The 72,089-nt window shown below is 37.5% G+C and overlaps 1 pseudogene; it reads right to left on the bottom strand.

Moving 5' to 3' along the window:
- Positions 1-22,447: 22,447 nt before the first annotated feature.
- Positions 22,448-23,553, bottom strand: LOC129032044 (vacuolar-sorting protein SNF8-like; annotated as a pseudogene).
- Positions 23,554-72,089: the final 48,536 nt, after the last annotated feature.

The following is a 72,089-nucleotide window of genomic DNA, read 5'->3' on the forward strand; positions in this document are numbered from 1 at the left end:
CGTTCTTCTATCTGCACCTCCATCTGTCAGCACAAGTGTGTTACTATTTTGGGACTCAATTTATCCATTTGGAGAATAATTTTCAGGCTTGTTCTTAAGGTTAAAGTGAAGTCTGTAGCTCACTGAGACTGTTTCTTTCTAATCACTGTGTTGCTTCTCTTTTTTATTGCAAATAAAATTATTGGGGGATAGAGAGGTAATCATACATGGAAGATAGGATTGCTTGGATGGGATGATACAATATTAAAATTGAACAATAATAAAAATAAAAGTAATTATTAGGAAAACCGAGGATATCATGCATTCTGCAGGGAACACGACACTTTAAAAATATAGTCTGATAATAATCCACGGGGAGAAAAGTCCAGACTCAAAACAAAGGTGTCCACGTTCACGACATCAAAAAGTAACTGTCAAGCTAATTCTTGAATTTAGCAGAAACATCGAAGAATTGAATTATTAGCCAAGTGAAATCTTCCCACTCATGGTTAAAAAGTCTAGAGGTTAGATCAGCCATGGTCTTACTTTGTTAAGAAGAAATGAACAAAATAACATTTTGGCAGCACTCTAGTAGTCTATAAGAATAAAGATTCGCTTTTACATTATATAGGAAAGGGAGCTCAAAGGACACTATATTACGTGCTCCACTCAAGGTAATAGCTAAGAAACATTGCCTCATTTTTGCCTGAAGACAAACTCAGGTGTACTTCCTCTTTTGGATTAATAAAAAATAAGAAGCTATCATTATACAAAGAAAGTAAATCTTGCATAATTAGATGTTGGATTAAGCCGGTAATAATGCTCTTAGACCAAGATGTCTTGACACTGGCAGAATGTACATTTATGACTTTCAGCAATTGGGTTCTCCAAGAGAAAATGTTTCTACTTCTAATCCTCCAAGAATGCTTCATGCTTTCCCCATCCTTTCTTGTGTTCCTCTCACCAAAATTGCCCTGTCTTCTCTCTGCTGCAGAACTGTGAGAAGTAAAATTCTGTTTATAAGCTACCCAGTTTATGGTATTTTGTTATGGCAGCATGAATGGCTTAAGACACAAACTAATTGCTAAAGGCAATATTAATATTTTTAGGAGCTCTCACCAGTCAGCTTCTAGCTTTCCCTTTTGCCATATGTACTAGATATGGGGTGCACATATTATTGTGGAAAAATTCCTCCCCAAACCAAAGATTTGCTCACTCAAACGCACATTTCAGTGTTTATGTGGACAGACTGTGTCTCTTTAAGATTGTTTAATAATGTATCAAATTTTAGTTGTATAAAAAGTACTTCAAAAATATATGTATTTATTATGACCTACTCCTCATAAATGACATGCAATGGCTCAAGTTTTGAACATTTATTCGAGTAGAAAAAGAACAAAACAAATTTTGACTTAGACCTTTAGGGTTGCAATTGACTTTAGAGGACATTTATTTCCATCACACATAATTTGAGAATTTCCTATGATCCTGGGCAGATGAATGGCTAACTGCTCTCTGGATACTTCTTATAACAGCATGCTGACTTCTCCACAAGGCAACTAGTTCCATTATTAGTTTCCAAATATTTTACTTATATTTGCTGAAAGCTTCCTCCCACTGGTTTTATTTCTGTTCTTCCAAACTTCATAAAATAATATTAGTGTATGTTCCAGGATACTGACTATTGGAAATAGATATTATTCTAAAGCCTCTCAATCTGCAGCTGGGTCTTTCTAAACTGTAGCAGGGTTTTTAGATGATCACATCATCTTGTTCATCTCTTTTTGTTGTTTTCTAATTTGTTAATATCCTTTCCATAGTATGGTGACTGAAACATGAAAAAATGTCCCAAGCACTGGATCATTCCATTATTCATGTTCTTCTCTCTAATTTTACCACCATAAGGCTTTCCCCCTTCATGCCCATTTTTAATATTTTCTATTTGTATTAATTTTTAGCTATTAAACTATGATATATTACTTTTTTGTTTGGAATTTGCTGAGCTTCTTGAATTTGTATGTTGTTCTTATCAGATTTTGGAAATTTTCAGACATTAGTTCTTCAAATGTTGCTTTTACTCAATCTCTCCTTTTTTTGGGAGGCTCCAGTTACACACATGTTGGGCCTTTTAATTGCTGCTATAATTGTATGTTGGGGTGTGATACGCTTTTCAGGAAAAGGCAGTCATTTCTGTGTCTGTAGGGAATGGTTTCCCATTGTTTACAGCTGAGTGTCTCCTTATATTTTGCCCTCATTTAAAGGCAACTGCCTCTTTCACATTTACGTTTTCTTTCCAACAACAAGTGCATCTAATATCTGGTTAATTTTGGAAAACAAAAGCCCAGCCCCCTGCCTCAAGTATGGGCATCCCTGAAGAGCCAACTCAGCTTTAGAGCACACTCTGGGACTGCCTGAAGCCTCTGTTGCTACCACATTACAGTTATTTATCCTTCAATCGAATCTTACCTCTATTACATTGCAGCTGTTTTTTAAAAGAGCAGTGTTCAATAGAACACTCACATGGAAAGGTGACACATTTCTTGCGATGGGTTCTCATATCTGTCTTACATTCTGCTCATTATTATTATTATTATTATTACTGTTATTTAGCTGGGTTATTTTCTATTCACCTGTCTCAAGTTCAAAAATTGATATTTTCTGCTGTTCAGTTTTCTATTATAAACGTTCAAAAAGTTCTTAATTTCAGATATTGTATGTTGCAATTCTGGAATGTTCATTTAATTCTTTTTTACAAAGTCTGGTTCTATTTGAAAATTTTCATCTTTTTTGTTTATTTTTCTTCTTTTTGATTAGCATATTGATTATAACTATTTTGAAGTCTTTGCTAATTCTGAATTATCTCTGAGTTTCAGTCTGTTGATTTTATCTTTTAATTATTGGTGCCATTTTATGCCTCCTTTGTGTCTATTTTTATCTAAAAATAATTTTTATTGTGAGTGATACATTATAGAACACCTAGATTATACAAATCTATTCTAAAGGATTTTAAGTTTTGTTCTAAAAGAAAGTTAAATTACTAGCAATCCTGTTGGGGGCTTGGACTTAAGCTTGTTATGTCTAATTTAGCTTTGTCCTTAGCCTTAAATCATGATTCTTACTCCAGGGCATGGCCTACTCAATTACAGTCTCAACACAAAGCCCAAGATATTCACCAGGGTCTCTCCTTATAGCTATACCTGAATTCCAGTAAGTCTCCATCATGCGGAGATTTCTGAAATCTATGCTCATCTCTCTGGGCTCCTGGTGGCTCTTCCTTGCTCAGTCTTCCAAAGTCTTTCCCTGTGCATTGAAGTAAATTTTTTTGCACACACTCAGGTCTTTTCTGTGGGTCCCTCCTCTCTAACAACCTGCCCTTCATTTCCAACTGCCCTGGCAACCCAAACTTTAGTCTTTGTTTTCTCAACCTAGAAGGACTGATGTTTTCTTCCTTGCATCATAGTTTTGAAAAATGTCCTGAATGAGAAAGCAAGAATGAATGTAGGCTAACCTGATGTATCATCACTTCTTCTGAGGATCTCAGTATTGATTGCTGATAAATGACTTCAGTTGTACACACACACACACACACACACACACACACACACACACACACACACACAGACAAACATATAGTTACTTGCCACTGGATGGCAGGTCAGATATCAACTGATCTATTATGGTTAGAAAAAATAACCCCTGTTATTACTGCTTTATTTTATCATTCTACTTCTTTTTCATTTGCATAAGCCTACGTATCTGTGTTCATGATATTGCTGTAATGTTTTGTGCTACATGTCTTAACTTTTTCGAAACTATGGAAACAAGGTACAGTGGCTTGTACCACAATAAATAAAGATACTATGCTTTTTTATGCAGCCTAAGATTTCAGTGTTTAATATATCTATGAGATGGTTTGAATCTGTGTCCCCGTTCAAATCTCAGGTTGAATTGTAATCCCTAGTGTTGGAGGTCAGGCCTGGTGGGAGGTGACGGGATCATGGCAGCAGATCCCTCATGAATGATTTAGCACCATCCCCTTGGTGCTGTCCTCATGATAGTGAGTGAGTTCTCGTGAGATCTGGTCATTTAAAAGTGGGTAGCACCCCCCCGCACCTTGCTCCTATTCTAGCCATGTGGTGTCTATGCTTTCTGTTTGCCTTCTGCCATGACTGTAAGTTTCTCGAGGTCTCCCTAGAAGCTGAGCAGATGCCAGCATTATGCTTCCTGTACAGCCTTTGGAACTGTGAGCCAATTAAACTTCTTTTCTTTATAAATTATCCAGTCTCAGGTATTTATTTATAGCAATGAGAGAATGGACTAATACAATCTGCATGATGGTTTTTTTTTTCTTGGCTTTTATGGAGTTTTTAAGCAGCTTCTTCATATGAGGTGATCTTAACCAGGATCTCTCTTATCCAGTTCTTTATGATTCAGTTTGAATCTGAGTGCATGCTTCTCTATATACTACTGTTGAATTTCATCTCATTAATTTTGTATAAAGTTTTCCTAGGGTATTACTTTCTCAATTTTATTAAAAATTGCAACTTCTATTTTATATACAGGGGTACTTGTGCAGGTTTGTTACATAAGTATATTGCACCTAGGTAGTGAGCATAGTATCCAATAGGTACTTTTTCAACCCATAACCCCCTCCTTTCCTTCCCCTTTTAATAGTCCATAGTGTCTTAAATCTTAATCTGCAATGTGCTAAAAGAGAAGTTACTAATAGTTAAATAAATACAGCTCTTAGTTTATATTCCAACCCCAAATATAGTTTGTCAGACCAACAAGTGATAAGTTTAATCAGTAACAAGAACTGAAATTTAGCTACCCTCCAAAAGCCATAAAATCATCATTAGCACTGAGATATGCCATTCACTATTTTAGCAAGTGCTATTTCTGGTCTGAGTGTAAGGTCAAATACCTGACTGATGATACTGAGGACTGACAGCGGAACAGGAGTGACACAATTAGCAACTGCAAACCATTAAAGTAATCTGATGACACAGATGAAATTAATGCTCATAATTATTAGGGATATTAGAATGATTTGTGTTTATTTCCTCTTATAGCAGCATAATTTTGTTCCCTTAATAGAAGCACGTAAATGGTAACTTAAAAAGTACAATTTAATGATGATGAATATTATTAGTGTTAAAAAGTTATTAAATTTATAAATATTTATTTAATGTTTCATTTCTACAAAGCTCTTGGGAGTACTTCTATAAGAAGTATTATGATATTGGAAAGTAAAAGCATAAAAATCAATACAAAATAAGACTTGTTTTCTTATAGGTATATTCGTTCAAATTGGAGAAATACATTGATGTTACTCTCCAGCTTTAAACTTTTTGGAAATATGTCTATTCTATATTAAACCACAAAAATGCTGCTAATATAGAAACAGCCTTAAAAATGTACAGTGAATAGAAAAAATGGTACACTGTGTATGTGATTATTTTCTCACTAAAGATGATAGAAAACATAATTTTAAAAATGTTGTAATAAAAGTGGTAACCAAGAAAAATGCTTTCATGTATTGCCAGAAAGCATTAATTGCCAGAATGCATTAAGGTAGGTATTATCTAAATTTTTCAAAAAAGGGAACTGTGTCTTGGGGCACACATAGCTAGAATTCAAATCCAATTTGAAATGGCTGTAAAACCTTAATTTATACCCATAAAGTTCTACTTTTTAAGTGATTTATCTGCTTTCTCTAAGAAGGGAAACCTGTTCCATTCTGTATTCATACAGTGATTTGCTCAATCCGTATAACAAATCATCAACCCATGTAACAAACTCTCAATGCCTCTTATAGTCATTTCAGCCATTAGCTTCTTTCAGAGAACATTGCACAAGATCTAAACAAGGAGTTCTTACTGAAATGGCAATCAATAAACTGGTTTTAAAGAAAATTATAGTTTATTGACTTCTTAGACAGCAGTGTTTCCTATGAACTGCCAATTAATTTGATAAACCAGTGACGCATTGTCAAAATTCATACTAGAAAAGTCTTTCTCCTCACAAACAGGTTAAAAATGTCATAAATCTTGCTCCCTGCATGAAATAAACTCATTTTAGAGGAAGTACTATTTGTCACAGAATTTATTGAATTAAATCATTACAGCTGATTGTATTCCAAAGGTGACTTCACAATATCTACTCTTCACTTGTGGTTCAAGGACATGACCTTGACATTCCCTATCAAAGGTGAAGTTTACTTCTCCAGCCCCCTGGGCAGGCCCTATATTTCCTTTAGCCAATAGAATTGGGTAAAATGACACTCTGAAGTTCTATATAGCCCTTAAAAAGCCTGCAGCATCAGCTTCCTGACACTGGAAGCACTTGCTTTTGGTAAACTCCCCCTGGGAACCCATCAGCTATGCTGTTAGAAGCTCAGATCACATAGAGACTGTAGACTGTGTCTAGGGACTTTGGTCAACAGCTCCAGCTAAGCTCCCAAGAGACATCTAGCAGAAGTTGAGAGCCATATGAGTGAGCCTTTCTGGACATCCAGCCTAGTCTAGCTTTCAGGGGGCTGCAATCCCAGATATCTGTATCTATAATCAATAATTACTGCATTAAAGAAAGACCCAAATGAGAACCACCCTGCTGATTCCAGTCAGCCTATGGAAACATGACCAATAATAATAAATGGTCATTTTAACCCACTAAGTTTTAAGATGGTTTATTATGTAACAATGAATAACCAGAATAGTCACAAAAACGCTTTAGGTGTTTTCTGTGTTTTTATTTTCCCTTAAGCACCAAGAAGTATTTGAATAAACTCAAGTGCTTTGCCCAAGGGTACCTATACAAGAATCCTGATTTTCAAAGCAGCAGCATGAAATGGGTTACTAATCTTATCTTTACGTAGTACATGTGGACAATAGATACAGAGAAACAGTATCACTTGGCAAAAGTCTCAAGCAAATATTAATTATATGCTAAACTTACACAAAGATTTATGTAACCTTTATATTCCTTTGGCTTTGTGACCTCAGGATAGAGCCAAGATTTTCAGGTACTCACAATTTGAGAAAGGACATTGTAAAGTTGACCTAGTCTCAATTACACCCTTGACTTAAGCCATTTTTCATGTACTACCCTAGTCTTTATCTGAATCTTACATATCAGTTATAATATTCCTTGTTTACTCATTTGTGGCTTTTCTAGAAGCATTGGGGTATCATGTGAACTTCATGTTTTCTTCCCGATACTGTTGATACTTTGAGATATGTTTTAATTATTCCCTTCTTTTGATCTTTTCTGCTACTGCTTTAGTTCCAACCCTTTTATTGCTCACCTGACTTTATAGAATTTGGCTATTGTTGTGCATGTTGCCATATGGCTATCTGAGCCCTTCTGGAAATAGTGATTTTTACTTCTGACATTGCCTGAAATCTTTTTGTGCAATTATATTTAAAATGTACAGTAATTTCACAGAATAATAATATTTGATATCAAGTGACCATGTTTCCAGACCCACTCATCATAATCCGGATCCTGTCAAATCCACCAGATCATAAGGCCGGGAAGACCCACAGCAGTCTATCATAAGTCTAAAGTGGTACCATCAGGATCAGGTATGAGCAGGCCAGAGGGTACAAATAAGCAGAATGAGCAATGCACTCCCATGCCCTTTGCTGTTATTGTACAATTTCTACTCCATCAGCTCAGAAATATAACTATGACTGAGGATCCAAAAAAGGCCACGCTTGATTAATGAATGGATATCCTTAGGGTGTGAGGTACAGCCTTAATTCAGAGTGTCCTCAAAAGCTAACAGTGTGGAAAAACCCTCCCAATAGTCAGAATTTTGGATAATGTCCCTGGTCATACACATTGTGTGGAAATATAAGCTACCCAGGGTAAGAATACATATGCTGTCATGGGAAGTGGCAAAAATGAGAGATTCGAAATAAATTAATATGGGGAAAATAAATTAGAACAGACTGAGGCACAAAGTTGAAAATCTTTGTGTTGCACATTTTCACACGCCAAATAATTTCAACTATGGAAGATGAGCAAAATTACCAAGCAGACAGGATCAGCTGGTCAGTTGATACAGTCAGTTTCTTTTCTGGAAAGAAAAGGCTAGAGTGCAGTGGCATGATCTTGGCTCACTGCAACCTTGGTCTCCTGGGTTCAAGCAATCCTCCTGTCTCAGCCTCCCAATAGCTGGGACTACAGGTGCACACCAAGACACCTGGCTAATTTTTTTGTATTTTTAATACAGATGGGGTTTCACCACATTGGCCAGGCTGGTCTTGAACTCCTGACCTCAGGTGATCCACCCACCTTGGCCTCCCAAAGTACTGGGATTATTGGTTATCTTAATGCTGGCATAGTGGGTGCATAAACAGAGCAGCCAGGGTGTCAAGGATAGAGGTGACCATGAGCCTGATAGTTTGGGTACCCACTCACCAAGGCTGACATAGCTACTTCCACTGCTGGGTATTCAACATTCCCCAACAAAGACTACTCTGGGATCCCATCTCTCAAGGAGACAAACAAGTCATCTTGTGGCAACTTCCATCATAGAAGGAGCACTTACTCATCTTGATTAGAAACAACACATCTTCTATCAATAATTACGGGTTTGCTGTTTATGTACTCAAGACCTAAACCACTACCACTATCTGAGGACTCACTGTTTGATTTAGCAAGGATTGCATTTTACAGCAAAGGAGATATGACTGGGAACATGATGATGGGGCTCACTAATTATATCACAATCTGCAGTCACCAGAACCTGCCATCCTGACAGATCGATGGCATGGCCTTTTTAAGGCATAGCTGATGTTCCACATAGAGATTATTCTCTGTGAGTATGGGGAACCACATTCCAGGATACAATATATATACACCCTAAATTAACAATTATTTTATGATGGTGTGTCCCCAGTACATAGATTATATTATCTGAGAATCAGGAAGTAGAAATAAGAGTGAGCCCAGGTACCAATTATCACTTTATTTTCTCTCGCCTCTCAATATACTCTTTATTATCCTGTCTTGTGACACTGGAGTTGGACCTTGCAACTATTTCTCCCTTGTCAGCTGGCAATGATGCTAAGCTTTGTCAGTAAAAGGCACTGGAGAGACACTGCGGGAGGAAGGGGCTTTTCTTCTTGGTTCTATTGTGCTTTTCGCTTTTCTTGCTCCATGGTGCTCAGTTAGCATGTGGGACACCAAGTGGTGCCCATCCCAAGAGAGTTTCAGTAATACCCACACCGGTGGCTCCCAAGTGAATTCTCCTGTCTTCCAGTGAATTTAGCAGAATCAGTTCCCTAGAGGCAGTTTCCAGAAATCCCACCAGTGTCCAAGAACTTCAGAGCACGTGACCTAATTGACAGATGGAAGTCTTATTGAAAACTTAGTTACAGGGATACAGCATCCTTAAAATACGGGGTTCTGCCTCAAAGGATGCAGTATATGTTCTGAATTAGAGACCATTATATGATGCTCTTTCTCACGTAGTCAGAATACACGGGTTCCAAATTACCAAGGAGTTGAAGTAGAAATGGCCACTCTTACTATCACACTTGAAAACTTAGCTTCCTATGCCAGGTATATTTTGAGTTCTACTAGTTTGAAGTCTTAATCTCCAAGGAAAAATGCTATAAAGTAACAAAGCAAGGATTCCCATTGAATCGTTTTATATTTGTTTCACCTGTACGTTGTTTCCTTTCACAATCTTTCTGTGCCTTCTTTTGGATTAATTGAATGGTATTTATAATCCAGTTTTATCCTCTCATTAGCTTACTAAATATATCTAATAGTTAAGTTACTTTAGTGCTTTCTTTGGGTTTATAATATACATCTCTAACTTACCACACACAATCTACCTTCAAGCTATGTGATACTACTTTATATACAATACAAAAACTTTATAAGAATCTGCTTCTTCTTTTCTTACATTTGGACTCTTGTTATTATACATTTTAATTATAAGTATGTTATAAACGTCACAAAACATTTCATTTCCTTTCAAAATTCAATTACCTTTTAAAGAGATTAGATAATAGTTTCTAATATGCTTGCTTCCTTTATGTAGATCAATATTTCTGTCTAGTAACATTTTTCTTATTGCTAAAGACTTCCTTTAACATTTCTTATGCTGCAGGTATGCTAGTAATGAATTCTTTTAGTTTTTATTTGTCTCAAAAAGTGTTTGCCTTGGTTTTTAAAAGATATTTTTGCATTTTAGGATGGCAGTTCTCTTTTTCAGTGCCTTCAAGATGATGCTCCACTGGCTTCTAGCCCTCATTATTCCAGTCAAGAAGTATGTTGTTATTCTTGCTTGTTTTTTGCACACAGTGTTTCTTTATTCCTCTAGCTGTTTGTAATATTTTCTCTTTGTTGCTTGCTTTAAGTTGAATGGTATAGTTTTCCCCAGGTTTCTTGTGCTTCATTGAACTTCTTGAGCCTAAAGCTTTATCATTTCCATCAAATTTGAAAACTGTTCGATCATTATTTTTTTGGTTTTTTACCCCTCTCTTTCTTTGGAGATTAAAAATGCAGGTTTAATAGACCACTTCATGTTGTCACACTACTCTCTATTCTATGCCATTTTTTGTTGGTTTTTTATTGCTCTTATTTCATATAGCTTCTCATGCTGTTTTTCCAAGTTCACTGATCTTTTCTTCTGCAATGTCTTAGCTGCAGTTAATCCTATCCAGTGTATTTTTCATGTAAGATATTATTGTTTTTATCTCTGGAAGTTTGAGTTGAGTGGGCTTTTAAAAATATATTTTTCATGTCTTCTTTTAGCATGCTAAATTTCTTCTATATTTTGGAGCTTATAAAACATAATTATAATGCTTGCTTTATGTGCTTATCTGCAAATTATATCATATGTGTTATTCCTGAGTCAGTTTTTGCTGACTTATTTTTATTTACATTGTGGTTCATATTTTTCTGCTTATTTTCCAGCTTGATCATTTTTGATTAGATACCAGACATGCAATTACCAAATTGGATACTGAATATTTTTATATACCTAACTGTACTTTTTAAGCTTAGCAGTGGGATGTAATTAAGTTACTTGAAAACAATTCAGTCTTTTCTGGTCTTGCATTTAAATTCAGTAAGGCAGGACCAGAGCAGAGTTTACTCTAGAAATATTTTCCCCCCATTACTCAGGTAAAAGCATTCTGGTTATTCTACTCTATGCCTTTTGAATTATGAGGTTTTTCATTTTGCATTCTTTCATTCAGAAGGTAGGAACACAATCCGCTTCTGGACTTTGGTGAACTCTGAGTATTTATAATTCACTTGAATCCTTTTATATATTTTTGCCCCTCAACATTGGTAGTTTTTTTTTTTTTCATTTTTACATGCGCTAATCATTACTCAGCTGAAAACTCAAGGGGCACTACCCTGCAAATCTCAGGAGTTATCTGCATACGCATCTTTGTTGTTCCTACTCTCTACCCTACAAACTCTAGCAATCTTGACCTTCTCAAACCATTTTTATGGTTTCTCTTAACAGTGAGATCAACAGTTCCTACCCAGGTCTCCTCCCACTCCAGCACTGTATTATAGAATTATGCTCCAGGCAGTAGTCTGGGGATGACCATAGAGCTCATTTCATTTCATTTTTCATCTCTTGGGGATCTCGTTCAGTAACTGATATTGCATATCTTGAACATTTTGCTTAATATATTTTGTTGTTTTTGATCAGGTGGAAGAGTAAATTTGGTCCCCACCATCTCATTTTGACAGGAAGAAGTCTCTGCTTCCATTGAATTTGAAGATGAGACTATTAGCTGGCCAACTGGGCTTCTTAAGCCACAGAGTTGTCAGCAGACAATGAAAGGGATTGCTCTAATGGCTGAAGTGTTTGATTCCAATAACCAGGAGGAAATTCAGTTGCTGCTATACAGTGGTGGCAAGAAGCACTATGTATAAAACCCAGGGGATTATCTGGGACCCTTCTTGATACTAGCTTAATGGGAAATTACAACAAATGGAAACAATCAAGAGTACTGAGGACTTAGACCCTTCAAGAATGTAGTTTTAGACAACTCCAGCTAGTGAAAACTCAAACCAGCTGAGTTTCTGACTGAACTATCATAGTTGTACCCAAATTTTCACATATCTCTAACTTCTCAAAGTCCTCTTCAACTTACAGTCCTTTGTAACATGTATTATATCTTTAAGCATTTCTTTGAACATTCCCTTTACCATATTCCTGTAATTAAAATGTGGCAATTCCTTAAGGACACTGTTTGGTGGACAGTTCTTTTAAGAAATGTTTGTTTTCTCCTCATGACACAATTTCCAGAGATTCTAGAGATGCTGTAGATAAGCTATTCATTCCACACTGCTATTTCTAATACCTTTTCTCCTTCCTACACAAAACAATACATAAATATGTAAAAAAAATTTCAAAAGATAATTCTTTTGAAATAAATGGCATAATACATGCTACTCTCACTTATAGTAGTGGTCTACCAATATCACAGTGTTTTCTTCTCATTCATTGATGATTCAAGTACCCGGTCTCACTGTTCTTCACACTACTAATCTTATACATTCATATAAATGAATTATCCAACACATTAGCCTAGATCCAGCTTCAATCATATTTTTATACAGTCATACTTTGACCTTTTATTATCATTCTAAAATCTCTATTTTTAAGTATCTTACTCTCTTTACCATATCCAATCTTTTGCTTACCCCATGAATTCTATTTGAACCATTCTTTGACCCATTGAACTTCCAATCCACTGACTCCTTAACTTTTCTCACTGGCCATAACTCTCCACGTATCCATGCTTCATTCATGAAAAAAAAAAACAAATTATTCTCAATTCCCTTGCCACACTCTACCTTCATATTATGCAAGTAGCAAAATCTTCACCCTGAATAAATTTGACTCTGACTATTTTGCTGGTGATACTCTCCAGCCTATAGAAGAAGAGAAGCCATTCACAGAAATGCAGAAGAAGCTTCAGGAAGATAGAAGAAAAACCTGGAGACTAGATTCCAAGAAAAGAACTTTCCATGATTTTGTGTCTCTAATTGAACCTTTCAGTAACACTACTTCTGGAAAGTTCCTCCTAAAGAAAATGCTGCAAGCGATCAATTGTATCTAATTCTGAAAATTTGAGAACAATGAATCATGAGAATTAACCATTTGGTTAGTTCTTCCTCTGTAGCCCAGTTCTTTATGTTGCCACAATTGTGAATTTTTGCCATGCCAACCTGGGAAGGATGGTTCTGCCCTGTCTAATGCCTTTCCTTTAATAGTAGAGTCATCTTGGAAAGTATAAGTTCAATCTTCGACAGAGTGAGGATAAGGGAGGGAGGGGGTCAAAGTGAGGTGGCAGAAGTTCAGGCACTTGCACAAATGAGGTGCTAAAGAGGTCCTGGGGCCATGCATGGTGGCTCACGCCTGTAATCCCAGCACTTTGGGAGGCTGAGGCGGGTGGATCACCTGAGGTCAGGAGTTCACGACCAGCCTGGCTAAAATGGTGAAACCCTGTCTCTACTAAAAATACAAAAATTAGCCGGGCATGGTGGCAGGCACCTGTAATCCCAGCTACTTGGGAGGCTGAGGCAGGAGAATGAATTGCTTGAACCCGGGAGGTGGAGGTTGCAGTGAGCCGAGATCGCACCATTGCACTCCAGCCTGGGCAACAAGAGAAAAACTCCATCTCAAAAATAAAAAAAAGGTCCTGGGAGAGCTCTTTTAGGGGGATATCAGAAGTTACAAGGGAGCAGATACAATAAATAGAGGGGTTGGAGTTAACACTAAGAAGGGTGAATGAAGTAATGATATGATACTGAGAAAAACCTTAGAATCTGCCTGCTTTAAATTAGTAGCAGTGCCGCCACACTGGAGAGTTATGCTGAACACTGAACTGTGGCTTAGAGATTTGGGATTAATTTTGACTTATTGTTTTATTTAACAAAGTTGTATTGAGAGTATCTAAAATAAAATTCATGTTACTCTCTTAACACTTTATCCTCAGAAAGAACTTAAGAGTTTCACTTTCATTTCCTTCATGTGTTTCTCCCATCAGAGTTACATAATTTAACCAGATGAATTGGTGCTCTGAACATTGAAATCAGCTGGTTGACTTTATTCCCCCCACCATATTAATCAACTGTCATGTGGCTGGTTATCTCAGTAGATAAGAGCTAATGAATCCATGGCATAAGGTTTAATTTTTCTGGGTTTCTGTAGTGAATACCAGATCTCTTCTTCAGGGATAATACACCCATTTCCTCCACTGCCAACCACTGTGAACATCAGTTGCTGACCATATCTCTGTCCCTCACTGGACTTAGCCTCAGCCACAAGGTCTACTTGACCAGGGCTATACACTCTTTCAAGGGTGGCTTGCTGCTAATGACTGGTGCAAAGATACAAAAGTCTGGCCACATTTTCTTAGTTTGAGACAACATGGAAAGGCTATCCCAGCTCTGGAGTTCTCTAGCCATAGAATTGGCTAAAGCCTTCATTGCAGCAACAGTGCAGGTGAGCTTCCCCTTCTGCCCAGTCCTGCCTTCCTCCTTCCTTAGACATGTCGTTTGGAATCAACTACCAGTAATACACAGGCACACAGTTCTTGTCTGAGTCTGTTTCCAGGAAACCCAGTTGAAGGCAAGAGACAGGAACTGACGATTTTTGCTCTGTTCATGGTCAGAAACTGCACCTATAAACACTTGGCTATGTTGCATGAGAAAGCGGAGGAAGATGCAAATCAGTCTTCTCCCATGGATAGATTCCTGTAAGGTCAGGCAAGCCTTTCAGCATATTTCTCAGACGAGAAGAGAAATAACTTCTACTTGCATCAATATCGAGGACATTAAGTATCAGGAATATTTTATTACCACACTGCATTTGTTTTCCTGCAAAGAAGAGTGGAAAAGTAATCTTAAATTGTTGGTGCAGCAAATGCAAATTCAGATTCCAACACCTACTGAAACAGTCTAACATAGAAACAGCAGAAAATAAATGACTATTTTAGATTTCAATCCATATGTTGGGCAAACTAAGAAAAAAGTTGTGAAGTAGTAAATTTAATGTGTAGTAGAGATAAAAGACTGAGAAACTGGAGAGGCTAAATTCAACAGTCCTTTGCTAGCTTTCCAAGGTCCCATCTTTTACTGATATACTTGTTGTTTGGTTGTTCTTATTATTGCTCTCAAGAAATTACTTCTATTTCTCAAATTGTTACACAAAGGAATGTTCTTTTGGAGCAATGAAGGGCAGATTGTCTGGCATGAGGTCATTGCTTTGTGGTTTTGAGGGTCACTCATATAAGGTAGGGAATGCTATAAGCATCGTTGTACTGAGGAATTCCACCTTATGCACAATCTTGTTGGTTTGTCTTCAGCAGATATTTACTCATGATTCAGACCTATATGCAGTTAACTAGGAGATCAAAACATTTTCCTGAGCCAGGGAACAAGATAAAATTTCGGGTCTAGTTTCTTACTGGTAGTACAATTCAAATTACTGGAGCCATGTTAGCTATTTCACAAAAGTCTTCTCATGTTTTCTTACAATAATCTATTCTCAGATAAGTGCTAAGAGCCTGATTGCATAGTTAATGAGTCTTGAGATTATGAAATGTAACTCAATAGAGGCATTCTAGTAAGTGTGGAACCAGAATTTGAACTCAGGTCCAGTGGACTCCAGAAGTAATTTTATGATCCATACTCACAAAATGTGAATTTCTTTCCTTGCCATAGAGTTTGTATTTTGTTTTATGAGCAATAGAGAGGTCTTAAGTTTTTGGAATGGGACAGTAAAGCAATCACTGTGGTAATTGATGATGACTCTTATTCCCCAAATAGGTACTTGGCTGGGGGCTGGAAAAAGATTGTGAAATTTATTGTAGTTGTTCACATGGGAGGTTAAAAAGGCTCTGACTGCCATGGTACTGGCAATGGAGAAAACAGGATGGATGTGAAAGGTATTTCAGAGTGACAATGAGACTCAACCGATTGCATAGTAAGACAGAGAACAGGGAGTTATGTTGATGGCATTGAGTCAAACAGAAATGGTGAATACAATGATTGATAAATCTATTGTTCTTACATTTTGATTTTGAGATGCTTTGTTGACTTCCAGGTGGAAATCATTACTAACCAGTTGGAAATTCACGGTGGGAGCAATAAGTCAGTCTCTATAAACAACACTAGACTCATTATTTATTTCTTTAGAGACAGGGTCTGGCTCTGTCACCCAGGCTGGAGTGCAGTGGTGTGATCTTGGTTCCCTGCAACCTCTGCCTCTAGGGCTCAAGTGATCCTCACACCTCAGCCTCCCAAGTAGCTGGGACTACAGGTGCATGCTACCACACCCAGCTAATTTTTGTATTTTTGTAGAGATAGGATTTTGCTATGTTGCCCAGGCTGTTCTTGAACTCCTGAGCTCAAGCATATTTGCCCACCTCAGCCTTCCAAAGTGCTGGGATTACAGGCGTTTGCCACTGTACTCGGTCGACTCTATTTATTTCTGTAAAAAGAATTAACTTTAAAATATAACAATTAATTGACACCTTGCTTGGTTAAATTTAATCACACAGGATATATAAAGTCTGTTAATGATCTGGTAAACAATTGAACAATCATCTAGGCAATTAGATGGCACAGATTTGAATAACATAACAATGTCACCAGAAGTCTCTGAAGTCTCATGCGGAAAACTGGACTTGAGACTATTAGAGACAAAATGGTCATATTTTTCTGACAAAGGAGAGAGGTCTTAAATAAAATAAATATTTTAAAAATAAAAAATGTGATATTTATTGTTCTTAGCTTAGTTGTCAAAAGCTATATTTTATATATGTACATATAAAAAAGTAGATTTCCCATATAGAACTTTACAATTCTGGATTTCCTTCCAAAGAATTGGAATATGTGGATATATTGGGCAAAAATGTTTTACTTAGCTGTGCCTGAGGAAAGGGGTTCTGGTTAGAGGGGCATGAACTCTGCACTTTACTATAGTCTGCATCTCTTCCTATCATTAAACCTCTCTGCTTCAAATTTTTTTATTTTTATTTTTGACTTATTAGTTCTTGTTCCCTTTAGGTATTCACATTTAAGATTACAGACTTACGATGAGGATAAGATGTTCTAGTTGATTAAATCCTATGAATCATGCTTACATGAAGATACATACGAATTATTAAAGACCTTGGCTAGTGGAAATACTTTATTATATGAATACACTGGAGTGAAAATATACATACACATATTTGACAACTTGATAATCTAATTACTATAACTTAGGCCATAAAAAATCAAGAAATATGTCTGTAATTGTAGTTAGTACATCACTAACACATGGGAAAATGCAATTATTTTAACATTTACTGCCTAAATAATGAGGAGTAATAGTTTCATCTGGCTTGATGACAGTAGGCTTGAGTTTAATTATAGGTTGTACTTCCCAAATATTTTAAAAATCACAGCAGTTTGGCTGGGTGCAGTGGCTCACTCCCATAGTCCCAGCACTTTGGGAGGCAGAGTTAGGTGGATCACTTGCACCCAGAAGTTCAAAACCATCCTGGAAAACATGGCAAAACCTAGTCTTTACCAAAACCATAAGAAATACAAAAATACAAAAATTATCGGGCACGGTGGTTCATGCCTGTAGTCCCAGCTACTCGGGAGGCTGAGGTGGGAGAATTGCTTGAGCTCAGGAGGCTGAGACTGCAGGAAGCTGAGATCGCACCACTATACTCCAGCCTGGATAACAGAGCCAGACTCTATCTCAAAAATACAAACAAACAAGAAAACCAAAAAAAACACAGTAGTTTGCTCCTTGATGGCCAAGTGTTAAATCCTAGTTATAGTTTGCCAAGCCTTGATTGCTTTGGGACTAAATCTCCCTAGAAAGCCAGCTCCAGTGAGATGCTTACTTGCCTCCATTTCCATTATGCTGAAGCTTAATTACTTCCAGAGAGCTGTCACCAAGAGTTGCCTTCTATTGATAGCTCTAATGTTGGATCACCTTAACCTCTTCAAGCAGTGTTTGTTCCTCTGACTGTTTTGTCTTTAAACTTCTCCACTCTGTGGGTTTCTTTCTTTCTTTTTTTTTTTTATTGAGATAGAGTTCACATACCATAAAATTCATACTTTTAAAGTGTCCAATTCAGTGTTTTTTAGTATACTCATGAAGTTGTGCAACCATTACAATTAGGCAATTCCAGAACATTTTCATTATCCCCACAATAATCTCCATGTCCATTAATAGTCACAGACCATTCCCTTCTCCCCCAGTCCCTGGAAACCACTAATCTGCTTTCTGTCTCCATGGATTTCCCTATTCTAGACATTTCATATAAATGGAATCATGCAATGTATGGCCTTTCATGTGTGGTTCCTTTCACTGAGTATAAAGTTTCAAGGTGCATCCATGCAGTAACATGTATCTTCCTTTCCCCTTCCCCTTCCCCTTTTCCTTCCTTCTTTCCTTTCTTCCTTCCTTCCTCTCTCTCCTTCCTTGCTTCCTCCCTCCCTCCCTCCCTTCCTTCCTTCCTCTCTCTCTCCTTCCTTCCTTCCTTCCTCCTTCCTTCCTTCCTCCCTCTCTCTCTCTCCTTCCATCCTTCCTTCCTTCCTTCTTTCTGTCTTCCTTTCTTTTCTTTCTTTCTTTTACTTTCTTTCTTTCAGATGGAGTTTTGCTCTTGTCACCCAGGCTGGAGTGCAATGATGATCCTGGCTCACTGGCTCACTGGCTCACTGCAGCCTCCACCTCCTGGGTTGAAGCGATTCTCCTGCCTCAGCCTCCCAAGTAGCTGGGATTACAGTGTGCACCACCATGCCCAGCTAATTTTTGTATTCTTAGTAGTGATGAAATTTCACTGTGTTGGCCAGGCTGATCTCAAACTCCTGACCTCAAGGAATCCACCCACCTGAGCCTCCCAGAGTGCTGGGATTATCGGCATGAGCCACCGCTCCCAGCCCATACTTCATTTCTTTTTTATGGCCAAGCAATATGATGTTGTATGAATATACCACATTTTGTTTATCTATTCATCTGTTGATGGATGGGTTGTTTCCTTTTTTTAGCTCGTGAGAGCAATGGTGCTATGAACATATGTGTACAAGTTTTAAATCTCTTGGGTACATACATAGAAATGGAATTGCTGGATCATGTGGGAAGTCTATACTTAGCTTTCTGAGGACATGTCAAACTCTTTTTCAAAGTGACTGCACAATTTTACACTCTTACCAGTAATGTAGGAAGGTTTCAATGTCTCCATATCTTCACTAACACTTATTGCATGTCACTTTGATTAAAGCCAGTCCTGTGGACATAAGGTGATATCTCATTGCAGTTTTGATTTGTATTTCCCTAGTGACTAATGATGTTGAGCATCTTTTCATATGCTCATAGGCCATTTGTATATCTTCTTTTGAAAAATATCTATAAGACTCTTTTGCCCACTTTTTAATTGGATCATTTGTCTTTTTATTATGGAATTGTAAGTATTGTTTATATATTTTAGATTCAAGTACTTTATGAGATATATGATTTGCAAATGTTACAAATGTCATTCATTTTGTTGGTTTTATTTTCTTTATAGTATCCTCTGAAGCATAAAACTTAATTTTGACGAAGTGCATTTTATCTGCTTGTTTTTCCCTTGGTTGATTGTGCTTTTAGTGTCATTTTAATAAATCATTTTCTAATCTAAGATCACAAAGATTTGTGCCTCTGTTTTGATTTTGGTTGTTGATCTATTTTGAGGTATTTTTTTCATATGATGCGAGAGAGGTTCAACTTTATTTTTTTGCATATGAATATTCCATTGTCCTTAACACTGTTTGTTGAAAAGACTACTCTTTCTCTATTTGAAAGGCTTGATATCCTTGTAAAAAATCACTCAACCATAGATGTATCAGTTTATTTCTGGACTATCAATTCTATTCTTTTATCTATATGTCTATCCTGTGTAGTACCACATTTTATCATGTGTTCGGAGAATGTTAAAAAGTTTTTAACACTGCGAGTGAGATAGTCTAGATTTCTATTTACAAAAATCAACTAAAATAATTAGATTTTCATAAAAATTGAAAAAGAAGTTGCATTGCAGAACGTATTCCCTCTGAAAGACTTACACTGAGTTTGATGTTTTTATAGCACTATTATAACAAAAATTGGTATGGCCATAACAATAGATGGATAAATACTCTGTATTTAACCTCACGTCTTTGCTTAAAATAAATAAGCAATAAGCCAATTAGATGATAACACCAAATTGTTAGGATGGTGACATCAGCTCATTTGAAATGATAATGCTTGCTTAGTGAGAGAGAGAATATCAAACCATAAGAAACACTGGAAGTGTTGTTAATAAAATAAAAATGTCACAGCATTAATAATTCTGTACTAGGTCAGAAACAATTTGAATATATTTGACATTTAAAATACTTAAATAATGTGGCCTAATGTTTACAGATTAGTTTTATACTTCCAGTGTAAATACTGTGGCTGATTTTAAATTTGTGATATTTAGTTGAAAAGGGGGTAAGAATTGTACCAAATGTGTTAATTATAGTGGAATGATAAGAAACTTTGAATTTTACAGTTCATTTAATTTGTGAGATTTAATTTTTTTAATATTGGGAATTTTTGCTTACATAGTTGGGCTTGAGGAAATTTAATTAAGTTATAAATAAAACTGATTAATTATGGGAGTTTAGTTGGTTTAACTTGAGTTGATAAATATTAAACAAGGACTTTTTTAAAGTAATTAGAAATTTACTAGATTTATAAGTAGAATACTATTTATATAGTATACTTCAAGCTTAAGGCAAATTAAGTTTCAGAATTTGTAACATAAATAAATTGAATAGTCATGTAAAATCTTAATTAACAATCTAATATACTTTTCTGTGTACAATAAAATGTCACATCTGGTCATACAAAACTTACTCAAATTGAAGTAGTTTATAATGCAAAATTCTACACACACTGAGAAAAAAATAAGTTGTAAAAATCTGCTATATAACAGCTTTTATCACTACAAAAGCAGACTTAGGATAAAGACTGAAAATATTATATCCTTCAATTTTTATTACTAGCACAATAAATATACTGATTTCTATTATATATGAGATATTTTGAATAATCAGTATGTTTCTGCTGTTTTCAAATGTTTCAATGTTAATATTTTTTATTTCTAGAATAGAAATATTTCTATTTAGTATTTTTAAATTAATTCACTCAAAAGCGTTTGTTAAATACTTGAAGAATGTGTGGATTGAAGACAAAAATAACGCAGTCATCCTCAACGTAATATTGAGTTTGACACAGAACAGGAAATTCTTTGGGTGCTGTCATCCCTTTTCAGTAACCACCATAATCCAACTATTACAGAGGGGTTGGTGTTTTTTTCAGGGGTAGAGCAGATTGTGACTTCAACTTGCTTCCTCTATTAACACTATTCGGCACCGTGCTCACCAGGGGAGAAGGATTGCTGAATACAGAAGGGCCTGCCGCGCTTTGAGAAATTTAAGACACATTCAACTGAGGCTAAGCCAGAAATCATAATCTAAGTATCTAACAATTGGTTTGGCTTGTGTACTGAAGAATGGGAGCGCATCGAGCTTTGCTGCTAGAGCAGTCCTTGAGGTTTCCTCACTGAGCCAAACATTAACTCTTTGGTTGCTGGATTGTGGGGAGTTTCTGGAGATGTGGAGACATGGCTCGGGTGGCTAGCACTATCGTGCTGTGCTTGCGGGGTTAGGGGCAGATGTTATTTGCCAATGATTACAAAAGTTTTAAAATATGTTAACAAGCTTGATATTATTGTATTCTGGCTGAATATTAGCTATAGATTAAGCTATGTACAACTGCTACAAAGTTCTGCCTGTCTCCTACTTTTAACTAGGAGCCACCATTATATTATAGCAAAGTGAAAAGGCATAAATCTTATTTAGGAAATAATATTGCTCATATTGATTAGCAAAGTGATGCCCTGACCTTAGAAATAATGCTATGATGCTTAAGAGTCTTAGGTTTCATCCCTCCTCTGATCTTGGGCATGTGATTTTTCCAGGAGAACCTCACAAGCTTTGCTTTTAATGGCTCCACTCCCATATATTCAGATGGAGATGCGATTGTACACTAAACTCCTTATAATTCAGTATCTCACATCCATTGGGAGTTAGAGCCGCAGAGGCATGTAATCAAGTGTAAGAAATGGCATTGATATAAGGTTAGTGGGTAAAATGGCTATCATCAATTACTATTGTTTCATTTTGAATTTTTAAAATGTATATTGTAAAATTCACATTTTTGATGTAGAGTTTTAACAAAGCATAGTCATGTAACCTCCATGATAATCAAAATACAGAGTAGTTCTTTTTTGAAGGGAGTTTTTATTTTGTTTTTTTTTTTTTTTTAATAAACAAAACTGCCCAGGTTTATTGGCCAATAGGCCTCCCTGCTTCTCCCTGCCTGCTGCTGTGTGCCCTTCCACACTTAGGGGAAGACTTCTCTGGCTGCCTCAGCTGTAATCTCCTGGGAGTAGAGGTCAGTGAATAGAGCTGGCAGCCAGTAGTGGATCTCCCCTGGGGCCTGTAAGTCCAGCCACGCCAGCCCTTCTCTCAGCAGGTGTTCTGGCATTTGCCCCGCTCATTGGGTCTCCCATTTAAGACTGGCTTTGATCTCTCTGACAGTCAATAGCCATTTTTCTCTGCCAGCTGCAGCCCCATGGTGTGATCCATATTGAATTCAGCTGGAACAGACTGAATGAGGTAAGTGCCACTCATGGGGATGATGCTGAAGCCAGTGCCAAGTGCCTTTAGTTTCTTGATGGCCCTGATCAGGTCGTCTTGACTGACATCCTGGGCGAACTTGCCCCTTCCTTTTAATACCTGTTGATGTAGTTCCTCCAGGGTTATCGGACCTCCACTCCAATGCTCAGCACCAGGCACACTTTGATAATGTGGACACCTAGTTCGTAATAAAAATCCCCCACACCCAGCATCTCAGATCAAAATCCTTTTCCAGAAGCCAAAGGCTCCACCCTAAAGGTTGTACACATGTCCTGGAACTGCACATGGAACTCAGGATCCTTCCGGATCTCCTGCTTGTGCTTGCTGGCAAATTCCTCCAGGTTGATCTTGAACATGCCCAACTGGTTTGACATCTGGGCTAGCTGGTCCTCAGCCAAGACTGTCCTTTGCTCCTTATACTTGGCCTTGGAAAATTTCTTTTCTTTTCTTTTCTTTTTTTTTTTTTTTTGAGGTGGAGTCTTACTCTGTTGCCCAGGCTGGAGTGCAGTGACACCATCTCGGCTCACTGCAACCTCTGCCTCCCAGGTTCAAGCAATTCTCCCGCCTCAGCCTTCTGAGCAGCTGGGACTACAGGCGTGTGCCACCACGCCTGTCTAATTTTTTGTATTTTTAGTAGAGACGGGGTTTCACCATGTTGGACCACGCTGGTCTCGAACTCCTGACCTCAGGTGATCCACCCGCCTCGGCCTCCCAAAGTGCTAGGATTATAGGCGTGAGATGCTGGGCCCAGCTGGCTTTGGCAAATTTCTGTGTGTCGATGGCGCCAGTTCCCACCCCCCGACGGTGCATCCCCACCCTGGGCCCATGTCCCGGGCTCCTCTGCTGCTGGCTCCCCGGAATAGTTCTTTCAAATAAAAAAATTGCCTTGTGCTATTTCTTTTTTGTCAAATGTTATACGCACTTCTTACCCCTGGAAACCATCGATCTGTTCTTTATCATAAGAGTTTTCACTTTTCCAGGATCTCATATATATGGAATCATACAGTATGTAACATTTTAAGTCTGTCTTCTTTCACATCTATGTTGTCATGTGTATCAGCAGCTTGTTTATTTTTATTGATGAGCAAAGATGCATTGTATAAATATACCAAACTTTGTTTAGCCATTTACCTACTTAAGAGACAAAAACCTTTAGGTTGTTTCTAGTTTGAGGTGATTATAAATAATGCTGCTATAAACACTTGAGTTCAGGTTTTTGTATAAATATATTTTCATTTATTTAGTGTAAGTACCTAAGAATAAGATTACTGAAACATAAATGTGTCTATTTATAAAATAAGTTTGTTGAAGTATTTTCCATAGTGCCATTTTGCATTCCTATTAAAAATGTATGAGATTTCCAGTTGCTCCAGATTCTTGTCTGCACTTGGTATTGGCATTTAAAAAAATGTTCACCATTCTATTGGGTGTATATTGGTATCCATTTATAATTTTACTTTGTATTTTCCTAAGGACTAATAAAATTTAACATATTTTTGCGTATTTAGTTATCATCCATAGGTACTCTGTGGTGAAGTGTCTGTTAAAATATTTTACAAACTTCTGAGTTTTTTTCCCTTGTTGTTTTAAGAGTTCTTTCCATATTCTGGATTTATATCCTTTGTTCAATATGTAATTTGAAAATATTTTTCCTAGCTTGTTTTTCATTCTCTTAACAATGACATTCACAGATCAAAAGTTTGTAAGTATGATAAAATCTAAAATCTTGATTCAGCTTTATACATTTATCAAAAATGAATTGACTATATTTGTGTGGATGAATTATTGGACTTGCTATATGTTCCATTGATCAATATGTCTATCCTTTTGTCACTCCCACACTTTCTTGATCATTATAGCTTTATAGTGAGTCCTAAAATTAGGTAGTGTGAGTAGAGCAAATTTGTTCTTTATCAAAATTGTTTTGGCCATTCTAATTCCTTTGCCTTTTCATGTGAATTTTAGAATCAACCTGTTAAAATCTTGATTATTTCTGTGTAATTTTTAGTGCTTTATCAGGGATTACAATGTACATGTCTAACTCTTCACAGTCTACTTAGAGGTCATATTTTATCACATCAAGTAAGATGTAGCTGTCTTACTTGATGTAGTGTGATAGAAATAGCTATCACACTATAGGTCCTTTCGTTCCTTCCTTTATGTTATACTTGTCATATGTGTCATAGCTGTGAACATTGAAAACCATATTAAACAGTGACATATGATGTACTTTTCCCATTCAATAGTGATACACATTTTTTAAAATCTTGAAGAGAAAGCAGCCTATTACAATTATTTATATTTTTATCATTTTGGTGGTTCTTCATTCTGAAGTTCCAAGATTTCTTATTTTGTCAATGGTTCACTGCATACAAACTTTTTTTTTTTTTTTTGCGTTTCGTTTAGAACAGGTGTACTGGTGACAAATTGTCTTTTTTTTTTTTTTTTACCATTTTTGAGTATCTTTATTTTGTTTTTATTCTTGAAGTACGTTTTCACTGGATATAGAATTCTGGAAGGACAGAGTTGTTGTTGTTTTCCCTAGCACTTTCAAAATATTGATTCACTGTCTCTGACATTCATGATTATTTGCAAGAGATGTGTAGTCCTTTGAATCTTCATTGCTCTCTACATAATGCCATTTTTTTTCTGTCTGCTTTTAAGATTTTTCTTAACATTTGATTTTCAGTACTTCAATTATGATGTATCTGGGTGTGGTTCTCTTTGAGTTTAATCTATTTGAGGCTGACTGAGCTTCTTTTAGCTATAGGATTCTCTTTCATCCAATTGGTGATGTTCTCAGCCATTATTAAATCAAACCTTTTTTTCCATACCAATCTCTATCTTTTCTCCTTTCAGAATTCTAATGACAACATGAATAACCTTTTGATAATGTCCTACAAGTCTCTGAGGCTGTTTATAATATTCTCAATTTTTTTTCAGATGATATAATTCCTATTGATTTTTATCTTCAAGTCTGCCGACTCCTTCTTCTGTTATTTCCATTTTGCTATGGCTCTCGTTCAGTGAATTTTAAAATTGTCACTAATTCATTTCTTTGTCATAAAATTGCCATTTTCAGGAGAATTGCTTGAACCTGGGAGGCGGATGTTGCAGTGAGCCGAGATTGCACCATTGCACTCCAGCCTGTGTGACAGAGAAAAACTCTGACTTAAAAAAAAAAATGCCATTTCATTATTTTCTGTTTCTTCTATTTCTCTCCTGACAACTATCTATTTGTTTCAAGAGTGTTCACTCTTAATTCGTGGGCCATAACTATAATTCTAATTTCCAAGTCTTTTTTGAATAATTCCAATGTCTTGGTCAGTTTGGGTTTAGCATCTGCCTATTGACTGTCATTTCCCTTAAGAGTTAATCCCTTGAGATATTTTTATGATTATTCATATATCAAATATTTTTTATTATATCTTGGACATTTTGAATAGTATGTAATAAAATTCTGCTGCCTTTGTAATTTTCTGGAGAATGTTTTTTCTTTTAATATGCAATCTATTTGGTTGCATTGAGACTACGAGTACCAATCCACGTGTGTAGACTATTGTTTGAATGTCATTTTTGTTTATAAAATCCTTCGCTGTGCTATTTTAGACTGCTCTGTTGTGTGTGCCTTTGGGGTTTCTCTGAGATCTAGGCAGTGGTCTGTACTATAGGTCAGTTGTCAAAGCTTTACTATGTTGTGTTAGGTCAGTTCCATGCATGTGCCTCTTGTGGTTGAGCTCAGGACTCCATTCAACGTATATGTTTTTTTCTGGGCATGGCGACTAACACTTGTAATCTCAACTACCCAGGGGCATGAGGCAGGAGGATCATCTGAGCCCAAGAGTTTGAGGCTGCAGTGATCTGTGATTGTGCCATTTTACTACAGCCTGAGCCACAGAGCAAGACTCCATTTCTTTTTTTTTTTAAAAAAGGGCAATTTTCTCCAGCTCCTCTTCTCTATGTGTTTCCCCAGTCTTTGGCTGCCAAGGGTCCGTTTCATCCACACACTTTCCAAAAAGCTGGAGTTTTAGCCTTTATGTATATACTTTCATGACTGGATCTTGTATGGGGCAAAGCAGTGAAAGCAAAGTGTGAGAAAAAAAAATAATGGTGAATTTCCCCATGCTTTTCAGATTACAAGAGCATCTTTTCCCATTCTTCTGATCAGTGAGAACTTTTATATCCTGCCTTCTTTCATTTTTCCTAAGTTCTGAATTTCATTCCCTATCTGAACCTTACCTGTCCATGAGTTTCATGCTACCCCTGAGCCTCATCCTCATTCTATTTTAGGACCTAGCTCTATTAATGATTCTCACTCCTGTTCTGAAAAGACATTTCTGAGTTTTACTCCATTGTAAGACTCATCTCACTTCCTGTCTATTTGGTCCCCTCATTTACCCTTGCCACAAGTAGTCATTCTAGAAAGAAAATTTGTTCTGCACATTAAGTGGTTACTCAAACAAAGCAATGTTTCTGCATTTTTATGCACCCATCCAAAACCGAAAATTTTACTTTAAACTTCTGTTAACTTAAGAATAAAGAGTTTTTTAGCTTTATTCATTAATTGTCTGTTTTGAGTTACCATTGCTGAATTTACAGCTGAAATAATCATACTGAAAGCAGGAACGGAAGAATTTTGTGATTATCTTAGTTGTTTTTTTTTTTTTACTTTTTTTTTGACATTAAAAAACAGGATACTAGAATTATATTTACTATAAAAATTTTCTTCAGTCTCTTTCCTTTCTTGCAGATAATGTGGCTCACTGAGTTTTTGCTCAAAATAAAATAGTTTTTTGGGCCTCCGTCAAGATGCTAAATTGGATTTTTCTTCACTGGTGTTTTATGAGATGTTAATTTTGCTCGTTTCCAAAAAGAAGTGATTTTTCACAATCATTTATTCTTGGTCTCTAACTTCTTGGGACACAGACATAAGGATTAGGAAATGAGGTGAGAGGTAAGGTATAAATGTTCTCAACTGCATGCTTTAGATAACATAATCTGTGAATTGAAATCCTTGCTTACTTATTTGATTAGGTTAACTTCTCAGGATACTGAGCAAACATCAAAAGAAAGTTTATTTCTGATAAGTTGTAAAACATATATTCAGTTTTTTTCTCCTAGGAACATTAAAGCAATATAGGTTAAGATGTTAATTAGAGGCCCTGCGGGGTGGCTCTCGCTTGTCATCTCAGCACTTTGGGAGGCTGAGGCAGGAGGATCACCTGAGGTCAGGAGTTTGAGGCCAGCCTGGTCAACATGGTGAAACCCCATCTCTACTAAAAATACAAAAATTAGCCAGGCGTGGTGGCAGACCCCTGTAATCCCAGCTACTCGGGAGGCTGAGGCAGGAGAATCACTTGAACCTGAGAGGAGGAGGTTGCAGTGAGCTGAGATTGCTCCATTGCACTCCAGCCTGGGCGACAGAAGGAGACTCTGTCTCAAAAATAAAATAAAATATAATTAGATTAATATAAATACTTGATTAGAGAGATGACTTTTCAGAGACTGCTTTTTTATCTTTAGGTGAAGAGTCAAACTTTACAGAGAAAAACTTAGGAGGAACATTTCAATTTATATGAACAAATCTATCTTTAAATTTAGAAAAAAGGCAGTAAGTTTATCAGTTTTAAAAAATTTGTTTCTAGTAATACATTGTGTTTAGAAGGTAGGCTGTCATTTTATCAAATTAATCATGAAAATATACAGAGCTGAAAACATAAGCAATTGATGTCTTGGAATATAATGATTGAGAAAATACTTCTAAAAAATTCGTGATAATTTTGTTCAGTAAATGTGGCAAATTCAACATTCTAATTAAATGTGACATTTGTTAAGCAAATAATGAGTGAAATACTGTATAGGGATACATTAATTGTAAATTTTGTGTTTTAATTAATTAAATGTTAAATTTCTTTTATTTTTCCTATTTTCTTCAAAACATTTTAAAACATAAGAAATAAGATATAAAACATTAAAATACATTTGAAGTCTCCTTTGTTTCTTTTTCAACATCCATTTCCTCCCCCTTTCACCAGATGCCACTACTTTAATTGATTTGATATTAATCATTCGAGTACATTTAAAAAATGCTATTACATAAAATATTGATTTCTCTTCTTTTAAAACCTTTACAAATGGTGTTTGTGAAAACGTACCACAATACGTACAGCTTTTCTCACTCTATACGTTATTTTCCAGTGTCCATATTAAATGCATTTCCATAGATATCAGGTTTATTCATTTTTCTCTATGTAAGATCCCATTTTGTAAATATGTCATGTTTTACTTATTCATTCATTGTCTCAAATATGTTTAGGTTATTTCCAATTTTTTAGCATTGCAACAATGAAACAGTGAATATACTTTGGCATACTTTCTTCAAACTTTTTTTCTGTAATAGTCCAGATAATAAATATTTTCAGCTCTGTGAGCCAAGGGGACACCTATTCTACCTTTGTAATGAGACAGTACCCACAGACAATACCTGCCATGGCTGTGTTTGTAGTCAGTAGCCATGGGTTTATGTAATTCCTTATATTTATTTTGCAGGTTATCTTTCAACTTATTTTCCATTTTCACTCCAAAATCAATGAATTATATAACCTGTAAAAAAAGTATTAAATGTTTGCCATTTACATCTTTGAGTTTAAAATTTAATTGTGAACACATTCCACAGGACACTATATTAGGTGGTTACAGGCTTTATTCACAGGCTATAATTCATGCACCTTATATTATGCATGACTGAAAGGGTTTTCAAGGAGAAACTTAAAATAAATTCACTTTAATAAAAATTGAATTTGTTCTCAACTGGAAAGGAGATGGTTTCTAAATGAGCCAATAGTTTGGGTCATTTAGAAAACATAATTTTGAAAATATACACATGAGCAATACCATTTCCTTTGTCAAGAGTAAGACAATTATACTAATGTTACTGCAAAGGAGTTCAGATTTTATGTATTTCTGTTAGCTGTCATGTTTCCATAGAAACAGTGACTGAGAAAATCAGTGTTAATTTCGGCTCCTTCACCTTGTCATTCTAACACAACATACATCTGTATGTATAAAATATGTGTTTATACACATACAGAAGAATATATATGAAAATAATATTAATTTTTATTATTTTTAACAAACACACTGAAACTCAAATTCTTTATAGAGATGAGAGTTGGAAAAGCAGACTAAAATCCCCAGAGCAGAATAAGGTCATCTTTATTTAACTTTATGTCATCCATTCTCTTTTCATTAAATTAATAAAAATAGACATGGCCTGTATGAGATTCTAGATGATAGTTTTGTATTGAACTGCATGTAAAAATAATATGAAGTTTTGCTTTATTTAATGAAAAGTCTATTTCATGAATAAGGCAATATTAGATTATTTAATTATGATGATTTTATAATTTATTGCTATTCAGTGTTATTACTTGAATAGAAAGTGCATCATTTAAAAATCTTTGCTATTAAAATATTTCCAGGTCAAAATTTGGCATACTTAAAGACACTTGACATTTTAAACCTGGAGACTCCTAAAAGAATATGATGAATATTGTCAATTCATGCATAGAAAAGTTTGTTTCTTCAATATGGCATTAATGCAAAAAGCAGTATCGTACTTCTCTGGATATTTTTCAAATGTTGGATTGTGATGGGAAATTACGATCTTACTATTTTCCACCAATTTTTTTTAAATGTGTAATTTAATAGAAGGATGTCAACTTTCTCTGTGGAATAATGCATTCAACAACAGTGTTGTGGAATATGAAAGAGTAGTAGCAATAATTTGTTTGAGCTTATGTAAAAAGTTAAGCCAGGAGGTATCTTAGGTACTCTAAATTCTTTTTCTTAAGTACTCAAGTTTAGAATAGGCGAGTAATGCAAATGAGAGTTCTTTCCAGTAGATGCAGGGTTTTGATAATATATTTTTAATCATTTACAGGACTATTTACATTCTCATATCCCTAGAGTTGCTGGATATTTTCAATTGAGTTAATTAATGGTAGTCATATTATTAATTGTTACTACTTGCAGGGCACTATGTGCCAGCACCATGCTTCACACTTCACATTTGTCATTTCATTAGAATTGTTAATTCTAGAAGACAAGTGCTGTTATGTCTCTGATTCCACAGATGCTCAAGAAATCAAACCCAGCCAGTCTCAGCCCAAAGCTTGTCTCTCAACCATTGTCAACACCACCTGTTGATACAAATCGCTTTGTTAATTCATCTTAATTTTCTTCATTTAGGCAAATTGATTATCTCTGGTTTAATCAATTCAGCCTGTGGAAAGAATCAGATTCCTTAAACCAACTCAATTGAGCCCTGTACCCATTATTACTTATTTTGTGAATACTATTCCACCCCTATTTATTAAATTACTAACTTTAATTAATGCAAGAAAAATCATCATGAATATTTATTTTGTGGAGGGAAATATTCAAACAAATTTTTAGTATTTTAAAATCTTTTCTTTTTTGATTCTGCTTTATGTGTTGTCTACAAGCGAATGGCTTAAATTTGCAATGGAAAATAATGTAGGTCGTCTTAACGTCTTTCAATAAAATTTTAGTATTTTCTTCAAAGCCCCTTGTTATGTCTTTGGTTAGTTTTTTTTTTTTTTTAACTTAGGTGCCTTTTTCAAAACTATTTACATTTCATGTTTAAAAATTACATTTTACTTCTGGGTATTGATGTTTAATACAGCATGTGTGCAAAGCTCCCTCTTGCTTTCTGTGTAGACTATATGACTGCATGGTTACAGAAACAAGAGCTCACAGTAATACCTCCAACTCCAACACAACTCTATAGTGGTAGATTCTTTTTTTTTTTTTTTTTTTTTAATTGAGACAGAGTTTCGCTCTTGTTGCTCAGGCTGGAGTGCAATGGCGCGATCTCGGCTCACTGCAACCTCCGCCTCCTGAGTTCAGGCGATTCTCCTGCCTCAGCCTCCCAAGTAGCTGGGATTACAGGTGCCCGCCACCACGCCTGGCTAATTTTTGTATTTTTAGTAGCGACGGAGTTTCTCCTTATTGGTCAGACTGGTCTCAAACTCCCAACCTCAGGTGAGCCCCCTGCCTCAGCCTCCCAAACTGCTGGGATTACAGGCGTGAGCTGCCGTGCCAGGCCATGGTAGATTCTTACATTCCATTTTGGCTTATTTCAGTTTTTTTTTTTCAAACCAGCTTTTATTATCCACAGTACACTTATTTACTTCTTTCAGCCCTACTATAAAGAAGTTTCAGCATTGCTAACTCATATCTTATTACAAATCTACTAACTAGAATACAGTGTGTAGTTTTATTTTTATCTTTAATGTAGTCAAACATTATTTTTCAAAGTAACTTAGGTCAGCTCCTTACTTCTGTGCAAATATAATGTTGTCATATCACTTATTTTTAGTACAGTTAGATTCATTTGTCACAGTCTATAATCCATCTTGGGTATCCTTTGTATCTTGGTGAACTTTTAAAACTTGTATAGAAGACAATTATTCTTTGTGGTGTACAGTTCTGTGTGTTGTAAAAATTCCTAGAGCTGTGAATCCACCAGCAAAGTATCATAAAGAACAGTTCTATTACCTCAAAGTTTTCTTATGCTGCCCCTTTGTAACACCCTTTCCTGCAACTCTAACCCTGAATACTACAATCTGTTTTCCATCTCTGCAGCATTGTTGATTGAGAATGTCATATAATGGAAAATTACACTATGTGGCCTCTTGGCCTGGCTTCTTTCATATACCAAAATTAAAAACTCATCCATGTTGCACATGTGTATTAGTCCGTTCTTACGCTGCTATGAAGAAATACCCGAGACTGGGTAATTTATAAAGGAAAGAAGTTTAATTGACTTACAGTTCCACACAGCTGGGAAGGCCTCAGGAAACTTACAATCATGACGGAAGGTGAAGGAGAAGCAGACACCTTCACAGCATGGCAGGACAGAGTGAGTGAAAGCAGGGGAAATGCCAGACATCTATAAAACCATCAGATCTCGTGAGAACTCACTCACTATCATGAGAACAGCATGGGGGAAACCGCCCCCATGATTCAATTACTTCCCATGGGTCCCTCCCACTACATGTGGGGACTATGAGGATTATGATTCAAGATGAGATTTAGATGGGGACACAGCCAAACCATATCAACATGAATCAATAATTTGTTTCTCTGTTGTGTTGAGTAGTTTTCCATCGTATGGGTATGCATGGTTTATTTATTCAGCAGTTGAAGAACATCTGGGTTGCTTCTAGTTTTTAGTGACTATAAATAAAGCTGCTAGAAACATTCATGCATGTTTTTCTAGAAGCATACATTTTTATTTTCCTGGGGTAACAACAGGAATGGTACTGCTGGGTCATATAAGTAAGTATATATTTAAATTGAAAAGAAACTATGGCTGGGCATGGTTGTTCACGCCTGTAATCCCAGCAGTTTTGGCGGCTGAAGGCGGGGATCACAAGGTCAGAAGATCAAGACCATTCTGGCCAACATGGTGAAACCCCGTCTCTACTAAAAGTACAAAAATTATCTGGGTGTCGTGGCGTTGCCTGTAGTCCCAGCTACTAGGGAGGCTGAGGCAGGAGAATAGCTTGAACCCAGGAGACGGAGGTTGTGGTGAGCCGAGATCACACCACTCCACTCCAGCCTGGGGACAGAGTGAGACTCCGTCTCAAAAAAAAAAAAAAAAAAAAAAAAAAGAAACTATGAAAATATTACTTTCCAAAGTGGCAAAATCAATTTTGCATTCTACTTGCTTCTTATCCTCACCAAAATTTGTTATCGAAAATGTATTTTCCAAAGTCTTGTCAATATATAAGTAGGTTGTTTGTTTCCTTATTAGCAAGTTGTTAGAGTGCTTTATTTATTCTGGATTCAAATTCCTCTCAGACATGTGATTAGCAAATATTTTATCTTAGTTGTGGCCTGCCTTTTCATTCTCTAAACAGTGACTATTGCACAGCATTATTAATTTTAATGAAGTCCAATTTATCAATTTTTTTAATGGATCATGCTTTTGGTTTCAAATCTAAAAACACTTTTCTAAATGTTAAGTCACAGAGATTTTCTGCTATGTGTTCTTCTGGAACTTTTATTGATTTACATTTTAGATTTAGGCTAAGAGCTATTTTTAGTTCATACTTCATACAAAAATTAACTTTAAGTGCATTGCAGTCTTAAATGTAAAACATAAATCTGTGAAACCAAAAAAGAAAAAACAGGAAAAAGTGTTGAATATATAGAGTTAGGCTTAGAGTTCTTAGAGTTAATACCAAAAGGCATGATCCATAAAATTAAAATTAATGAACTGGACTCCATCAAATTTAAAACTCTGCTCTGTGAAAAACTCTGTTAAGAGGATGAAAAGACAAGTTACAAACTTGAAGAAAATACTTGCAAATGACATCCAACAAAGGACTAGTGTATAGAATGTATAAAATTTCAATAGAAAAATGTCCAATTAATAAATGGTCAAGTGACTTAAACAGACATTTCACTAAAGAGGAGAGACAGATGGCAAATAAGCCCATGAAAAGAAGTTTCAGCACCATTAGCCATCAGGGAAATGCAAATTAATATCACAATAAGATATTACTACACCTCTGTCAGAATGTCTAAAGTAAAAAATAATAGATTTGACTGGAATTCAAAGAAACTGGACCATTCATTCATTGTGGTTGGGAATGTTAAGATGATATAGCCAGTCTGGAGAACAGTTTATCAGTTTTTTAAAAAATTAAACATGCAGCTACCATATGATTCTATATTTGCACTTTTTAGTGACTGCTACTAATAGTCAAGTTTTTTACAAGTATATTACATGGAGGTTTAGGACGCTGGCATTTTTCTTCCAAGCGTGTAAAGCCCAAGCAAAACTATCATCTTTTCTGGGTTTTCAAATTCTGGTATTTAACTTATGAGATGATCAATAAAACAAAATGACACTATGAAAATTAAGTCAGCATCAAGGTGGTGGCTGTGTTCTTGGAAAAAAAATAACTGATGATTCATTTTAATTCCAAGTAACTCTGATATTTCAGAGTATGATTAAGAGAAAAGAACGGACTTTGGTACATAATTGTTAAGTCAATGCAATGTATGCAGCAAAAGTGTATTTCATTGAGAAAATGATAGTTATGTAAATAGAAATTTCCAAGAATGGAATTGTTCATGATTATGATATTAAACATAATAGGTAATATGGTCACATAACTTATTTTATGTTTTGCCACATTCCAGCTGAATTTTGTGCATCAGAACATAATTTCCTTTGCAACAAGGATGCCGATGTAACAACCAAATGATAATTTAGGCAGTTTAAGACACTGAAGTAAAGTTTTCTACCTAAGAGGATTGTATCACTAAATTGTGGATTCAATTTTTGACTGTGATTTATAAAAAAATACTGAAAAGCAAAATATAAATACTAGCAGCTTATGTAAATTAAAAAGAGCATAGAAAAATACTGATCATGACAAATCCTTTAAAAAACAGTAACAATTTTGGCTGGGCGCAGTGGCTCACGCCTATAATCCCAGCACTTTGGGAGGCCGAGGTGGGTGGATCACGAGGTCAGGGGTTCAAGACCAGCCTGACCAACATGGTGAAACCCCGTCTCTACTAAAAATACAAAAAAATTAGCTGGGCGTGGTGGCGGGCGCCTGTAATCCCAGCTACTCAGGAGGCTGAGGCAGGAGAATTGCTTGAACCCAGGAGGCAGAGGTTGCAGTGAGCCAAGATCACACTACTGCACTCCAGCCTGGGCAACAGAGCAAGACTCTGTCTCAAAAAAAAAGAAAAAAAAAAAACTAACAATTTTATATTTCTTCATTTTAATATTTTACATCTAGATATTTTTAGAAAAGGCTACCTTTAATACATATGCATTTACAACTAAATTTTTGGATGTTATAACCTAAGAGATTTTATTATTGAATAGTATTTGTACCATTCCAATAAAAAACCATGTATTTAAATGTACTAGATAGAATATATTACTTTAGATACAAGTCATTTCAGGTTCAACTTGTGTAAAATCTGTCTTGAAGAGACATTTTCTCTCAGTCTGTATGTCAGAGTTTACATACAATATCTTAATTTTCTACATACTTTAAGATGTTAAAATGCCTTGATATACAAAGCTTTAAATTATCTACCTTTTATTTACACAAGAATCAACACTGCAAATTGTCTACGTATTATAGGAGTTCTTCATGAAACAAGTCTACCTGTCTCTCTGTTTCTGTCTGTATTTCTGTCTCTGTCTCTGTCTCTCTCTCGTCTGTCCTCTATCTCCCCCCTTCTCTGTCTTTCCTTTCATTAACAGTGAATGATTTCTCTCCTATGTACCTTGATTGTGTGATTATAGATTATAGCTGTTATTACGGCATATCTTTCCATAATTGAATAAACTTTCCATGTATACTTTACACAACTTTTTGTTCAAAATTATGCATTTGAGAGTGCTGTATAGCAAAAGTACATTACCTCACATTATTAATTGCTTTATAAAAATGATTTCCTTAGAATTGTATCATGTGTTTTTTATTATTATTATTATTTTTAAATTTTTAAAATTTTTTTATTATACTTTAAGTTCTAGGGTACATGTGCACAATGTGCAGGTTTGTTACATATGTGTACATGTGCCATGTTGGTGTGCTGCACCCATTAACTCATCATTTACATTAGGTATATCTCCTAATGCTTTCCCTCCCCTCTTCTCCCACCCCACAACAGGTCCCGGTGTGTGATATTCCCCTTCCTGTGTCCAAGTGTTCTCATTGTTCAATTACCACCTATAGCACATTGCTTGATGCTATCCAGTTAACTCTGTTGTCATTCAATGGAAATTATTTGCTATCAGATTAAACAAGATAATTATTGATTTCTGTATAAATCTTTCCATTACTTAAAGGTTACAATTTATTTTATAACATGGTGGTAAGTGTAACAGAATAGGCTCACAAATTCCCTGATATTGAGGAATACTGAATCATTATTATTCAAAATGAAGAATAATAATGAAATATAGATTCAATCTTTTCTGTGATGCCTGTCAATATCGTTAAGTTTATGGAAAATATTATATTAGAACTGTAGTGTGACAGGTTTCCTACCTAGTTAGTCAAGGTGTATGCCTGCTGCCTGAACCTTGAGGCTGGGCAATGAGCCAAGTTCATGGGGGCTCAGTGGAGGAGCAGGTGTTCCTGAGAACCTAAACATCCCCCAAAGTATCTGAGAACCTACCAAGAAAAATAGTCTCATTGCTTAAAAAGGTAGGCAAAGAGCCAGAGAATTAGCCTAAAAGTAGATCAGAGACAAGGGATGGGGGGGTGTCTCAAGCTGTCCTGCTGCGGTCTAGGAGTGCCTTGTATGTAAGTCTTAATAAACTCACCTACTCACCAAGCTGGACTTGTCTGAGTCTTTTTTCAGTTTCTCAGCTTCCTCCCAGTTTTGGGGGGCAGTTTTTCTATATGATTCTGGGTTTTTCTTGTTACAATTGGTATCACAAACAGAATCTGAGAGACCAAATGACGAGTCAGGAAGGAACATCTGTCGGGGCAATCCCAGGGTGGTCGGCAACTTGTATGTGGAGTTGCCCAAGTGCTCAAAAAAAATTTTTTTTTTTTTTGGGACTGAGTCTCGCTCTATCACCCAGGCTGGAGTGCAGTGGCGCCATCTCAGCTCACCGCAATCTCCGCCTCCCAGGTTCAAGCGATTCCCCTGCCTCAGCCTCCAGAGTAGCTGGGACTATAGGTGCACAACCACCATGCCTGGCTAATTTTTTGTATTTTAGTAGAGATGGGGTTTCACCATGTTGTCCAGGATGGTCTTGATCTCCTGACCTCTGGTGATCTGTCCGCCTCGGCCTCCCAAAGTGCTGGGATTACAGGTGTGAGCCACCGCGCCCGGCCCCAAGTGCTCAATCTTTGTGGGCCACCACTTAAGCACAGGAATACTTGGACAAAGCTGGTGGAGACTGAGCCTCTATTGCAAGAAGCTAAGATATTAGAGTACGATAAGATTAGTAAGTGTGCTGTTGTTGAAATAGGGCTGGTTACTAAGAAATCGTTAGAGCAGGAAAGGAAGAAAGGGTAGAAACTCCTGCAGAAGGTCAAACGCATGTCGGGTTTTCTAGGACTCAAGCTGGTTATGCATTATGGCCCATTCTTGTGCACATTTTAAAACTGATAGACAAATTCCCAGAAAAATTCAGAGCTCAAATGGTTAACCTACAACTATATGGTTAAGTAGAGTCTTCTAAAGCTCTCTATTTTGCTTTTTCCTTTTCTGCCTGCTTTGAATCTACTAAGTTACTGGTATTGAGATATTAGATATTATAAAATCCACCAATGCAAGGCCACTTGGAAATTTTGTTTTTCTTAAACAGTTCAGTAAGTTCTAGCTAAAATGTAAACAATAAATTCATTTGGAACTGAGGGGGAAGAAAAGGGCTAAAGAGGTTTTATAAAATCAAATAGCCATGGAAACTGCTTTTGGACAAATAAAGTTGAGCCATGGGAACAGGTCCCAATTTTGTCAAAAATAACTTGAATCCAGCTATCTTTTGTAAAATAATGAGTTTATGATATTGTCTCATGACTAGAGTTCTGAGGTAAAAGCTATTGGATCCTTCTCTGTGTATGATATGTATGTTTAAATATGTTGTTGTTGTTGTTTTTGAGATGGAGTCTCGCTCTGTCACCCAGGCTTGAGTACAGTGGCAAGATGTTGGCTCACTGCAACCTCCGCCTCCTGGGCTCAGATGATTGTCCTGCCTCAGCCTCCTGAGTAGCTGGGATTACAGGCATGCGCCCACCACGCCCAGTTAATTTTTGTATTTTTAGTAGAGATGGGGTTTCACCATGTTGGCCAGGCTGGTCTTGAACTCCTGACTTCAGGATCCACCTGCCTTGGCATCCGAAAGTATTGGGATTACAGGCATGAGCCACTGCCCCCAGCCTAAATGTGTTTATGTATATGTACATGTTTATGTGTATGTATGTGCTACCAAATTGGCATATAAATAAATGAGTAGTCATAAATTAAATAAGTTCAAATGCTTTTCAAGCTTGTGTGAATTCAGTAATCTTTGGTAAATAAGCTGGCCTTAAAATTATTTGTAGAATAAAAATATCTTCAAAAGTGTCAGCATACATTTCTGTCTGAGTTTACTGATTAGATACGTTTTATATTTGCTTCTGCCAGACACTTTAAGGTGTCAGGATTTGACATGAAGGTTGTAAGGTTGTAAACCTTGTCAAAATCAGAATGATCTTTGTCTATGTGATTTTTTGATAAGCAAGTTTAATTTGATATTGTTGGTTTAATGTAAACAGCAGGATTTTCTGAGTTATTGGCATAAAGCACAAATCGGCCAAACCACAGCTCCTGTAACAGCCCCATGTGGTCTGTGAAGAAACCAGATGGCTCCTGGAGAATGATGGTAGACTACCATGAGCCAAAAAATGTGGTGCACCCTGCACATGCAGCTGTGCCCGATACTGCTCAACTGCTGGAGCAGGTAGTGCTTAGCCTGGGAAATGTCCATGCTGTGATTGACTTGTCTAATGCCTTTTCCAGTATCCCTTAGCAGTATCCCTTAGCAAACAGGATCAGATTGCCTTCACTTAGGACAGCCAACAACAGACTTTCTGGGAGCTACCACAAGGGTAGCTTCCTTGGGTGCTTTCTAAAGAGGTAAAGGGTAATATAAAGGGTAATTTATAAAGAAAAAAGGAGCTGCATGGCTCCACCATCTGTCCTAATATGGTTGCCCAGGACCTGTCTAGACTCTCCTTGCCTGCTTCAGTCTACCTGTTTCACTATATTAATGATAACATGCTAACCTCTGAGTCTCTTATGGACCTGGAGACTGTCCTACGAATCATCTTGGACAGACTGAAGGACAAGGAATGGAAAGTCAACCTCAAGAAGAAACGGGCCCAGCATAGAGATCAAATTCTTAAGAGTTTCCTGGTTGAGTAAGATGCAGAACCTACTTGGAGCTCTCATTGATAGGACAGCACAGCAGCCCGTTTCCCAGACAGTAAAGCAACTCCAGGTTTTCCTAGGTTTCTTGGGCTACTGGAAGATACTCATTTCTCATTTGGCACAAACCCTCCATCCATGGTACACCCTAATAAAAAAAATAAAAATTGGGTCTGAACACACATAGAGCAAGAGGCATCTGATAAAACAAAAATAATGGTGAAATAAGCCTGAGCATTAGGTACCACACTGCCATAGCATGCTTTTGTATTAGGAGTCAACTAGAGATGCCACAGGTATGAATTGAAGTTTACGGCAAAAGCAAACAACAGAAATGGTACCTGTAGGGGTTGGGTCTCAATTATGGAAGGGAGCAGATTCATTCTATACAGTTCTAGAGCAACAACTCTTGGCCATGTATGGGGATTGCAACAAGTGGAGGCCATCACCAGAAAGCAGACCATCATAGTAAAAACTACCTATCCTATAAAAGGTTGAGTGGAAGGCCTTCTAGCCAAGCCCAGCTCTGGGGGTGGTACAGTCACATACCCTGCATAAGGGGCATGTCTAGCTACAATGTATAGTGTCTTGTCCATTAGTCCTTTTTTTAATTTACTTTTTTTTTTGAGATGGAGTGTCACTATGTCATCCAGGCTGGACTGCAGTGGCACCATCTTGGCTCACTACAACATTTGCCTACTGGATTCAAGCAATTCTCCTGCCTCAGCCTCCTGATTAGCTGGGATTACAGACCTGCACCACCACACCAGGCTAATTTTTGTATTTTTAGTAGAGATGGGGTTTTGCCCTGTTGGTCAGGCTGGTCTCGAACTCCTGACCTCAGGGTGATCCACCAGCCTCAGTCTCCCAAAATGCTGGGATTACAGGCGTGAGCCACTGCGCCCAGCCCCCATTAGTCCTTTGAGTCAGGCACTACAGGAGGTGCTTGGATGCATCTGCTTTAAATAAGTGGAAAGGGCCAGCATGGCAGTGGAGATACCTACCAGGCAAAGCACCATACATGAGGAGATCTCACTGATACGTACTAGGGCCTGGTACACTGATGGGCCTAGCACCTAACATCAATGGTCAGCGGTCATGGTGCAAATAGATACTGACACCACATGTATAGAATGAGGATTAGGACAAAACAGCCAATGGGCTGGGCCATGGGCAATGTGAATACTCGCCACTCATGAGCCCTGGCCACTAGTCATTTGCACAGAGAGTTGAGCTACATACAGAGGCCTTATCATATGGATCAATAAATGGGCTGCAGACAACTGGCAGGTTTTAGGCAGCCCTTCTGGGGAATGTCTATGTGGGAGAACATCTGGATAAGGTTACAAGAAAAGGATGCCTGTTGTACAGTGTACCATGTGAATGCAAACAGCCCCAAGTCACCTCCCAGAAATCAGGAGTCAGATGCCCTTATTCATGTGTGAGCAATTTGCTCGAGCCCATGGAAGGAGGCTGCCATATGGGTACATTATAAGAGCGGCCACTAGGGCGTGGCCACAGGCTGGGCCATAGCAAAGGCAGTGGGCAACTCTATCCAATATGCAGCTACTCAGAAGTGGGAGATCTATTCATAGCTGCAGCCTAGAAAAGCTCCCTCAGCACCAAGTCACATCCATTGAGCCATACAGTCTGTGCAAGATTGGCAAGTTATTATATTGGCCCCTCGTCCCTCAAACAGAGGAAAAGTTATGCTGAACTGTGGATTCAGCAACAGGGCTGCTACAGGCCTTCCTAGTAAATTGTGGCACTCAGCTGGAAACCATCAAGTGTCCCACTGCTCTTAGTCTCATGCATGACATGCCAAAAAGAAGAGATAGTGATCAAGGCCCCCATTTCACAGGCCATGATATCCAACACTGGGCATTGGAACAAAACGTGTACTGGAGGTTCCATGTACAATATAAGCCAACAGGGATGGGTCTCATAAAAAATAAATGGCCTGTTAAAAACCCATTTACGTACATTATCTCAGGATGGTTATTTAGGTTCTGGACAAAGACCCTCCTTGAAGCTGTGCAAATTTTAAATGAGTCACCCACTACCACACATGGTATCACTCCCTAGGAATGGTTGGCAAGGCCTGAAAAACAGGCTCCACCAATTCTCAGGGTTACAGCAGAGACTCCAAGCCCAGCTTCCAAAGCAGATGACCAGATCTTGCCCCTGGGAACAGAAGTATATCTGCCAAATGTTGATGGCTACATGAACGTAAAGTTGATCTGGAAAGTATCCCCATACCGGAGGGTGCCATGAAGACTGTTGGAGGGGAAATAGTCCCAGCTATGCTCGTTGATGGAGGCCCAAAAGCTTTATGATACCAGCTCACAGCAGCACTAATGTGTGCTGGAACAGTCATAGTGCAGATAGTGTGAGCAAGGCCGGAAACTTACCAATTAGCTATTATGCTTGCTCCTGGGGAGGGAAGCCATGTGTGGTACTGTAAGACAGGCTTGAGACCTGTGGTGACTTCCCTAATAGGGCCAATGGGAGAAAGTACAGCAGTAATTATGTTATGAGGAATGGATGCACCTATGAACGGTCCTACTAAACACCTGTGTTTACACCCACAGGCTATGGCTCTTGCTACCCATGGCAGCTGGTAATGTCTTCTTGGACTGGGCTATGACCATAGCTGCAGTCAGCAACCAGTTCAATTTTAGGGTATATGAACACCTCCCCCTGTCAAGTGATAATGGTAGGCCTTGGAATAGTCTGTCTTTTTACCTACAGAACTGGAATGATTGGTTCAACAGCACCAATAATGCAACCTGGGTTCACTGGGGATTGCCTCTACCTGGAAACCCAATCACCAACTCAACAGAGATCCAACAACATGCGCCCTTGTAGGCGTTACCTGTTATGCCTATATCCCTGATTGTATTATTCCTTTCTCACATTGCTATAAAGAAATTTCTGAGACTGGGTAATTTATAAAGAAAACCTATTTAATTGGTTCACGTTTCCACAGGATGTACAGGAAGCATGGATGCTGGCATCTGCTCGGCTTCTGGGGAGGCCTCAATCATGGCAGAAGGTGAAAGGGGAAGCAGGCACATCATACATACCCAGAGCAGGAGGAAGAGAGGGGGCAGAGGGTGCTACAGACTTTTAAACAACCAGATCTCATGAGAACTCACTCACTATTAGGACATCATCCAGCGAGATGGTGTTAAACCATGAGAAACTGCCCCCATGATCCAATCACCTCACACCAGGCCCCGCCTCCAACATCAGGAATTACAATTCAACATGAGATTAGGGTGGCGGCACAAATCCAAACCATATCACTGATAAAGGAAATAATGTCACAGATGCTTTAAATCATTTGTCATCTCAGATCCATGATATAGCCCAGTTAGGCTCTTTGACTCATTCTCAAATTGAGTCAAATTGAGTCATTTAAAATACCTTCTCACTGGAGTGGTATTTTGCCAATAGGCATTATATAATAATTGTTGTTAGCTTCTGCTTTTTATGCTGTTGCGTACACTGAGGATGTGGTCTGTATGCACAAGCCATGGCTCTGCATTATAAACCTGTATAATTCTCCTCCCTCACTCAGGGACTCTCATGCAAGATTGGTGGAAAGAATGAAAGAGTTAGAAGATGGAATGGATTTTAGTATGACGGGTTCCCCACCTGCCTAGTCAAGGGCATCTGCCTGCTGCCTGAACCTTAAAGGCCAGAGAACGAGCCAAGGCCACGGGGCTCAGTGGACGAGCAGGTGAAACTAGTCTCATCACTTAAGCACAGTAGGCAAAAAGCCAGAAAATTGGCTTAAAAGTGGTTTAGAGACAAGGGACAGGGCAGACCTCTAAAGCTGTCCTGCTGCAGTCCAGGAGTGCCTCATATGTAAGTCCTAATAAACTCACCTACTCACTAGCTTGGTCTTGTCCAAATCAACTGTTGGTCTCTCAGCTCCCTATCAGTTTGGAGACTATTTTTTTCATATGATTCCAGGTTTTTCTCATCATGAGAAATAAATCATGATTTGGTTAAATTTTGTGGCCACAATTTCCTTTATATAATGCTCTCATCTTAAAATAGTGAACATTTGCTCATTTCCTTTCTTTGCCTAAAATAGTATGTAATTATTGGTATTTTTAATCCTAAATTACATAAAATCACTGAAAAGGAAAAATATTAATACCTTAAATTCTCATTATTTTAGGAGCTAATGATTGTGCTACCCCTGACAAAAAGGCAAAAAATAAAATAATGGTGGCAAAAATTATAGCCAATGAAGACTAACAAAGCATAACATCAAGGGCTTAATGCACAGATATTAAAACAGTGTTCCTTTTTACCTTTGAAATCAGCTATAAGCAGTCTTCATTTGAGAGAGTTTTTCAAGGTTAAGGACAGTCATTGCCATTTCTAACAGGTTGCTCAGATGTTGAGTAATTTCAGCTTTATTTCCCACAGACACTTTCAATTTTCTCACTAGAAGTAACAAATGGGTTCTTTGTAGTGAAGGAAAGCCAAGCCCAGGGCAATGGGACAGGAAGATCAAGTTTAAGGAGGCTGCCAGTGCCACATGGCCATTTCCACCGTATGAAGTCTCTAACTGCACGGTGCTATTATTGGCCACATTTCCAAATTCTTTCTGCATGCTCAACTTCTTCCTGGACCCTGCATGTTTCATCCAGTCAAATTCCCAAATTCTTGCTTCCCATTAAATTCCTCCTACAAAAACATTATTTTTGCCACTTCTTACAAGGGGTGGTGGCTAAAAGACAGGTCTAGAGCCAGGATGCCTGGATTTAAACCTTAGTTCAGCTACTTACCTGGAAAGGCTGTCAGCCCTCTGCATCTCAGTTTTCTCATTCCTCAGTTAATATTGGCAGCATCCTCATAGGTCTTATAGAGGTTATTCAATGAGTAAATGCACATGAAGTTCTTTGAGTGGTGCCTGGCACATCATGAGCACCATATAAGCATGTGTTTTTGCTAAATACACTTATTCTTGTGCATTTTATGTCCATATTTCACCCTCTTCCTTTATTAATTTTTTCTAGTACTCCTTGTAAAAATCTTCTATTTCTTCTACCTTCTGACAGAATGTTTTTCCATGGTTTTTCTGTAACTGAAAGCTCTCTTTTCTTAGCTAACACAGCTTCCAACCCACATCCTAAATAGGCTTCGTGATATTAATCAATATTAGAGAAATCTAGGATCTACAGTAGTGTTATGAAAATTTGAGCAGAAATGCCTTAAGGCTGAGCATGGATTGTCCATTGTGCCATTATTCCTACCATTGAATTCTGCATAGTAGAACATCTCTGTAGAACTTTAGTTCGCTTCCACAAATCGGTTCTTCCAAATTCAGAGTCATTATTCAAGTGGTTTCCAGTGAGTTATAAACAACATTCCTTTAGAAAGACCCTTTCTCATTTGGGCTCTGTTCCTGAAGAGGATCCTCAGGAATTAGGCTGGTGGGTTCTCAGTATATTTTATCAGTTCATCTTTTCCTAATTCAGCACAAGGATATGGGAGAGAAGTAACAAAACAGCATATCTTTTTTTCTTACTTAAAAAGAGTTGAGGCATTTTGTTGGGCATACTGAGTAGAACCAACTTGAAGGATATATTAATTCATACTTCTTTTACATTCAAATTAATGTCTCAAGCCACTCTCCTTCCAGCTCACAGGCAATCCAGTATTTCTACTTTGGAGCCTCCAAGAATTAATCAAGAATTATGGATGCTTGCTAAGTGTTTATAGAGAACATTGCTTCTCTTGTGTTGGTGCAGACATTTTAAAACTCAGAGTTATTATTTCATTAAGATTGGAAACCCCATAACTGCCTCTGAAACATCTACTTTAGAAGTGGTTGCTTTTTTTTTATATAGCTACCATAAAGGAAGGCCTCAGGGATTCTCTGCTCATAGTGATATCAGTTTTGGAGAAGTTGACTCTTGATAGAAATAGTTGTACAATTTATGTGCTGGGGAAAGAGTCTACTGCCCCTCTACCACCAGTGTTAGTGTAAATTTCAAGCTAACCTCTCCATGTCATGTTCAGGTTGAGGTTACTCTATGCTTGAGATCATAAATCTTCAGCCTTGGGTTACACTCGTATGCTCTTGTCATTGCAAAGCATTTGTATCTGGGCATAAAAAGATTTTCTTCTTCAGTCACACTGTGGGCCATAGTCAGCCCTCTACCAGCATTGGTCCATACCCCTCTTCATATGGGGGAAACATATTTAAGTTGTTTCTTAAATTGTGCCAACCGGGTTACCACAGTCCCTTCACATGTGAGGATATATTTAGAGTCTTTCTTATTTTTCTATTAGAAGTAATGCTGGAATGAATATCTTTTTACATATATATTGCATATTTGCCCAATTATTATGTTAGAATAAAATTTTAGAACCCCTATGATTGAAGCGAAGATTAAATATTTCTAAAGACTGTGGCACATATTTCCAAAGGACTTTTAGATTTCTTGTATATTTTGTCCTTTTGCCAATGTGTTGGAAGAAACATAATTTACACCAACTCATTAACCGCATCTTAAAAGCATCTTGCAGTTTTCAAAGAAAGCCTTTGCACATGCTTTAATTTTCATATCAATCTTGTGAAGCTATCAATATTATTTCTATCTTACCTATAATAACAATGAAACAGCAGATTTAACTAACATGATTAAGATCAAACAGGTAATACTTGGCTGAGGTGCTATTTGAATTTGAATAATATGGAATACCTTTGTGTATTTATTCATCCTCTTTTTCTGTATGCATTTGTTGAGCACCAATAATGTGTCAGGCACTGTGCAGGGAGCAGGGTGTGTGCCACTTAGGTGGAAGATAAGCTCTCTGACACCATAGAACTTACATTTTAGGAGGAATGAAGACATTAACAATATTTGCATATTTATAAATAAGAAATATTGAGATTGTGATAAGTACATATTGGAGGTATCTGAGAAAATATAATGGGGAGATTATAACTTAGTGAGAGCAGTCAGCAGGGCACAAGAAACATGGCATGCCAAAGGGACTACAGAAAACCACTATAGCCAGAGGTAGAGAGTGAGAAGCTGCATGGCATGAGATGAAGCTGGAGAATTAGAGACCAGACTGTGTAGAGCTCACTGGCCCCACGCTTCCCCATTTTTCAGTGCTGGAGAATCAGTTTTGTTTGTTTCATTTTTTTTGGCACAATACTTACATAAAATAAGGTAAATAATACATTACTAAAAACTAAACAAATTTTAAAGTACATAAAATATAAGCTCCAAGTATATGTTTAGTTTATAGACATAAAACTACTCTGTGAAATCACCATCAGAATGTCTAGATGCTTGCTCTTGGTTTCTGTTCTGATCTCCCTGCAGAGCATCAACAGTCCAGGAAACTGGGCCGCAGAAGGCACACCAGGTAGCAGAACTCTAGGCCACGGCTATGCCTAAGAGCAATAAAAGGAAGCACCTGGTTAACATTATTGGGAGTGTGTTTTGAGATGATCACTCTGGCTGCCGGGGGGAGAAAAGTGGATTTGGGTGGATGAATTAGGAAGTGAATTCATAGGACAGAGAGTGATGATGATAGTGTGGGCCAATGTTGTAGGTGAGATTTCAAAAATAGCCCCTTAAGACATCCCACCCTAATCTCTAGAATCTATGAATATTAGATATTGTACCACTGATTTAGTTATGTTATATGCACAGTTGACCTTAAGGTAGGAAAATTATCTGGATGCATCTGCTCTAATCACTTGAGTCCCGAAAAGAGCTTAGAGAGCTTTCTCCAGCTGGTTGTGGGAGGAGCAGTCAGAGACCTTGAGAGCAGAAGAAGAATTCACTGCACCATTGCTGACTTGAAGTTTGAGGGTACTCTGTGATGAAGAATGTGCACAGGTGGCCTCAAGAAGCAAGGAACAGTCCTCCACTGACAGCCAGCAAGGAAATGGGGACTTCGATGCTAAAATTGCAAGAAGCTAAATTCTAGCAAGAAGAGGAATGATCTTGTAAAGGGACTCCAAGCTCCAGATGACAATGCAGCTGGCTGACACTTTGATTTCAGCCTGAGCAGAGAACCTAGCCACACCCTGCTAAACTTCTAATCTTCAGCACTGTGACCTAATATTATGGGTGTTGTTTTAAGCTGCTGAGTTTGTGTTGATTTGTTATACAGCAATAGAAAACCAATACAGCCAGAATGGTGCCAATGGAGATTATAAAGAAGAGGATAGATGGATTTTGGCAATAATTTAGTAAGTAAAATTCATGTGAGATAGTGATTTGATATAAGAGATAAAGAAGAAGTGTTGAAGATGACTCCTAAATGTCTGGCTTATATGACTAGATGGATGATGGTTCCATTTACTGAGATGATAGAACATACCAGAAGAGGATCAAGTTAAAAGGGAAAAAAGATTATGATTTAATTTTTTTTGGCCTGATTTGTTTTGAAGTGACTGTGATCCATCTGAGAAGAGCTGTCAGCTGTCAGCCAAGCAGTTGTATTTATAGACCTAGAACTCAACAAGAGGTGTGGGCTAGGAATGAAAATGTGTGAGTTATCTGTATAGAAGTGATGATTAGAGCCCTGGGTGAGGTTAACACAGAGTAAGTAGAAAGTGCATTTAGGACAGAGCATGAGGCTGTAAAGACCTCAGAGAAGAGGAAAAGCCTGGAAAGAGAGGGATCCCTGAGAAGTTGGGGCAAAGCCAGGGGAGTGTTAGATCAAGGAACTTGGATTAGTTCCTAATGCTGCTGTAACAAATTACTACCAGTTAGGTGCTCTAACAAAACATAAGTTTATTATCTCCCAGTTCTGACAGTCAAAAATCTGACACAGATCTCACCAAGTAAAATCACATTGGTAGGCTGCATTTCTTTCTGGAAGTGCTAGGTAGAATTGATTCCTTTGCTTTCTCCAGCTTCTACAGGCTACTAGCATTCCTTGGCTCAAGGCCCCTTCCTCCATCTTCAAAGCCAGCAACATCAGGTCAAGTTCTTTTCATCCTTCCATCTCTCTGCTTCTCTCTCCTGCACCTCCTTCTTCCACTTTTGAGGCCCTTTGTCGTTACATTGGGCCGTCCTGGATAATACAAGATTTTAAGGTCATCTGATTAGCAAACTTAATTTTATCTTAACTCCTCTTTTCCATATAACATAACATAGTCACAGGTCCTAGGGACTAGGACGTGGACATCTTTTGTTGTCATTACTCTGCTTACTACAGAGGCTAAGGATTTATCTACACAATGTGTAATATAATAATCTTGAAGAGAGCTGGCTGTATGAATGGTAAACGCAGAAGTAATAAATAGTTCAGCAGGTATAGAGTACAGTGAGAATGAAGTCAGAATGGAGTGACTATGAAAAACCTTGAGAAGTTCAGCTATGAATGAATAAAAGGAAGTAGAATAAAGAAAAGGAATAAAAGGAAGTAGCTATGGGTGGTTTAGGATCTGGGAAGAATTATTTTATGGGAAGGGATCAACATGTTTAAATAGCCAATGTGAAAGATTCAGTTGAGAGATCTATACAACAGAGAGAACAGATACTCATTTGCTTAAACTTCCTGATAAGACAGGTAGGGGCTAAGCATAAGCCTGTGTTTCCCTCTGTTAGAAATAGAAGATATGAAGACAGATAGGTATACAGATAAATACATTTATATGCTTATTAGCAAAAATCTGAAAAGTTCACTTTTTATGTCTTCTTTTCCCACTCTAAATGCCTATCAGAAAAAGAAAATTGGGTTTACAAACTAGGAACACAATCATTAAAAATAAACATAGCATATGATATGGTTTGGCTCAGTGTCCCCACTCAAATCTCATCTTGAGTCGTAATTCCCATAATCCCCACATGTCGAGGGAGGGATCTGGTGGGAGGTAATTGGATCATGGGGACAGTTTCCCTCATGCTGTTCTGATGATAGTGAGTGAGTTCTCACAAGATTTGATGGTTTTATAAGTGTTTGACAGTTCTTTCTTTAGATGCCCTTTCTCTCCTGCCACCTTGTGAAGAAGGTGCCTGCTACCTCTTCATCTTCTACCATAATTGTAAGTTTCCTGAGGCCTCCCAAGCCATGCAGAACTGTGAGTCAATTAAACCTCTTTTGTTTATAAATTACCCAGCCTCAGGTATTTCTTCATAGCAGTGTGAAAATGGACTAATACAGCATATAATAATCATGTTTCCCCAGTGGATGAAAAATTCTGCCTGCTCAGTGAAAACGTTGACCTCACCCTGCACATAAAGGAGATAGCTCCCTAGTGAGGCCACATTTTATGTCCCATCTAGGTTTATTGGATACTTTATAGTATTTGGGAAACATAAACCATTTCCCACTAGTGCTATCATCTTAAAACACTTTGGAGTTTTGACTGAATAACTGACTAAACAGCAGTTTGTTAGATGAATGATGTAACCAAGCAATTTTTAATGGAGTCTCAGAAGATTTTGAGGAAAAGAAAATGTGCTGCCAATGGAAACAGACATGGATGTGGAATGAAGAAATTTATATTTTCACATCTCTGGCTCAATTCCTTACTAAACTAAGGGTCAAAGTCCCTATTAAGACCTAGAGTGCGAGGCAATCAGTGAGTATTTTGCATTTGGAAAGTCTAAGGCAGCAGGTAACAGATGCTAACCTTTTGTGCTTTGTAAATAGGACAGGTATTGTATGTGTACCAATTGGAGGAGACATCACTCAGTAGTAGGCCCTAGTCAGGGTTGACAGATAAAATATAGGACTTCCAGTCAAATTGAAACTGCCGTTAAAGAACAAAATTTTTTTAGCATAAGTATGTAGCAAATATTGCATAAAACATATGTATACTAAAAAATGTGTTGTTTATCTGAAATTCAAATTCAAATTTAAGTGGGCTTCCTCTATTTATACTTGCTAAATATCTTCTATCTGGCTATGCAAGAATATTTTGTACAAAGACAAATCTGGATTCATGGGCTGAAAAATAATATTTGAGACACTTTCAGACATGACAAGTAAGATCATATTGTATGAAATCCAAAATGCCAGTGTTTCTGGGATATTTCACCAGCTCATGGGGATAATCAACACTATGTTTACAGTTTAAATAGGGTTCAAACAGTCGTTCTAGGAAATGGCTTATGGTCACTACATGTATTTGGGCCATGGATTTCCTTGGGGTCTTTCCTGTAAAGATATTAGGACTAATTTTCAATGAGTTTTTTGTTTTGGTATAATATACAATATTGCAGAAAGATAGGCTATGTATTTAGTATGTTATCAACCCATCAATGAACAGCCGAAATAAAAGTGAACTTAACATAAACCAAATCTTTTTAGGACAGCCTCCTTTTCCAGTTATATTAAGAAGCCAGCAGAAAGTTAAAAGAGTTGACACCAAGCCCTATGACCAGCTTGAATTTCAGTTCCTTAAACTCTATTAGTACTTATTCATTCATATGTCCAACAAATATTAATGAATGATTACATTGAAACAAGCAGGGAAGATTTTATATTGCAAAGGACAGGAAGAAAGTGCTTAGATTAAAATGCAGAAAGGAGGCCAGTGTGGCTAGAGCAGAGTGGGGGTTGGGGAACGTGACAGAAGATGAACGGAGAGAAGTCCACTGGAAAGACCAACAGGGCTTTGTACGTCAGACTAAGGAGCTCAGTTTTATTCTTACCTTGTTGGGAAGCCTTTAGGTTGCTATAAACATCACATTGTACCCCATAAATATATAATTATTATTTGTCAATTAAAAATAAAATTTAATTTTTTAAACATGACAGTGCTGAACTGTAAGAAAACAAAATGAAAAAACTTGTAACATTTGATGTGAATCATCATGACTTATTAAATACCCTCTGTGTCCAAATAAAATGGTTTTGATCTGCCAATATGGCAAAATACAGAAAATACCAGAACAAAATTAATAGACATGGATATCAATCAGGGAAGTGAAAAATATGCAAAAAGAGTTATAATATCACATCAACTATCATAATAAATGTGAATAAAATAAATTTTCTTACTAAAAATAACAATGCTCTCATATTAGCCAATGACAAAGAAATTCAACAAAAGGATTAGAGATTGTTTTACTCCTAAAGAGAGATGTTCATAGATGTTGCTAATTGAGCAGTTTTATAATAAATTTTCATTTCTAATTTGTTATTTAAACATACTATTATATATTAAGCCTAACTTTTCAAACTTCAAGGTAAAATACTGATTTCCAGAGATTCTGTAATAATTAAAATACGAATTCCCTCATACTTGAAAAAAATAAATTTTTTTCACAGCCATCTTAGAAAATACGTGAATGTTCAACTTTTGGACTGACACCTAATAAGCAACATTTTATTCCTAAAGGAGAGATTTTTTAGGTTGGTAATGAGGAAGTGAAAAAACAGAAATTTGTAGGAAAAAGATCTATATATAACCCATATGGTTATACATAATTGAAATTCTAAAATATACCTGGGTCTTCCAGGATACTGAAAGCTAATTATTAAGGTGAGAAGAACTGACTTAATAGTGAAGAGAAGTGACTTCAACCTTCCTCCACCTGAAAGGTACTGCAGACACAGGGCAGTGTGTGTGTGTGTGTGTGTGTGTGTGCGCGCACACAGGTGCGCACATTTTGCAGAATGGTGGTGAGAGCTGTGTTAAAAACACAATGTGATGAGTATTTTAAATCCTATGTTTTCCTGTAGTAATAAGAGAACAGTCTTATAATTTCTTTCTGACTGTACTCAGTAAGCAATTTATAAATGAATACAAGGGAAAAGGCATGTGATTTTAGTTAACTATTAACCGACATGGCTAAGGGTAGTTTTTAAGACATTACTTGAGATATTGGAAGGGGAAATTCCTGTGGACATAGCACACCTTATGCTTTATGTCACAGGTATGAACCGTTTCCTAGAGAACTCCTAGGGAATAAATTCGGAATTTTATTTTTATCATTAAGGGGGAAAAAGTCTTATATGTATTAGAAAGTTTATTATAACAGTGATCAAGCACTTAGAAATTTCTGTCTTCTTTGTTTAAATTGAGGAGACAAGTTATTGGCTGTCATTAATGATATTCCAGTAAGAATGTCCCTAACCTGGAAAACCGATCAGCTAATTTCCACTTGTCATACCTTCCCATTACTGATATTATAAATGTGTCCCTAACCTAGAATATATTCTACATCAGAATGAAAGTTCATTCTTCTCTTACCGTGTGAATGGTAGTTAACAGTCCTGAAAGCTTCTCAACTGGAACAATTTCCAAAATAACTTTAAAAAATTCACTCTTTCTCAATGTTTTCTAAGTAACATAGAAATAATTAACTGCAAATTTTGTTGAGTTCTTGATCATCTGGGAAATCAAGATGAAGCACAAAGGATATGTTAGTTGCTGAACAAATGAGCCAATTTATCTCATGAACAAAAAGCAGATTGTTGTCAAAGGATGCATTTTATTTTTTTTATTTTTATTTTTTTACTGTTACAATTATGCCTAAAAGGACACCATGATTACAGTGCAATGTTCCTCAATCAGACCATATCCTTGCTTAGGAAAGCAGGAGGTTGCTTGTGAGACTGTAATGATTTTCCTTCTTATCAACTGTGAATCATGTCTTTCATCCCTGTAATTAAGGCCTTTGATATGCGTAACAGTCAATAGAGTTGAGATAATAAAACAAATCAAGCCAAATATCCTGTTGTTGAATTTAGAACAGCTACAACAAATGTTGATCTCCTTTTCCTTCAATTTGTGCGTATGAAAAAATGTTATTCTAGAAATACTCAGACTTAGATTTGAAGGTATTGAAAAAGTCAAGATATTGTCCATGTTTTTAGAAATGTTGTATATCATATTAGTGGAAGATAAAAATCAATTCCTTTATTTGAAGATCTCTGATTACCTTAAACATAAAAGTTGCATGTTCAACAGGATATATTTCTACTATTTTAATACTTAAATACATTAATATTTAGGAAGGCTGTGATGTTTAATATTTTCCATTAAATGAAAGCTCATGCTCAGAAACCTTGCTATTTAGATATTTAATTTATTTTATTCACCCACGCATTCTGTGTACCAGGTACCATGATGGACTTTTGCATATATGATTTCTCATCCTCAACATTACTCTGCAAGGTTAATTTTATTATTCTCATTCTACATATGGGGAAATTTAATCTGAGAAGAAGTAAGTGGCTTCCCAAAGAGAAACAGCAAGAATATGGCAGAGTTGGCCTTCAAATGAAGTACAGTGGGGAGGTTGGGATGAGCAGAGGGAAAGGAGATGTCTTGGGAGAATGCTTCTTAACATTAGTGTTGGTAAGGCAATAACTTAAAAAGATTAGAGGAAACATAGCAACGAGGCAAGTGAAATATCAGTTATCAGACCACAAGTTCTCTAAATAATATAATCAACAAGCTTCACCTCTGTAGGGGGTAGTTTCCCCCACCAAACAAAGCCACACTCCTCAGTCCTTCCTTCCATAGAATCTGTGATGTTTCTATGTTAGTTAAAACATATGTTTCTCTTGCTATAAAGGTCATTTTTTTTCTCTTTAAATCGCATGCTCTCAATGGGTCCACAGAATGACCCTTATCTCAGTTGCATTTTTAGATTATAATTTTATGTATAGACTGTGCCTACCTTCACTATTCTGTCTGAAAACATGCTTATCGATGACTCTAAGACGTACTGTGAGGTTTGCAGCTGATAAAAACGAATACTTTCTCATTTGAGGGTCTCAGGGTAAATATCATCAGTAAAATATGTGAACTTCATTGCATGCAAGTTGTGACAGCTATTTTGTTTGTTCAGAAGTTTAAAGAATTGCTTTTCAGTATTTCAACTGTGCTCTGAATAAATTAAGTTGCCAGAGAGCTCAGTTTCATGGATGTAGTTACCTGGAGCATAGTTCTGATAAAAACCAAGACCATAACTTCAGTTCTCACACATATGGGCTGGTTTCCACCAGGGCAAAAGCTTGGACCCATAGTCACAGATGAACAATAGTGCTGGTTTATTGCATACAAGTTTGTTATGCATATGAGTTTCTTCAATTAAACCAGGAACAAGGTATCTATATAAGGGATGATGTTGGCTATGAAAGCAGGAGTGATAGAGTGTAAATTTTTGGCAAACTCACAATAATATAGTTTTCATATAAAACAGACCACAATCACATTTTTTTATTCTTTTTTTTAAAATTATACTTTAAGTTTTAGGGTACATGTGCACAACGTGCAGGTTTGTTACATATGTATACATGTGCCATGTTGGTGTGCTGCACCCATTAACTCATCATTTAACATTAGGTATATCTCCTAATGCTATCCCTCCCCGCTCCCCTCACCCCACAACAGGCCCCAGTGTGTGATGTTCCCCTTCCTGTGTCCAAGTGTTCTCATTGTTCAATTCCCACCTATGAGTGAGAACATGCAGTGTTTGGTTTTTCGTCCTTGCCATAGTTTGCTGAGAATGATGGTTTCCAGCTTCATCCATGTCCCTACAAAGGACATGAACTCATCCTTTTTTATGGCTGCATAGTATTCCATGGTGTATATGTGCCACCTTTTCTTAAGCCAGTCTATCATTGTTGGACATTTGGGTTGGTTCCAAGTCTTTGCTATTGTGAATAGTGCTGCAATAAACACACCTGTGCCTGTGTCTTTATAGCAGCATGATTTATAATCCTTTGGGTATATACCCAGTAATGGGATGGCTGGGTCAAATGGTATTTCTAGTTCTAGATCCCTGAGGAATCGCCACACTGACTTCCACAATGGTTGAACTAGTTTACAGACCCACCAACAGTGTAAAAGTGTTCCTATTTCTCCACATCCTCTCCAGCACCTGTTGTTTCCTGACTTTTTCATGATCGCCATTCTGACTGGTGTGAGATGGTATCTCATTGTGGTTTTGATTTGCATTTCTCTGATGGCCAGTGATGATGAGCATTTTTTCACGTGTCTTTTGGCTGCATAAATGTCTTCTTTTGAGAAGTGTCTGTTCATATCCTTTGCCCACTTTTTGATGGGGTTGTTTGTTTTTTTCTTGTAAATTTGTTGGAGTTCTTTGTAGATTCTGGATATTAGCCGTTTGTCAGATGAGTAGATTGCAAAAATTTTCTCCCATTCTGTAGGTTGCCTGTTCACTCTGATGGTAGTTTCTTTTGCTGTGCAGAAGCTCTTTAGTTTAATTAGATCCCATTTGTCAATTTTGGCTTTTGTTGCCATTGCTTTTGGTGTTTTAGACATGAAGTTCTTGCCCATGCCTATGTCCTGAATGGTATTGCCTAGGTTTTCTTCTAGGGTTTTTATGGTTTTAGGTCTAACATTTAAGTCTTTAATCCATATTGAATTAATTTTAGTATAAGGTGTAAGGGAGGGATCCAGTTTCAGCTTTCTACATATGGCTGGCCAGTTTTCCCAGCACCATTTATTAAATAGGGAATCCTTTCCCCATTTCTTGTTTTTGTCAGATTTGTCAAAGATCAGATGGTTGTAGATATGCGGCATTATTTCTGAGGGCTCTGTTCTGTTCTGTTGGTCCATATCTCTGTTTTGGTACCAGTACCATGCTGTTTTGGTTACTGTAGCATTGTAGTATAGTTTGAAGTCAGGTAGCATGATGCCTCCAGCTTTGTTCTTTGTGCTTAGGATTGTCTTGGCAATGCGGGCTCTTTTTTGGTTCCATATGAACTTTAAAGTAGTTTTTTTCCAATTCTGTGAAGAAAGTCATTGGTAACTTGATGGGGATGGCACTGAATCTATAAATTACCTTGGGCAGTATGGCCATTTTCATGATATTGATTCTTCCTATCCATGAGCATGGAATGTTCTTCCATTTGTTTGTGTCCTGTTTTATTTCATTGAGCAGTGGTTTGTAGTTCTCCTTGAAGAGGTCCTTCATGTCCCTTGTAAGTTGGATTCCTAGGTATTTTATTCTCTTTGAAGCAATTGTGAATGGGAGTTCACTCATGATTTGGCTCTCTGTTTGTCTGTTATTGGTGTGTAAGAATGCTTGTGTTTTTTGCACATTGATTTTGTATCCTGGGACTTTGCGCATCAGCCCTAGAAGAAAAAAGATCCCTCTGGAGGGAAGATTGAAGTGTAGCATGTAGAAGAAAATGTTCTGTGGGCCATATGCTCTGTGGGTGAGCCACTGGCAAACCACAGCATTGGAAAGAAACTGAACTTCAGTGTGACACACGTTTTGTGTTCATTGTACTGGAGGGAAAGCAATGAGTGAGTATGATTATTGGATTATGTCATAGGACATGGAATATTTGTTACCAAAAGCAGGGTAGAGTTTGAGGGTAATTTTTAAAAATTTCTCTCTTGATGACCGTTTTACTCTACATGATGTGTTGATGCATGCCGTCGGCTTGCCTTTTTCCTAACCCTCCAACCCTGTGTCTTAGGAAACCAGAAGTATTAATCACTGATATTGAAAACACATTTGTTCCTGGAAACTTGCTTAGTTCCTTATGCACATTATATCATTTAAGCATAAGCACAGACTTCTGAGTTCAGTACTGGTAATTTATTGATGGGAAAATGAAGGCTTAGAGACATTGTGGAACTTGCTAAGGTTTACATGACTAAGTGGCAGAGGAAGGATTTGAACCAAGGACTAAATACAGGCTATAACCATAAGTCACTAAACTCTCTCCAGTAAAAGTTCAAAAGCTACACTCAACGATTTATAGGAACCTATGTTTACATACTAATGAGGCTAATACAAAGCTGGCAATGATATATTCTATCTGGGCAGGATGCATGGTGATTTGTTTTTTAGAGAATTAGGTGCTACTAGGAAATATGTGAGCTCTGGCGTTCTGTTCTTCATGGGCAACTTGAGGGGAAATTGTCCATCCTCATGTCTTTGTTTGTGTTTGTTTATATGCCTTTTTGCTTCACTGCTAATGTGGCATATTATTTCATAATCACAGCAAGACTGATTTATAGAAAAATAAAATTATATACAAGTATTTCATGGTTTAGTAAACAACAATCTTCAAACTACTTAGTGATGTTATTATTATTGTCATTATGACCTTGACTGTTGTCATTCAATATACAAATAAACTTGCTCATATCACCGCTGGGAATTTTTTATCCAACTTCCTAATTTCAGGCAATACTAGATTGTGAAAATCACAAGCTAGCTTGTGGATATAAGACAGGGAAGAGGAATTCCTTCATCTTTTAATTAATGTTTAAAAAGTTGTTATTCTGTGTTAGAAATAACACATACTTTTGAACAGGGATATATATAAACTTAACCAATTCATAATGTCTTTTTTTTTTGACTTTCACATTTGTCAAATGCCAATATAATAGCTTCAATTTATCTAGCTGTTGTGAGAATTAAATGAGATTATAGAGTGCACCTTATTAACAGAAATATTTTTAAATCTAAACAAGTAATATTATTTGGTACTATTCTCATTGTACCGAGTTAAAGCAATTTTCTTGTACATTTTTAAGGAATAAACACACAAAATTAGCCAAAATACTGACATATATCCAACCAACAGTGAATCCAATTTCAGTGCATTATGAAGGGAAATCAAGGCATAAAAACGTCAAGTGTGTTTCAATTTAAGAAAAGAGAAACTATTCGGGTTAGAAAAAGAGTTTGGAAGGTGCATCATCAGAGGATCAGTGAAAAAAGAAAACAGAAATTATCCTAGGTATTTTAGGCAGAATGGCAGTTAAGTATGGAATTAGATGATTTTAAACCCTTGGGAAGCACTGGGGAGCAATAATTCTAGCTTCAGGAAATCAGGATGTTTCAGGGATCACAAGAAACTGCAGCTGATCATCTCAGTTCCTACAACAGTAAAACAGGTATTCTTAAGAGAATGCCCAGAAGGCACAGCAAAACTCAAGACTTTCCGAGTCTACTACTGCCTGTCAACATCTCAAGAGTGCAAAAGCTCCTTCCCTCCCCATTCCCAATCCTCCACAAATACCCCTCCCAGCATAATCCAAACCACAAGACTGCTGGCATGAAAGTTTAGAAAAGGTAGTTTCCAGGCTTCCAGCTTCTGTAGAACAAGAGCCAACTTAGAAGGGCAGAACGGTGCTGAGTGCCAGAGGATATTCTCAGGAAAGTCAAGATAATAATAGAAATATGGGGACACTGAAGAAAGCTGTTTGTGGCAAGAATAAAAAACGTAAGTCCATTTGAGGCTGACTCTAGGAAGAGTTTCTTTTGAACAGTAAAAAATTTATAAAATTGAATTCAGTGGGAAATGTATGTATTTCTTACATTGAATTAGATATTAAATTGACATTTAAAATTAATATGAATGTCATTTACTTTATGTGCCATCTTAATAAATGTTTACTTATTTTAAAAGTAAACTACTGCTGTGTCAGTGTTAATTCCAGGAGATTTAATTGTATTGTTCATTTCCTTTCACTCTTTTTTCTCTAATCTTGTCTTCTCACTTTATTTCATTAATTTGATCTTCAATCACTGATATGGTTTCTTCCACTTGATTGAATTGGCTATTGAAGCTTATGCGTGCATCACGAAGTTCTCCTGCCATGGTTTTCAGCTCCATCAGGTCATTTAAGGTCTTCTCTACAATGTTTATTCTAGTTAGCCATTCATCTAACCTTTTTTCAAGGTTTTTAGCTTCCTTGCGATGGGTTAGAACATGCTCCTTTAGCTTGGAGAAGTTTGTTATTACGGACCTTCTGAAGCCTACTTCTGTCAACTCGTCAAACTCATTCTCCATCCAATTTTGTTCCCTTGTTGGCAAGGAGCTGCGATCCCTTGGAAGAGAAGAGGTGTTCTGTTTTTGGAATTTTCAGCTTTTCTGCTCTGGTTTCTCCCCATCTTTGTGGTTTTATCTACCTTTGTTCTTTGATGTTGGTGACCTACAGATGGGGTTTTGGTGTGGATGTCCTTTTTGTTGATGTTGATGTTTATGCTATTCCTTTCTATTTGTTAGTTTTCCTTCTAACAGTCAGACCCCTCAGCTGCAGGTCTGTTGGAGTTTGCTGGAGGTCCACTCCAGACCCTGTTTGCCTGGGTATCACCAGCGGAGGCTGCAGAACAGCAAATATTGCTGCCTGATCTTTCCGCTGGAAGCTTTGTCCCAGAGGGGCACCCACCTGTTTGAGGTGTCTGTTGGCCCCTACTGGGAGGTGTTTCCCAGTCAGGCTACACGGGGGTCAAGGACCGCTTGAGGAGGCAGTCTGTCTGTTCTCAGAGCTTGAACACTGTGTTGAGAGAACCACTGCTCTCTTCAGGGCTGTCACACAGGGATGTTTAAGTCTGCAGAAACTGTCTGCTGCCTTTTTTTCTGCTATGCCCTGCCCCCAGAGGTGGAGCTGAGCTGTGGTGGGCTCTGCTCAGTTTGTGCTTCCCTGCTGCTTTGTTTACACTGTGAGCTACTCAAGCCTCAGTAATGGTGGACACCCCTCCCCCCGCCAAGCTCCCGCACCCCAGGTGGATCTCAGACTGCTGCGCTAGCAGTAAGCAAGGCTCTGTGGGTGTGGGACCCGCCAAGCCAGACGTGGGAGGGTATCTCCTGGTCTGCCGGTTGCTGAGACCATGGGAAAAGTGCAGTATTTTGTCAGGAGTGTACTCATTTCTCCAGGTATGGTCTGTCATGGCTTCCTTTGGCTAGGAAAGAGAAATTCCCCAACCCCTTGTACTTCCTGGGTGAGGTGATGCCCCGCCCTGCTTCAGCTTGCCCTCCATGGGCTGCACCCACTGTCCAACCAGTCCCAATGAGATGAACCAGGTACCTGAGTTGGAAATGCAGAAATTATCCATCTTCTGCATCGGTCTCGCTGGGAGCTGCTGCAGACCGGAGCTGTTACTATTCGGCCATCTTGGAAGTGACTCTCTTCTGCCTTTTCTTTTCAGCAGTTTTACAATAATAGGCTGTGTGTGTGTGTGTGTGTGTGTTTGTGTGTGCCAGTTGGAAAATATTTTTAGCCATTAGCACTTCAAATATTGCTTCTTCCTTGTTCTCTCTTTCTGGGAATCTTATTACATGTATATTACAAGTTTTAACCTAGACTGTCTTGTTGTTTTCTCTATTTTTTATTCTTTTTTGCTCTCTATCCATTAGTATAGATATTTTCTATTAATCTTTTTTTTTTACTTCACTGATCTTGATTTCTGTTAAGCCCAATCTGTGTTGTCTACCTATTGGGTTCCTAATTTCAATTATTACATTTCTTTTATAGTTTTAGAATTTCTGATTATTTAAAAAATAAATTATAGTTTTCTAATAAAATTCTTCACTTTTTATCTATTTATCAGACTTATTAATCACCATTATTCTAAAGTCAGCATCTGGTCATTTCAAATGAATCAACTGTGGGTATTTGTTTGTTTTATTTAAATTCTGGACATTTTAATAAAAATTGAGAGACTCTGGATGATATCTTTTTCATAAAATGTTTACCCTATCTCCAGGTAGGCAGCTTGAAAGCAAATAGATCACCTTAATGCAACCAAGAATGAAGCTGCTTTGAAACTGGGTTTCAGTTTTTTAGTAAGGTTTAGTGTGCATCAGTTTAATCTCGTCTACTAGGAATGAAGTTTTCCATAGGACTTAGCTGAGACCTAGGATGTCTACTAGAGATACTTTTTGTTGGGTTCTAACTGTAATTTTTTTGTCTTCTCAAAACTATACCACTTAAAAATATGTTTTAATGTTTAGGAGCTTTCTGCTGACATTCTCGTTTTTTTTTTGTTCTGCTCAACTTAAGAACTTAGCAAATTCTGTAAGGCTGAAAAACACAGCATTTAACTCTCTTCTCTGTGTCTCCCTCATTTCTATGATTTGCCCCCTCAATCTGACTGCATAGGCAACCTCAAATGTCACTTTTATCATCTTGATCCCCTTGAGATTTTCAAAAGTTGTGCTCTCCCTTCTATCTCATAGACATAGACATCAATAATATTTCTCAATTCTTTCCATAAATCAACAACCTTCCAAAATACAGATGGAAAAACAACTTGCAGAATGTCAGTTAACTTCTATGCTATTCTTTTTCTTCCTAGATCTTACTTGCTTAAGTATGGGTTGCCTCATCAGCTCTCCAGTGACTTCAAATAGATATTTTTTGTGTATGTGTTGTCCAACATTTTCTGTTTGTTCTTGGCCAAATAATTTGTCATCCACGATCTACTGCATCATGGTTGGTTGTAGAAGTACACAATTATCGAATAGTTCATGAATTATAATATGCACAAAATGATATGTTTTTCCAGTTACTTTGATTTCTTAGATAAAATAGATTTCATAGGTGTAATGACTATATTTTTATGTTTTATCCTTTTTTTCTTTTTGAACTTTTACTATTGAATCAGGGGGTCATATGCAGGTTTGTTACAAAGGTATATTTTATGATGCTGAGGTTTGGAATGTGACTAAACCCTTCATGTGAATAATGAGCATAGTACCCAGAGGTAGTTTTTCAGCTCTTTCTCCCCTTCCTCTCTCCCCTTCTAGTAGTCTCAAGTGTCTGTTTTTCCCATCTTTATGTCTACATGTACCCAATATTTAGCTCCCGCTTGTAAGTGAGAACATGCAGCATTTGGTTTTCTGTTTCTGCATTACTTTCCTTAGGATAATGGGCTCCAACTGCAACCAAAATGCTGCAGAGGACATGATTTTTTTTTAATAACTAAAGAGTATTCCATGGTATATATGTAGTACACTTTCTTTATCCAATCCACCATTGATGGGCACCTTGGTTGATTCCATGTTTTTGTTCTTGGGAACATTGCTGCAATGACCATTCGGGTGCATGTGTCCTTCTGGTAGAATAATTTATTTACTTTTAGATATTAAATATATACCCAGGAATGGAATTGCTGGGTTAAATAATAATTCTTGTTTGTATTGAGATTACTTATGAGGACTCAGCCATAAATTCTTTGTCAAGTCTGATATCAAGAAAGATATATCCTAGGTTTTCTTCTAGGATTTTTGTATTTTGAGGTCTACCTTGAAGTCTTTCATACGCCTTCAGTTAATTTTTGTATATGGTGATAGGTAGGAGTCTAGTTTCATTGTTCCACATATGGATAGCCAGTGTCACCAGCACCATTTATTGAATAGAGAGTCTTTTCCCCATTGATACTTTTTGTTGAGTTTGCTGAAGATCAGACTGTAAGTGTTATAATTGCTTGTAGATGTGAGGCTTTATTCCTGAGTTCTCCAGTGTATTCCATTGGTTTATGTATCTATTTTTGTACCAGTACCATGCTATTTTAGTTACTGTAGCCTTGTGGTATAGTTTGAAGTCAGAAATTGTGATGCCTGTGGATTGTTCTTTTTGCTTAGGATTGCTTTGGCTATCTGGGCTCCTTTTTGGTTCCATGTAAATTTTAGAATAGTGATTTATAGTTCTGTGAAAAATGACATTTGTACTTTGGTAGGAATAACATTGAATTTGTAGATTGTTTTAGGCAGTATGGTCATTTTAATAATATTGATTTTTCTAATCCATGAACATAGAATGTTTTTCCACTTTTTTGTGTCATTTCTAATTTCTTTAGCAATCTTTTTTTAGTTCTTCTTGCAGAGATCTTTCACCTCCTTGGTTAGAGGTATTCCTAGGTATTTCACGTTTTTTTGTGTGGCCATTGTAAATGGAATTGTCTCCTTGATTTTGCTCTCAACTAGAACCTTATTGATGTATATAAATGCTATTGATTTTTGTACATTGATTTTGTATCCTAAAACTTTGCTGAAGTTGCTTATCAGCTCTAAGAGCTGTTTGATGGAGTTTTCAGGACTTTCTAGGTATAGGATTATATTATTAGTCAAGAGAGATAGTTTGACTTCTCCTTGTCTTATTTAAATGTCGTTTATTTCTTTCTCTTGCCTGATTGTTCTGGCTTGGACTTACAGTACTATATTGAATAGGAGTGCTAAGAGTGGGCATAGTTGTCTTGTTCCAGTTCTCAAGGGGAATGGTTCCTGTTTTTAGCCATTCAGAATAATATTGGCTGTGGGCTTGACATACACAGCTCTATTTTGAGGCAAGTTCCTTTGATGCCTAATTTGTTAAGGGCTTTTATTATGAAGGGATGCTGGATTTTGTCAAAAGCTTTTCTGATCTATTAAGATGATCATATAGTTTTTGTTTTTAATTCTGTTTATGTGATGAATCACATTTATCAATTTGCTTATTGTATTAGTCTGTTCTCACACTGCTAATAAAGACATACCTGAGACTGGGTAATTTATAAAGGACAGAGGTTTAATTGACTTACATTTCCACATGGATGGGGAGGCCTCACAATCACGGCAGAAGGAGAATGGAGAGCAAAGTCACGTCTTACATGGTGGCAGGCAGGAGAGCATGTGCAGGGAAATTCGCCTTTATAAAACCATCAAATCTCATGAGACTTATTCACTATCACAAGAACAGCATGGGAAAGACCCACCACCATGATTCAGTTACCTTCCACTGGGTCCGTCTCATTTGGAATGGATGTATTTACCCAATTCCTGTACCCCCATTTTATCTAGGAAGTAACTAACTTGCTTTTAATTTTACAGGCTTATAGGCAGAAGGGACTTGCCTTGTCTCGGGTAAGACTTTGGACTGTAGACTTTGTCCTCAGTCAACAACAAGGCTGTCCCCAGTTGGCAACAAAGGACACATTGGAACTGCAAGCTTTCATGGGAATTATGGGAGCTAAAATTCAAGATGAGATTTGGGTAAGGATACAGCCAAACCATATCATTTAGCCCACAGCCCCTTCCAAATTTCATGTCCTCACATTTCAAAACCAATCATGCCTTCCCAACAGTCTCCCAAAGTGTTAACTCATTTAGCATTAACTCAAAAGTTTACAGTCCAAAGTCTCATCTGAGATAAGGCAAGTCTTTTCTGCCTATGAGCCTGTAAAATCAAAAGCAAGTTAGTTACTTCCTAGATACACTGGAGGTACAGGCATTGGGTAAATACACCTGCTCCAAATGAGATAAATTGGCCAAAATGAAGGGGCTACAGGCCTCATGGAAGTCCGAAATCCAGCGGGGCAGTCAAATCTTAAAGCTCCAAAATGATCTCCTTTGACTCCACGTCTCACATCCAGAGCACACTGATGCAAGAGGTGGGCTCCCACGACCTTGGGCAACTCTGCCCCTGTGGCTTTGCAGGGTACAGCTCCCTCCTGGCTGCTTTCGTGGGCTGGCATTGAGTGTCTGTGGCTTTTCCAGGCACACAGTGCAAGCTGTCAGTGGATCTACCATTCTGGGGTCTGGTGGACAGTGGCCCTCTTCTCACAGCTCCACTAGGCAGTGCCCCAGTAGGGAGTCTGTGTGGAGGCTCCCACCCCACATTTCCCTTCCATACTGCCCTAGCAGAGGTTCTCAATGAGGGCTCTGCTTTTGAAGCACACCTCTGTCTGGACATTCAGACATTTCCATACATTCTCTGAAATCTAGGCAGAAGTTCCCAAACCTCAATTCTTGACTTCTGTGCACTTGCAGGCTCAACACCACATGGAAGCTGCCAAGGCTTGGGGATTGCATCCTCTGAAGCTATGTCCTGAGTTGTACCTTGGCCTCTTTTAGCCATGGATGGAGTGGCTAGGACACAAGGCACAAAGTCCTGAGGCTATACACAGCAGTGGGGCCCAGGAAATCATTCTTTCCTCCTAGACCTCTGGGCCTGTGATGGGAGGGGCTGCCATGAAAGTTTCTGCCGTGGCCTGGAGACATTTTTCCAATTGTCTTGGCGATTAGCATTTGGCTCCTATGCAAATTTCTGTAGCAGCCTTGAATTTCTCCCAATAAAATGTGTTTTTTTCCTAATTTTTATTTTTCTACTGCATTGTCAGGCTACAAATTTTTCAAATTTTTATGCTCCGCTTCTTCTTGAACACTTTACCTCTTAGAAGTTTCTTCTGCCAGAAACCCTAAATCATCTCTCTGAAGTTCAAAGTTCCACAGATCTCTGGTGTAGGGGCAAAAGGCTGCCAGTCTCTTTGCATAGCAAGAGTGACCTTTACTCCAATTCCCAACAAGTTCCTCATCTTGATCTGAGACCACCTCAGCCTGGACTTTATTGTCCATATCACTATCAGCATTTTGATCAAAGCCATTCAACAAGTCTCTAGAAAGTTCCAAACTTTCCCACATTTTTCTATCTTCCTCTGAGCCCTCCAAACTGTTCCAGCCTCTGCCTGTTGCCCAATTCCAAAGTTGTGTCCACATTTTTGGGTATCTTTACAGCAGCATCCCACTCTACTGGTATCAATTTATTGTATTAGTCTGTTCCCACACTGCTAATAAAGACATATCCAAGACTGGGTAATTTATAAAGAAAAGGGGTTTAATTGACTCACAGTTCCACATGGCTGAGGAGGCCTCAAAACCATGGTGGAAGGGGAATGAGGAAAAAAGTCACATCTTACATGGCAGCAGGCAAGAGAGTGTACATGGGAACTCACCTTTATAAAACCATCAGATCTCATGAGATTTATTCACTGTCATGAGAACAGCATGGGAAAGATCTGCCCCTATGATTCAATTACTTCTCACCAGATCCCTCTATCAGGAGAAACCAGCCCCCAATATTCAATGTAGTTCTTTTCTGTTTTCCCTAAGTGTCAGCCAGTCTGAGAAATAAAGGGAAAGAGTACAAAAGAGAGAAATTTTAAAGCTGGGTGTCCGAGGGAGACATCACATGGTGGCAGTTTCCGTGATACCCCCTGAGCCGCAAAACCAGCAAGTTTTTATTAGCAATTTTCAAAGGGGAGGGAGTGTACGAATAGGGTGTGGGTCACAGGGATCACATGCTTCAAGGGCAACAAAAGATCACAAGGCAGAAGGTCAGGGCGAGATCACAAGGTCAGGGCGAAACTAGAATCACTAATGAACTTCCATGTCCTGCTGTGCATGCATTGTCATTGATAAACATCTTAGCAGGGTTCAAGAGCAGAGAACCGGTCTGACTAGAATTCACCAGGCTGGAATTTCCTAATCCTAGCAAGCCTGGGGGCACTGCAGGAGGCCAGGGTGTGTTTCATCTCTTATCTGCAACTGCATAAGGTGGACACTCCCAGAGTGGCCATTTTAAAGACCCTCCCTGGGAATGCATTCTTTTCCCAGGGCTGTTAATTATTAATATTCCTTACTGGGGAAAGAATTCAGCAATATTTCTTTTACCCATTTTCAATAATAAGAGAAATATGGCTCTGTCCTGCCTGGCCCACAGGCAGCCAGACTTTAAGGTTATCTCCCCTGTTCCCTGAAAATCACTGTCATCCTGTTCTTAAGGTGCCCAGATTTCATATTGTTCAAACACACATGCTTTACGAAAAATTTGTGCAGTTAATGCAATCATTGCAGGGTCCTGAGGTGACATACATCCTCAGTTTACCAAGATGATGGGATTAAGAGATTAAAGTAAAGACAGGAATAGGAAATTATAAGAGTATTGACTGGGGAAGTGATAAATGTCCTTGAAATCTTCACAATTTATGTTCTTCTGTCACGGCTTCAGCAGGTCCCTCCGTTCGGGGTCCCTGACTCCCTGCAACACCTCCCATGATGTGGGAATAATGGGAACTACAACTCAAGATAAGATTTGGGTGGAGACTCTTCCAAACCATATCACATATGTTGAACCAACCTTGCTTCCTAGGAATAAAGCCTACTTGATTGTGATAAATTAACTTTTTGATGTGTTACTGGGTATGGTTTGCTAGCATTTTGTTGAGGGTTTTTGCACCTATATTCATCAGGGAAATTGGCCTGCAGCTTTCTTTTTTCACTGTGTCTCTGCCAGATTTTGGTATCAGGATGGTGCTGGCTTTGCGAAATGTTAGGGAGGTGTCTCTCCTCAATTTTTGGAATCGCTCTAGTTGGCTTGGTAGCAGTTCGTCTTTGGATGTCTGGTAGAATTCAGCTTTGAGTTCATTTAGTCCAGGGCTTTCATTGGTTAGTAGGTTATTACTGATACAATTTTAGAATTCATTATTCATCTAGTCAGCTTTTCACTTTCTTTCTTGTTCAGTCTTGGGAAGTTGTGTGTCTCTAGGATTTTATCCATTTCTGTAGATTTTCTAATTTGTGGGCATAAAGGTGTTCATAATAGTTTCTGAGGATCTTTTGTATTTCTGTGGGATTAGTTGTAATGCCATCTTTGTCGTTGATTGTGCTTATTTGTTTTTTTTTTCCTTTGTTAATTAGGCTACTGGTTTGTAAATTTTGTTTATTCTTTTGAAAAACCAACTTTTTGTTTCATTTATCTTTTCTACATATTTTTGAGTCTCAATTTCATTTGATTATTCTCTGATTATAGTTATTCCTTTTCTTCTACTAGCTTTGTGGATTGTTGGCTCTTTCTTTCTTTCTATTTCTAGGTGCAATGTTTGATTGTTAATCTGAGATCTTTTAAACTGTTTGATGTAGGCATTTAGTGATTTAAAATTCCTTTTAGCATTGTTTAGCATTCCAAATATTTGGTATGTTATGTCTCTATTTTCATTAATTTCAAAGAATTTTTTGATTTCTGCCTTTTTTGTTCACCCAAAGGTCATTTAGAAGTAAGTTGTTTAGTTTCCATGTAATTGTATGGTTTTAAGAGATCTTTGTGTCAAATTCTATTTTTATGGCACTGTTTTTGGAGAGTCTGCATGATATGATTTCCATTTTTTAAATTTATTGAGACTTGCTTTATGGATGAGCATGTGATCAATCTTAGAATATGTTCTATGTGTGGATGAGAAGAATGTATATTCTGTGGAGGTTGGGTGAAGATTCTGTCAGTGTCTATTAGGTTCAATTTATTGAGTGTCAAGTTTAAGTCCATAATTTCTTTGTTAATTTCCTATCTTTATGGTCTGTCTAATGCTGCTAGTGAGGTGTCAAAGTCTCCCACTATTATTGTGTGTCTGTCTATGTCTTTTCATAGGTCAAGAAAAATGTGTTTAATGAATCTTAGTGCTCTAGCATTGGGTACATATGTCTTAAGTTGTCTTGTAGAATTGAACCCCTTATAATTATGTAATGCCCCTCTTTGTTCTTCTTGATTGTTATTATTTTAAAGTCTGTTTTATCTGCTATAAGAATAATGAAGCTTTTTGTTTTTTCTGTTTACATGATAGGCCTTTACTTAGAACCTCTGGAGTGTCTTTACATAGAAATGGGTCTCTCGAGGACAACAGACAGTTGGGTATACCTTTTTATCCAACTTGACACTCTGTGCCTTTTATGTGTTGCATTGAGACTATTTAAATTCAAAGTTAGTATTGATACATGAGATTTTGATCCTGTCATCATGTTAGCTGAATGTTTTGTAGACTTGGTTGTGTAGTTGTTTTATAGTGTCTGTGAGCTATGTACTTAAGTGTGCTTTTCTGGTAGCAGGTCTTGTTCTTTTGTTTATATGTTTAGCATTCCCTTAAGAACCTCTTGTAAGACTGGTTTCATTGTAATGAATTCCCTATGTTTGCTTGTCTAAAAAGGATTTTCTTTCTCCTTCAGTTATAAAGCTTAGTTTGGTGGGTTACAAAATTCTTGGTTGGAATTTCTTTTCTTTAAGGATGCTGAATATAGGTCCCTAATCTCTTTTGGCTTCCAAGGTTTCTGCTGAGAGGTCCATTGCTAGCCTGGTGAGGATCCATTTGTACATAACCTGACCCTTCTCTCTAGTTTTCTTTAAGATTTTTTCTTTTGCATTTACTTTGGTGAATTTGTTAACTCTGTGCCTTGGTAATGGTCCTCTTGTATAGTATTTCACAGGGGTTCTCTGTATTTATTGAATTTGCATGCCAACCTCTCTAGTGAGATTGGAGAAATTTTTGTGGACTATATCTTCAAATATGTTGTCTATGCTATTTACTCTCTCTCTTTCACTCTCTGGAATACCAGTGAGTTTTAGGTTTGATCTCTTTACCTAATTCCATAATTCTTGGGCATTTTATTCATTTAAAAAAATTCTTCTTTCTTTATTTTCGTCTGACTGAGTTGATTTGAAGAACCAGTCTTTGAGCTCTGAGATTCTTCCCTCAGCTTGGTCACTTCTGCTATGAATGCTTCCAACTGTATTTTGAAATTTTTGTAGTGAATTTTCAATTCCAGAATTTCAGTTTGGGTTTTTCTAATATTGACTATTTTATCTTTCAACTCTTGGATCATTTGACTGGATTCCTTGCATTTCTGGAATTGGGTTTCAGCTTTTTCTGAATCTTGATGAACTTCCTTGCCACCCAGATTCTGAATTTTGTGTCTGTCATTTCAATCATTTCAATGTGGCTAAGCACTATTGCTGGGAAGCTAATGTGCTCATTTGAAGGTAAGGAGACCATCTGACTTTTTGAATTGCCAGAGTTCTTGTGCTGATTCTTTCCCATCTGAGAGGGCTGGTGTTCCTTTGCCTTTTTGTATTTGCTGCCATTTGGATGGGGCTTTTGTTTTTATATTCTTTATCTCCCTTGAGAGTTTAACTGTGGTACAGGTTGATTATAGTCAATTGGCTTTGGGTTCGTTTCTGCTTGCATTCAGTGGGCCAAGGCTCTGTGTGGGATTTTTTGTGACTTGATTCTTGCCCTGGGTTTCACAGGCGATGTATACTAGCAAAATATTTTTGATGTTGTAATTTGGGCTGCTATTCAGTAGATGACGCTTAAAAGTAATGGCCAGCAGATAGGCGCTTACACAGTCACATGTCTCTTTTTTTTGCTTCAGCGCCTTTGCAGTAGTTCTCTGTGACGGGTGATGGGAAAGAGATAACCCCTTTACCAGGTCAACTCCCAGGTCTTAGGGGAGCCCCTCTGATAGCTGGTGCTGCACCTGCATTTCCTTTGGTGTTTCTGGTTGCAAAGCTTCCTTGGGCAGAGGCTGCAGCTGGCAGACAGGCCACATCCTTTCTAGATTGGCTCTGCAAAGTGAGAGCCCATGAGCCCATGCTTCTCACCCCTCTCAGTGTTCAGAGAGTGGGGTGGGGTGTCTTCCCCTATTCTAGTGCTGGCCACAGATCTCAGCTCAGCACTGCTGAGTTGTGTACTACAACCTTAGGGTGCTGCGACCAGGCTTCTGGCTCTATCCTGCGGCCCCTCAGGGCCAGGAACTGGCTGGGTTGCAGGATTTGAAGTGCTCCCATGCTGCTGGGAAAGCATTTAAGTGGAGCCCTGGGAAAAGCACCCAGGCTGGGCAGCAGAGGCTGCACTGTGCACCTGCTCCTGTGGGAGCAGCCAGGCAGGGAACTTGGGAAGGGTGGCAGGCAGGGAGGCCTGCTGAACAAATGTGCCCCAGTACTGGGTGGTAAAGATGACCTTGTTCTCTCTTGGCCCCGGTGGTCAGCTTAGAGCTACTTAAAGGAAATGGAGAGACTTGAGGGATGGGCCTTTATGGCTGTGTTCTGCTGCAGCTGCCCTGCTCACAAAATTCCCTGGCATCTGGGCAGGCTGAAGCTCTGTTTCTGCCTACCCTAGGGGCAGATACCCCTGCCAATTCAAATGTCTACTGGGGTCATGGGATGTTTTGCAGCTAAGATCCCAGAGGCCCGTGGCAAGAGTGGGATGCCCCACCTGCACTTCACTAATGCTTCCCTAGAAGTCGTCCTAAGGTGAGAGCTGGTCTCGGCTCTCGATTCCTCCCTCCACTGCCTTGGTGACTGCATTGCCTCAATTGACTCTAAGTCTATTTTTTCATTTTATTTGTTGATATCTTTTACTTATTTTTCTATTAGTATTTTTTAAATTAACAGCTATTTAAAATTAAAGATATTAATCTTCTGTTTATATAAGTTCAAATTACTTTCCTAGTTTATCACTCTGATTGTGGCATTTTTGAGGTATAACCATTTAAAAATGATGTGGTATCTATATTTCTTCTATATAGTTTTTCTGTATATCATTCGTAGAAAGGTTGTCTCTGTCACCAAAAGTATGATGCTTACCTATATTTTATGAGTAATATTGTTTCTTATTATATGCAAGTATTTGATACGTTTGATATGATTTTTATGAATTCATACAGGAATAAAGAATTCATTTTTTCAATTTTTGTAGAAATGGCTAGTTATTTCAGAACCACTTAATGATTTATTCTTTTATATTTATTTTAATATCAACATTGTCTTATATTCACATAGATTAAATATATGTTAAATGTCTACATGACTTTAAAGTATAGTATGTAGTATAGATTTATTCTAACTTACCTCTATAATCTTGTTTTATTTATCTTTGAAATATATTTTTATATCTAAAAGAGTGTATCTTCCTTCCTTATTCATTGTTAAGAATATTTCTGGCTGTACTTGCATGCTTATTCTTCCAAATTAATTTTGTTTACTTTTCACATTTGTAGGAATTTATTATTTATTTATTATTTATTTTTTGAGA

This window comes from Pongo pygmaeus, chromosome 11 (genome assembly GCF_028885625.2).
Source record: "Pongo pygmaeus isolate AG05252 chromosome 11, NHGRI_mPonPyg2-v2.0_pri, whole genome shotgun sequence".
NCBI classification, from domain to species: Eukaryota; Metazoa; Chordata; class Mammalia; order Primates; family Hominidae; genus Pongo; species Pongo pygmaeus.